This window comes from Amphiura filiformis, chromosome 9, assembly GCF_039555335.1.
Source record: "Amphiura filiformis chromosome 9, Afil_fr2py, whole genome shotgun sequence".
Taxonomy (NCBI): Eukaryota; Metazoa; Echinodermata; class Ophiuroidea; order Amphilepidida; family Amphiuridae; genus Amphiura; species Amphiura filiformis.
In genome coordinates, this window is record NC_092636.1 from 47,560,910 (window position 1) to 47,632,998 (window position 72,089).

General features: G+C 36.5%; 3 protein-coding genes across 3 annotated transcripts in view; 2 read left to right on the top strand and 1 right to left on the bottom strand.

The window, feature by feature from the left end:
- The first annotated feature begins 12,337 nt into the window (after positions 1–12,337).
- LOC140160109 (sodium-dependent proline transporter-like) lies at positions 12,338–28,403 on the top strand. The gene is made up of 13 exons (XM_072183385.1): positions 12,338–12,533; positions 12,895–13,026; positions 13,339–13,651; positions 14,859–14,991; positions 15,501–15,635; positions 15,841–15,944; positions 16,552–16,676; positions 18,342–18,454; positions 22,146–22,286; positions 23,329–23,428; positions 24,214–24,314; positions 27,065–27,232; positions 28,203–28,403. Exons 1-13 carry the CDS (start codon positions 12,338–12,340, stop codon positions 28,401–28,403), a joined length of 1,962 nt encoding a protein of 653 aa, XP_072039486.1.
- Positions 28,404–35,770: 7,367 nt separating this feature from the next.
- Positions 35,771–59,291, top strand: LOC140161071 (sodium- and chloride-dependent glycine transporter 1-like). The gene is made up of 13 exons (XM_072184459.1): positions 35,771–36,140; positions 37,275–37,406; positions 39,635–39,902; positions 41,597–41,729; positions 42,147–42,281; positions 45,033–45,136; positions 46,704–46,828; positions 47,804–47,919; positions 49,140–49,280; positions 49,679–49,778; positions 57,093–57,202; positions 57,652–57,819; positions 58,353–59,291. The coding sequence occupies exons 1-13, from the start codon at positions 35,939–35,941 to the stop codon at positions 58,593–58,595; spliced, it is 1,977 nt and encodes a 658-aa protein (XP_072040560.1). The 5' UTR covers positions 35,771–35,938; the 3' UTR covers positions 58,596–59,291.
- Positions 59,292–68,690: 9,399 nt separating this feature from the next.
- LOC140160110 (sodium- and chloride-dependent glycine transporter 1-like) overlaps positions 68,691–72,089 on the bottom strand; it is an 11,103-nt gene continuing 7,704 nt past the window's right edge. The window contains exons 11-13 of the mRNA XM_072183387.1: positions 71,854–71,954; positions 71,142–71,309; positions 68,691–69,506 (exon numbers count right to left, since the gene is read on the bottom strand). Of these exons, the coding sequence (XP_072039488.1) occupies positions 69,231–69,506; positions 71,142–71,309; positions 71,854–71,954 (545 nt within the window). The 3' untranslated portion in view covers positions 68,691–69,230. The remainder of the gene's footprint in view (positions 69,507–71,141; positions 71,310–71,853; positions 71,955–72,089) is intronic.

Below are 72,089 nucleotides of genomic sequence, written 5' to 3' on the forward strand. Positions count from 1 at the left end.
GAGGGACCTGTCAATCACTTTCAGAATTTCACAGGAGGTACAAAGTAGACATTCCATTCTTCACGGAAAGTATACTCCAATGTTCCGGTCTAAAGCAAATCTGGATCGATAGGAATTACAAAATACAATACAAAACATAATGATATAATGCAATATACCACATTTGAAACGAGCCAACACCTATTATCTCCTAAAGAATCCGGTTCTATTCGGTATTTTAGAAATCCTACAAAGTACTATGCAGCGAATAACTACTTTAAAATCCGGATGTTTAAATGCGTAAATAAAGAAATTTATACAAGAATTGAAAGATAAAATCACAGCTGCATATGATGTTAATCGGGCACAGGCGGAGCACATTAAACTCAATCCATACGGAATTATACACAGGTAGAAAAGACATACAATGTAGAACATGTTTTGGTCACTTCAACTTGTCTTCGATTTAATTTAAAACGCAGTTGCCCACCACCACTGGGATCTGAATTGCTCTGGGTAGTCGCCCGATTCCCATTAGATTGTCCGCTGGTTGAACCGTTGGCTGCCGCCGTCTGCGCAGGGGTTGGAGCCCATGTATGCACCGAAGAGTTTTCAGTTGCCGAAGCTAAAGCTTTGACTCTTGTTCGTACATGAAGCCATATCTTGAAATAACTAGTTGTGATTATAACAGTTGGGATTGGGTACAAAAAAGACGAAAGGAGCAGATCGTATGCTTTAGCTGTAGGATGGTTTGTGTCTTTTATGCATGTCTTGTATGTTTCACTATATCCGAGCTTACCAAAGTTAGTGTAAAGTGGAATCGAAGCAAGAAATAACGGTATCGCCCACAACATAATCAAAGCAATTACTATCTTATATTTTTGAAACATATTTCTGTATATGGCAATGTTAGTCGTGATAAGTACAACACGGTTTATGGCTATACACGATAGCGTAAAAACGCTCGTCCCAACACAAGTTATGAGGAAAAATCCACACACTTCACATAACCAGTTTGGGAGAGGCCAGCCATCTTCGCTGACGAAAGCTACCATAATCCACACTAAATTGCAACTGGTGAGCAAATCCGCTACACTCAGATTGACGATGAAGATGTTGATACTTGAGCGTAATTTTGCGAGAGTAAAACAGACAGAATGGTCACAGAATTACCAAAGATACCAGCAATGACGACGAATCCAAGTACCGAAGCCAGAAAGACTCTTTCAATAAATGAAGTCACAGGGCCGACCTCAACATCGGCTTCCGTAACGGTAGGTAATGCGTCTGTTATATTCATGTTTTACCTAATCGTAAGCTGCTGCGCTATGTGTAACAAGACTTGCTGTTAACTTGTAAAATTATGAATAATGTTCTATTGCCTGAAAACATCGGCTTTAGAATTATACCGATTTCCATTGCATCTGTCATATTAATAATTTCTTACGCATTTTATCGTAACGGCTGCCTTCAAAACCATTAGTAAGATGTGAAAAAATATGAATCATAAATGCTATTGCCGACTTCCTATATATAAGTCTCTGTAAGTGTAAGAACGGTATTAAAGTGACCGTTGCATAAACCGTAGTATTGGCTTGTCCGGTCTTATTGTATCCACAACATTAGGCAATTAACTAGGCACTTCCTCAACCTCTTAGTAGTCTCTTCTCTATTGATCTTGATGGATAGTCTTTTCACAGCTGCCTGGTATTATGATGAACAATCTCTATATTTTGAGGTCAACGCCATTAATAAATTAATCAGAAAAGATGATCATGAGAATATATCGATTTTTACACATGTTTGGTGTAACCAATGACTCCAATAAAGTCATTTGTCGTGTTTGTTGACAGTCACTGCCGAGTATTTGCGTTATTACTTACTACATGATCAATGCACATTGGCGAATACAATCAGTATATTCTAAGTATATTTTCTAACGTTGCCTTTTTTAAGTCTGTGTGATGTATCTGTTGTAATTATCGACACACTAAGAGGATGCATTAATAGTATAGTAATGGTATGATGATAGATTATAAAGTCTGCAGTACTTGTCATGACTTCATTGTAGCACTTTGAGACATCCATCTAGTATATCATGGAAGTACTAACGTTTAGTAGTGTTCCGAAGCCAGCGATTGTGGCAGTTTCATCTACGTAGAACTTGACAAATTATATGACTCAAGTGTCGTACTGCGTTGTGCGCAGTGTCTCTGAGAACAAGTCACAGCATTATGTAACTGATGTGATTTCGAAGATAAGTGCGTAAAACTGTTTTGCATTCAATTTATGACATAGCCTTTGCAATTATTATTAATATGAGAGCGAAGACAAGGGAAGATGAGTAATGCCCCATTCCTTTTATTACATAATGATATCAAACTTGATCACTGTGACTGCTCCATTAACTCCTGGTGATAACATCATCAATCGCCATAGTAACTTTAACTTGTTAAAACAAGTTAAACTTACATAGTGAACATGATTTAAGTAATGACAAACTCGGATGCATTGTAAAAGTAAAACTGATGTCTCAGATGCTTAGAGGTAAAATTTCCTTTCTAATCACAATCCATATCAATATTTGAATGCTCTAGGAACGATGCGACTGTGCATGAAACACGGGTAACAACATGTTTTTGAAAAACGTTTTCCCATATTAAGCCTGTGTGCAGGTTTGACTAAAACAAGATGTATTGTATCATCGACTCATCAATAGATAACCATAATAACGCTATCTATTCATCAGCACAACAAAATAAGGTTACCTCCATTAGATAAGGAAAAAGCAACATCCATTATGGCATTGTCCATCTCACTTACTGATATAATCAAAGTAAAATCTCGTTTAGAGAAGACGCGCGCTTTTTGCAGTCATGCAGTGAAAAGAAAAATTTGACAATCATGACATTATAGAGGTGAAAGCTTTAATTTCTCAATTCAGCTTGGCTGCTTTTTCCTATTATGATTTTACGCACGAAGGAATCGTATATGGTCAATTCCAGCGAAAGCGGGACAAAATTCTCTCTATGTTAACTTTCCACTTTAAAATGTCATTAATAAAGAAAATCACGTTATTGATGGAGCATATCATGTCACGTCCAATGTGCTCTCTTTGTGCATATAGGCCTTTACTAGCAAGTCATACCAGGGGATAAGTTATGATGGCTTAAATGAATTGGCGTTACCCACGAATTCAAAGATAAAGCACCATATATGTCATTGAATGTCCTTCAATCAAAATGAAATTATTACCGTTAGAAAGACGTTTGCATGATCTCTCATCATATGTAAAACGATTGAATTCCACCAAAGTTTGTGGACTCTAGAGGCCATTAACTCAATTTGGCTAATACTTTTGTTACCCGCGTATCAAAAATAAAATGATCGTTCTGAAAAATGTTAAGTGAATATGCCATAAATGACTATATCATGAAACGAAGTTTCGTTCTATAATTCTGAGGTCCAAGTGATTATTTTATGCAAATACGTTTTACCCATAAAATTCCATAAAAACAAATTTGACGTTACCCACGTATCAACTGTTACCCACGAGTCCAGCTAATATAATTGCCATAACTTAAATTAATATTTAATGACTTTGGACACTGAATTTAGTTTGACAAGCGCTTAAAATTGTAAATCGTAAAAATAAGTTCACCGCTTAAAAAAGAATCTACGACGGTTTAAACTTTTGTTACCCACGAATCCCGAATAGATGCTAACCTTGAAAAACAAGGAGATTGTTTATTTTAAGTTTAAATCAGCACATATTCAAGCCATGGGTATGCTATAATTTTTACAGTACTTACAGTTTATGCACCTAAGAAACGCAAACCCCAAACGGTACTACAGTACTTATAGCTTTACCCACGAATTCGGAGTTACCCACGAATCCAAGGATTTACTCGTAAATTATATGTTTCTTATGCATCTTAACATTTTGAAAACATGCGAAATAGGTTCCAAAACAGTCCTGTTTAATAGCGTCCTCTTGAAGGTATACTGAAGCTGTATCATGAAGTTTTGATTGATTATCCTAAATTACCATTTGTTGGGTAAATGCAATTGGTTAGAGAAACAGGAATCATTGAAACACAATGGAGGAATAACCGCATGATGGTTTCCAACCTTCTGTAATATTTTCTATTTTGCCGCTTACCAATACATACCTTCAAATATGTGTTACCCACGAACATTTTGGTTACCCACGAATCCCTACTTAAATTATAGTTAACAATGTATTGATAGTGTTTTAGTTCATAGGAACTGTCAAACATGAGTTAATAGAATATTGCTGCATGAAAATATGGAATGATTTGATTAAAATAATAATATAAAACTGGTTGCTCTGTCTATTTGAATTTGGCAACTTCATTATTCTCAAAATTTTTATACCCAAAATGCCATAATGATCCATTCTAAATATTCCATGTAGTTTGTATTTTGATTAAAATTCATTTTAGTGCCATTGCAGCCTGAATTATTGACATACGGAAAAGTATTTTTTTTTTTTTTTTTTTTAAATTAATAGGAATTGCTATTTTCCAGACGCTGTTACCCACGAATCCATCCGAGATCCTCATCCTGCGACGAGATACAAAATTTAACTTTATATTTATATGAAGCATTTATTCTAATCTTTCGAAATAATACAGTAATGTTAAATGACAGCCACTTTGGAAAGAGTTCGAAGAATTGACACAATCTTAACTGTACACCTGGTTCTTTCTTAAAATTTGTAATAACCAAAATATTTCTTTGTAGATATATGTAATAAAATTCTATTTTACGTTCAAAGTCTTCACCGATTTCTAGTGTATATGAGTCACACATAAAATATTGAAAGATATTAAAGAAAGTGAAATTTTATGGCGTACAACAGGTGAAAAAGGCTTGAATTCGTGGGTAACATGCATATGCGCATTTAACACTTTATTTGGTCTAGCAAGAAAAGTTATTTTTCAATCCGATGGCACTTCCACCTGATGATTCACTAGATATGATCGTCTCATTTGATAAGTCTAGAATTGAAAAGGAAAACATTTTCAAAATGGCCCCCAGAGAGAATTTTGTCCCGCTTTGGCTGGAATTGGCCATATATATTGCAATCTTCAGTCAGACACAAAATATCAGCAATGTGACAAATGACATGCGTATCATTCGGATACTTCTGTTCAAGTTTACAGCAGCAGCTTACATGCATCGCCTGTTCTCTCATTTGTGAAAGACTGAAGTTGATTGGAAAACGTATAAATAGTAACAAGTTGATAAAGCAAAGTCAAGTGCGCATGCTTTGGTTTTATTTTGTGCGTACTTCGAGGGTTAGAATGTGTTTAAATTCAGCGATGGTGGTTACATATAAAATATGACTCGACAAATCGGAGGTCGTATTAAATCTCCCACTGTTAAGGCGTGTGGTATGGGCGAGCTTGAAGCATATCTGGAGAGGGGAAGCAACGAGTTACTCCAAATCAGGTAGTCACTGGGCCGTCGAGTGCGAATATGTATTTAAATTGTTTTAAATGTTGGGGCGTTTTTCCAAAATTTGATATTTTTGGTGATATTTCAAAAAAGCGACATGCCAAAGACAACTCTTTGGGCACATAGTTTGTTATTGTTATTGCAGTTCTTTTCCACATACCTACGTTACCATTTGCTTTGGTGATTTACTAATATATTTTGTGACTGCAATTTAGCGTTTTCAACACGTTTTGAGCTTATCATGAAATTAACACGAATATCTAGTCACGCTAGAATTTTTACCTGATCGTCGGCTTTTGCAGGCAACAGAATGCAGATTGGCTCACGATAGATGTCGTATTCCTCTATGTGGGTCACTTGATGATAAAATTACTTTGAATTCCTTGTAACAACATACAAATTTGCGTCTGGAAACCAGGTCTGGAACTGATTTTGGAATAGCTATAGACTTCAGCGCCGTATCAAATCTCATAAAAAGGCCACGACTGGCGAGTATGTTTTTATGTTTCCCGTACGAAAGCTTGCGTCAACATTTATACTATACTTCTTTGGAAACGTTGACCTTTGTAAATGACCTTGATTCGTTGTAAATGCCCTGCTATGGCATTGATATGTAGACTTGATTGGGTACTGTAAAAGCATCCACTTTACTGAGTTGTTTAGCACCTGGTCAGTAGATAATCCTACAGGGATACAGTCAGTAGTTTAACATGGTGTGAGCATGGTGAAAGACCAATATTGATTAGTCGCGGATATTTAAAGCACAGGTCCTTTGCGTGCATTGCAGAAAATCATAATAGAATGTTTTGAATTTTCTAACTAAAATACTAACTGCATTCTGCATTAGGCTATTTATTTATTTAGGCCTGCCTATGCCTATTTATTTATTTACTGGTTTATTTATTTATTTGGTAGATTAGTAAGTAATTTGTAATATTCCATGATTCATCGATTTATTGTGTTGATAACTTGAAAACTTGATTGATAGTCATTGCACATTATATTCCTAGTTTATAGGCCCTATGGAACGTCTATTAATTTTGAATAGCATCGTACATTAGATAAATAGGCCTATCAGTATTGATTTATTTTATTCAGCAATATCAAGGATCAAGCTTCTCACAGCTAATAGGTAGTTGGCTAAGTGGTAACGCGATGAGTTTTATAAAAGGGAGGTACCGGGTTCGATTCAAGGCCGAGAAAAAAAGCAATTTCTGAACTGCAAACTTATTTGGCGCGCGATCTGAGCTGGTCCTTTTCTGGTGGCTGTGTCTGTTACAGGCACACTCCCTCTGGAATCTAAACCAGGTTCAAGCCCATTACACTTCCCTTAATAATCTGCAAATGTGATTGCATTATTGATGGGCTCAAGTTTGATTGACAGTTCTATTGTTAAAAACCCGCGTGTATCTCCATATCTGATATTGTAATATGTGAATTCCAAAATGTGATTGACAGGCCCCGCCCCATTGATGTACCTGAATTTGATTGACAGTCCGTAAATACGAATCAGATTACGGAAATAGTTTTGTTTAGTGATTAACTTACGAAATATTCCAACCGTGGCTAAAGAATTGGGAACATTGAACGACTCAAAAATAAGATCACAGATAGATGTATGTTGGAGCTCTTCACGGCCTTCTGTCTATTCTTTCCACGTGCAAAAACGGGCCAGAATTCTAAGAGAGTTTTAACCAGGTTAATGTTTTTTAAGGTCAAAGATCGGAATTTAAAGAGAAGAACGGAGAAGGTAACCAATGACCTTTTTAGCTTGGGCACAAGCTACAAAATGTTATTATTAAATAATGAATTCAGTAAGGTTTTTTTTTTTTACCAGATTTGATTTCCTCTTGTATTTGGCTGATGAAATTTCTTACTGCATAATAATAACATTTTGTAGCTTGTGCCCAAGCTAAATCAACTTTTCAGAATATTTAATCAACTTTTCAGAAATAGGAGAAAAAGAGGGCGCAATGAGGGGCCTCTTTTTTTTTGGACACCCTGTATATCAATTTTTAGTATGTTTTAAATCTTTTTAAAATTAAAATTGTTTTATAATATGTGAAATGTGTAAATACTAAATGATGAATAATTATTTTCTTGGTATATAAATTCTACTGTGTCTTAAATATTTTAACTTCGTCATTAGTTTATTTCACAAACGTTTATGTTGTATTTTGGCTAGTATCATGGAAATCTGAAATCTTTTCTTTTTTCTTGGGTTTTTGTTTGCAAATTCTGAATTCTGAATTTTATGTTTGATAAAAGTACTTTGTATTTAAATTTGATGCTCTGTTTTAGTTATTTATTTTATAATTGTAAATATGTGTTAGTTTGCCCATTTTAAGTTTCATGATTGTGTATGCTTATATATTTATGTATCCTATGTATTTAAATATTTTCTTAAATTATTTTGATGTATTTTGATGTATAATTTAATGTGACTCCTGGGCCTCATGGAAGAACAGAGGATACCTTAAAACATCCACTGAATGAGTAACACAGGCAAAAGAAGAAATTAAACAAAACAAACAAAACAAACCCAATATGACCATGAACCCGATAAGGATTTTGCGTATCAATGATAAAAGCTTCAGATATCTTAGTTTTAAAATAGTCAATAGTCCGATATCGCTACTTATCAAGTTGTACTGTATAACCATTCCCTCTATATGATAATGACATTTACAATACGATACGTGACTATAGTGGCGTGTTTTTCATCTGATTATTAAAGGGTTGTGTTTTGTTTCTCATATTATGATCCATGATCTTCGTTTAATCGGTACCAATTTGGGTTTTCTATTTGTATAGGTAAGTTAAGAATGTAAGTCAGTGTTTGGTTTTCACACCTTCTGTGGATAACATAAAATGTGGGACACATCTGTCAATGAGAGTGGAACAAAGTGGGTGGTAACTGTTCCAGAAGAAAATGAATGAAGAGTGAATGGTGAAGTTTTAGAAATTGTCATCTGTATAAGGATTTGTACACAAAGGTTATACCATATGGTTATACATGATATATGTTGACGTCGGTGGACAAATTTGAAACATAATATACATCAGAGAGTCGTTCGGAACTTTGATTGCAACAGAACTTTGTTGTTAACTTATACAAACAGTGTGTTTTGTTGTGCATTCTGAAGTGATCTTGGGTACAAGGTGATTTTGGCCTTGGGTCGTTGCGATTGCGACCTGTAACACACATTCTGAATTTCACAAAGGAGTTTAATGAAAACTTCGAAAACCGAATAGTGGAAAACCGATAAGAGGATCTTTTTATTTTGGTACTGCATAACAATTTTTTTTCTATATTGTTACTGTTTTCTGATTTCTGATAGGTCTACTTCCAATATTTGGATGGCAGCCCAATCATGTCAATTGAGCCAGAAAAGTGTAAAACCCTCTTTTGTGGATGAGTTTAGACATTCGTATTCGTTTATTGGATGCGAATTTTTTTATTTAGATTGAATAGTTGTGATGCAATACAAAAACGGAATAAATACTTAGTACATATAGATGTTTAGCAATAGGTGTGATTTGAGTCTATTCAGACACAATTCACCATCCAATTCATGAATTAAGATTGATACAGTGCACTAATGCTAATGAACACAATTCGTGCACCTAATTCAGTTTTGAAACTCCATCGTGTATGTTTCAAGTGCGATAATGGATATAATTGGTTGATGGCCATTCATTATATCTTCAACTAGCTATCAATTTCGTGGCTTAAAAGTCATTTAATCTAAACTACCTTACGCACCAAAATTGTAGCATTATTTGAGTATACATTTTAACGCTAGATTCATAACAACACAGGAGATAAATGTGGATGTACATGTATGTAAGAAATTAAGTAAAATTAAGAAAGAAAGAAAGAAAAAAAGAAAGATTGAAAGAAAGAAAGAAAGAAAGAAAGAAAGAAAGAAAGAAAGAAAGAAAGACAGAAAGAAAGACAGAAATGGAAAGAAAAAAAAAAGAAAAGAAAAGGAAGGAAAGAAAGAAAGAAAGAAAGAAAGAAAGAAAGAAAGAAAGAAAGAAAGAAAGAAAGAAAGAAAGAAATATAAAGAAATATAAAGAAAAGAAAAGAAAAGAAAAGAAAAGAAAAGAAAAGAAAAGAAAAGAAAAAAAAAGAAAAGAAAAGAAAAGAAAAGAAAAGAAAAAAAATGAAAGAAAAAAAAGAAAGAAAAGAAAAGAAAAGAAAAGAAAAGAAAAGGAAGGAAAGGAAAGGAAAGGAAAGGAAAGGAAAGGAAAGGAAAGGAAAGAAAAGAAAAGAAAAGAAAAGAAAAGAAAAGAAAAGAAAAGAAAAGAAAAGAAAAGAAAAGAAAAGAAAAGAAAAGAAAAGGAAAGAAAAAGAAAGAAAACAATGCCACGCAGGCAGGAAAGAAGGAAGGAAAGAAATAAAATAAAAGGTGCAATGTAACAATATAAAAATCTTAAATTTGATATCTTTCACAACATTTTGGCCTGACATAAACTAATAAGAACACATACTCGTGTGTACTGTTTTGCTTTGATAACAAAAAACACGTTTTGTGCCTGTTCGTGGACGTATATAATATGATTAGCTGATTAATATACCAAAAAGCATCATATAGACATCGATGAAACCTTCAGAGGTTATTATGGTAAAAATGATAATAAATTGCATATTGCTTAATATCATCTTCAATTGACGCGTATAATTGTCACGATTTTGAACTAATTATTGACTTTTTCAGTGCGTTTTACTTGACTATATATCTGAAAAATTTATATTGTTGACAATATTATGGGTTCCATAATGTAGCCTTAGTTAACGGTATAGGCAGATATTCATACAAAACTGCTTGTCCAACTGCTCCAAAATATATATCAAATGAGCATAATTTGGTACCTCATAATTGCAGTGAGGTTAATTATTGCTCTGCGTACTAGCCATATAGGCTTCAGCATAAAGATTTTGAGCTATCTTAAGAACCAGTGAACAAATACTAGGCTTGTTTGTACTCATTTTAATGCACTAATCATGCTGATTCCAAATGTGGTCATGAAAATTTACAATTCTGAAATTTTTGAATTTTGAAAAAAAATAGTTTGAAACTTATCGTCTGGAGTCGACACCTGCGTAGAAAGCGTTAGCTCAGTGTCTGATACAATAACTGACATTAAAAGTATGTCCTACAGATATACTTAATGTTATTATAGACTTTGGAATCATCATGTGATGTCTGACCATGACGACAAGTAAACAAACTTTAATTGTAGTCCTTATTAAATCTAAGGAAGTATATCTCATCATAGAAATAAATGATTGTGTATCTATACATTTGTTTCTTCTGCAGATGTCGTTTGTACTTCTGTTGGCAGGAATTTATCAGGTATGAGCTATTTAAAATAGTCCTATCGGAATCTCATTGTTTGGTCTGAATTGCTAGCGTGTTCATAGCGTGCACTCATCCCTCTTTGCGCGTAAATGACGACGTGCATACAAGCCCTATCGAGATCTCATTGTTTGGTCTATAGTGCTAGCGTGTTCATAGCGTGCACTCATCCTTCTTTGCGCGCCAATGACGACGTACGTGGATAATACTATAGCCCTATCGGGACTGCATTGTTTGGTCTGAAGTGCTATCGTGTTCATAACGTGTAGGAATCTCTGGTGTTGGCCTACTCATCCCCCTTTGCGCGCTAATGGCGACGTGCACGTTGGTCAGTGTTGGTAATAATCAACGTACTGCAAAGAGAAGTACTAGAGGGCAAGCTCTTCCTAATAATTTGGTCAAATTGTAATTAACTATTATAGGTATTATTGGTTTCTTTTGCAGATATCGTTTGTGCATCTGTTGGCAGGAAATCATCAGGTATGAAATATTTAAAATAGCCCTAGGGCCCTATCGGGATCTCATTGTTTGGTCTGAATTGCTAGCGTGTTCATAGCGTGCACTCATCCCTCTTTGCGCGTAAATGACGACGTGCATACAAGCCCTATCGAGATCTCATTGTTTGGTCTGAATTGCTAGCGTGTTCATAGCGTGCACTCATCCTTCTTTGCGCGTAAATGACGACGTGCATACAAGCCCTATCGAGATCTCATTGTTTGGTCTGAATTGCTAGCGTGTTCATAGCGTGCACTCATCCCTCTTTGCGCGTAAATGACGACGTACATACAAGCCCTATCGAGATCTCATTGTTTGGTCTGAATTGCTAGCGTGTTCATAGCGTGCACTCATCCCTCTTTGCGCGCAAATAACGACGTGCATACAAGCCCTATCGAGATCTCATTGTTTGGTCTGAAGTGCTAGCGTGTTCATAGCGTGCACTCATCCCCCTTTCCGTGCCAATGAAGAAGTGCATAATAGTCATATCGGGATCGCATTGTTTGCTCTTGAAGTGCTAGCGTGTTCATAGCGTGCATTCATCACCCTTTGCACGCTAATGGCGACGTGCAAAGAGCAGTAGAGGGCAAGCTTTTAACCTTCTTCCCAATAATTTGGTGAAATTGTAACTATTATAGATAAAGTTAAATCGAATCCTGGAAATAGAATTTGCAACTTACATGCGACAGTTGCGTCCGGTAACTTCGAACTTCATCAGGCATCTGGTTTGTCATGTGAACGACGGGGACGATTTTGCAAAGCTTGGTCCCAGGACGGTGTGGCAGTTGAAAGTGGAGTCCCCTTTTTTGGTTGAAGGCTGACTGCTCCACTCTCTCCCAAATGGCTTCCCTGACACCCTGCTCGAACCACCTTTCTTCTTTGTCGAGAATTTCCAGAATTCGATTTGGATGACTAATCTACGCCGTGATATGTAATTAACTATGCTAATGAAACTGAACAAAATAGCGTGGTTTTCTTCGTTTCCTTTTTTTTTTTAGATTCGGTAACAGAACATGTCGAAAAATGCTAAATTTAAGAAAGTTAAATCCGAAGAGGATGATGATGACACTTATTATGGCGAGATGGCTAAAGGATCTAGTAGGGACAGATGGGGAAATAAAGTAGACTTTCTCCTGTCTTGTATGGGGTACGCTGTAGGATTAAGTAATGTATGGAGATTTCCTTACTTGTGTTACGACAGTGGTGGAGGTTAGTGTTTTACTGCAGCTTTCTATAAATTTCATTCATTCACTTTCAAAATTTAGTTGAACCTTCTAGAGGAGTGTGGTTAATTTAATGGTTGCTGTGGTTAATTTGGGTAGAGTTGGGTGCCTTATATGGAACCAGGATGAAATTGGTGTCTTGGACCGGCTACCGTGATCAGCAGTCAACACAATCAGTGGCAACAGTTCGGGGTTTTCATACTTTTTTCATCCGTACTGAGATCTAAGAAAATTGGCACAATTTGTCATAAAATATTGTTTAAGATCATTTGGGAATTATTTTTCCAGTAGAAACTCCCAGTGAAGTTAACATTCTCAATAGCCAAATGATATTGTTTCTTGTATAGGTGCTTTCTTAATTCCTTACTTGGTAATGGTAGCTTTGGCGGGCGCGCCATTATTGTACTTAGAAGTTGCATTTGGACAGTTCGCGAGCCTCGGATGTATATCTGTTTGGAAAATCAGTCCCCTATTCAAAGGTTAGTATAAATATTTAAAACTGGTGGTGTATGTACTCTGTATCATATACATATATAAAACTCATAGTACTAACAAAACTGAGACATTTTTATAATAGGGTCGTGTACTGTAATGTCGTGATGAGCACACTTTTTATTGGTCTTATAAGTGAATCACTCTTTTGGGGAGTGAGTTTTTCACTTGTTTTACATTTAGAGAATAAGATAATGTTAAGATGTCATGATAGCTTAAGGTTTTCATTCAAGTATATTAGTACTATAAAATTTCTCCCTATATATATTAATGTTAAATGTTTTTGTACTTTAACATAGGTCTTGGATATGGAATGGCATTGATTTCCACGTTTTTCTGCCAATACTACATCGTAATTATTGGTTATACTATATTTTATTTAACACAAACTATGACTAAAGAATTGCCTTGGGTAGGCTGCGATCATTCTTGGAATACAGCAAATTGCTTTCAAAAAACGTCAGCACAAAATGGCTCCGTGGCTATGGAAACAGAGACGATAGTGGTTACAGTAGGACCAAATGTAACTGAGAATGTAGTGACGTTTTTTCAGAATGTAACAACCAATGGAAGTGAAGATAGGCTTGTACGAGCGACAGAGGAATATTGGACGTAAGCATTCAATTCTCTCCTTAACTATTCTTAACCAAATTTGTTTGATCTTGGGATCGACCGTCGATGCTGCTTCGATGCTTGTTATTAATGAACTAACAACTAATTAATGAGAATTAATGCTAAATTTATATTGGTCAATTTCAATACATACTAATATTCATAATAACGTTATCACAATTAACAAATAATCAATTAATTGATTTCATGATTAATAAGTATCAACCAAGTATCGGTGATCGAAAGATCGAACTAATTTGTTTATATTGCCTAATATAGTATACTGTTGGAACTCTCGTCTTCAAGTCATGTTGAAGTTGACATTTTGTAAAGCGTTTCGCCACGAAAAAATCTCATTTTGAAAGTAGAGCCATGATATTATGGATGTAGTGGTCCTTAAGCTTAATCTACCAAAATATTTGTTTTTTGGTAACCATAATATTTGGAAAGCACTGAAATGCAAGCATTTTAAGCAGCATGTTAACCTTGTATTTCAGTCAAAATCAAAAGCATGATGTATTGAGGTAACCCTAAGACCCGGACATAATTAACTTGCAAGTGCTTCGCCCTCTTGTGGCCAGATCAGATGTTAGTCTTTGCTCCAGCCGCCTTGTTCCCCTTCTTGACGAAGGATCACAATCCAGGATGGAACTGAGACTAGTAACATGTACGCACGTTTTGAACACCGTATTAACGCACGGTCCAAGCATCACGTATGGAACATCGCAAACAATTTTTTTCGCAGCTCCGAAAGACCCCCTATATTTGATCAAAATAGAGCTCCGAAAGACCCTTGATTTTGATAATTTCAGGTCTAAAAGACCCAAAAATTGCTCATTCCTCATATTGTTTTTTTCAGGCGATTTTCAACCAAAAAGACAAGAAAGACCCTTGATTTTGAATGTTCGCAGCTCCAAAAGTCCCCATTTTACTTGTTCACAGCCCGGTTCGCAGCTCCCAAAGACCCATCACCTCAAAATTCCGGGGAACATGCCCACCAAAATTATTGATGTCTCCCCCCACCCAGGAAGGACCGACGTTGCGATTTTCGGTTCTCTGCATGCCAGTCTGCCGCAATTTTAGGTCCTTAGTTCAGCTGCGATTGTCTTTCCGCTCAAATGATTACGGGGCTTTGTTCTTTTAGATATGATGCAACAACTAACACTATCATGGAAGTTGTTTCATCATATCCTTTTCTCATTTACAGTTACCATGTTCTAGGTTTAAGTCCAGGTATGCATGATATGGGCAAAATACGATGGCAACTGCTACTGTGTTTACTATGCGCTTGGGTATTAGTTTTCTTTTGTATTTTCAAAGGAGTAAGGTCATCTGGAAAAGTAAGTAGTTACATAATAACCGCATTTGTCAGTCGAGTCTTATCTGATACTAAACGCTGCTCAGGGTGCGACTCATAGGTCATTCAAAGTATAGCTAAATAAAAAATAAACACACCTTATTAGCTGTGTGCTGCTCTTCTAAATTGGACCCACATCACAAGCAAGTCTTTACTATGAATGTTTCCGCGCTTATGTATTAAATTGATGACGGGTTGTCTCTAACGAAAGTATGAAATGGATGATGGGCTATCTCTAACGGAATTAACATTTTAACTTTGCAAAACCTTGCGTAACCTGAAATATAACGACAATATAAAATTATTCATTCAACTACATGTATTTAGCCCGTCACCCGACTACATTGCACTGATTGCACTCAGCATTTTAAGACAGTTGCAGAGTGCATACTATTAGCACTTTAGAGGAGACTACTAGAAGATATTATAGGTTGGGTTCAAGGACCACTTTTGGAACTAATAATGTTATTACTTTTAAATATGTCATTATAGGTAGTTTATTTTACAGCTACGTTTCCATATATTGTACTGACGGTATTGCTCATTCGTGGTGTAACTCTTCCTGGGTCTGCCAACGGAATCCTCTATTATATCAAACCCGATTTCAACAAATTGCTTGAGGGAAAGGTAAATGTTTTAGCTATTGATTTCGAAAGGGACCAGTTATTTAAGTAACGTAAATTAAAGTATCATTCAGCGTATAAATCCATGGAACAATATAGCTCAGAACATTCGGTATGTCATCACTAAAAAGGAGTATCAATATTGGACCCAGAATAGAACCTTGGGGCACACCTGCATTTACTGTTTGCTTCCCCCCCCCCTGTTTTAGGTTTGGAGAGCAGCTGCTAACCAGGTGTTCTTCTCATATGGTGCTGCTTGGGGTGCTATGCACACACTAGCAAGCTATAATCCGTTCAACAACAACTGCTACAGGTAATTCATTCATTCGTTTATTCCTTCAAAACTTTATTTAAATACAGTATAGCAAGATATACAAAGTAATATTACACAGGGGAATGTAGGGAGATGTAAATAAATATGTACTCAAATATCCCTTTTCGGTTAATAATCATTAGAATAATGGGTTATTCCAGTTGAAATCCCCACACCCTATGGAAGACATAATAGAGTCACCCATTCAGGTAACCCCATTTGAAATTCACACTCCATGCGTAGAAGATACGTTCTCCATAGGGGTGTATGGATTTCAACTGGAATTCGTCATAGAAGTAGTGAACAGGATTAATTGCCATAGCAGTAGGTGAAAACAATTTTTGAATGTATAGCCCTTTCTATAATTAGGCTGCACTCATCACCTGTCATGTATATTTGTGTGCAATCATAATTATATTGAATACATTTTTTTCACCTATCGCTATGGTAATTAATCCTGTTACAATACATCACTAGTTCTAGTGCAAATAACAGGAAAATGTCAGTTGACAAGTACGTACGTACATACATAAAGTATTTCAAGATATTTTCAAAAACATTATTGAACCAGTGTGTAATGATTTAAGGATTTGTTACTTTTTGAAAGGGATGCTTTGGTGATTGTGGCATCTTGTGCTGGTACTAGTATCGTGGCGGGTTTTGTTGTGTTCAGCATTATCGGCTTCATGGCACATGATGCAAATATACCCATAGAAGAGGTTGCAACTTCTGGTAAGTACCGCTAAATTAAAGCCATATTATAACATTTGCTGAGGAGAACACCCTCAAAAAAAAATTTATTCTGGTTTTTACACGATTGTAATGTACTTTAGTCAATATAGATACTCTGCAAATATCAAGACTTTAGGTGCTGTAGTTTTGTCAAAATCCGAGATTTTGAATAAAACGATGGAACCGGCGTTTTATTATTACGATGGAAATATTAGTCGAACTACGTGGGGGTCCCGTGGGGGTGTGTGTATGTGTATCCCACACGCCGTGTACGTACTGTGCACCCGAGGATCGTACCGTATTACAACCGCGGGAGTAACATGCATGGGCGCTAGTAGTAAATTCCAATTTTCTATGATTTACCTCACTTGTTCGGCTCAAAATTAAAAGGGGACATATCTGACAGTAAAAGCGAACATTTTATGGAAAATAAATACTAATCTATTTTTACAGAAATGTTATAATATGGCTTTAATTCTTTGAAATTAAACTATCCAATTTCGTCTTAATAAACATGCTTGATAATTAAGGTGGAGACACAATTATTCATATCAATTTGTAAGCGCTCTTTAGCAGAGTTCTAGTTCATTGAATTTACAACCGTATGACAAAACAGGCGAAAATGGCAACTTTTTGCACAAGATTTGCAATTTAAAGAGAATTGGACATTGCTCATTCTAATAAGGCTAGCATATGGACAATAACAGTGTGCTTTTTCATTTAATGACATTAAATTTGAACAATATTGTAAGGAACGCATGAGGGTTTGACTTTTAAAACCTACATTTTGGTCAAAAATTGTGCTGGGATAGGTCGTTTTCAACAGATTTACCACATCCGCCTTGCTATAAACATTGAATTGCGTTATATTTTGACCTAATAAGAACAAGCGTTTTTAGGGGGAAATGTTTCTGATTGGATGAAGGGAACACTTGAGGTTTTGACAAAAACCAATCGCAGAAGCCCATTTTCCAGCTAGTGGCTCACACAGCTCTTACGATGCTATGCACTCAACCGTGTAGTATAATCAAAGATGTGTAGAGACAATTCACTGCTTGCTTGGAAGCTCTTGGACGAAAATGTGTGCTCATGTGTATCGAGGTGGAAACTATGCATAGATGGTTTATAAGTGATTCTATTACCTCCACGACCCATTATTCAAAAATCGCGCACTGTGATTTGTTGAAACGCGTCACGTGAGAGCCCATTATTCTGCAATAATGGGTCAAGCGCCGTAACACATTCTACGCACAGCATTACGCTTGGTTACGCGTGCAATATTTCCGCGATACGCGCTGTCACTTACGCGTACGCGCTCCACCTTGAAGTAAACAACTGAAAATATTTGTGCCAAAAAATGACATTTTCTCTCTGAATTGCACTATTTTCTGGTAATAGAATAGAAATAAAGGGTGCAGCATTATCCTTTACACGCAAATAATGTGTCCTCGGCAGTAAAACGTTTAAATAATGGGTTCGGCTGCGCCTCACCCATTATTTACGTTTTACTGCCTCGGACACATTATTTGGGTGTAAAGGATAATGCATTACCCTTTATTTCTTAAATCGTTTTCGTATAGAAACCTTTCCATATGCATCAAGTTAAAACATCCACCGTTTAGTTCATGATTTATCGCATTTACATTCTATTGTCCTCTTTTACAGGTATGGGTCTTGCGTTCGTTGTTTACCCAGAAGCCCTTGCGAGACTACCTCTTCCACAGTTGTGGTCATTTCTTTTCTTCTTTATGCTCCTAACACTTGGCATTGACAGTGAGGTAAACTATCGCATTTCTTAGACATACTTGCACTTTATGGTGATGTATTATAATGTTTTCTTGTGGCCAACAGCATACTGACGCACCCTAGCTGCAAACAGTTTGTTTAGTGGGCCTATTATGCTAACCAGTGGCGGCGCCCAAAGACGGAGAGCAAAAAAATCAGAAAGAGAAAGAAGAGGAAAGAAACGGAATTTGGTCAAATTCAGGGGTTAAATTGTTAAATTCTGAAGATTTTATGGGTTTTCTATACCAATTGTTCATTAAAAAGCAACAGTTTCAGGGGCCTTCGACAACTGATCCCCCCCAAGGGGCTCTGCCCCTTGACCCACCCCTGGAACCCCCGTTTATGTTTTTGCCCCCTCCCTAATATTCAACCCTGGCACCGCCCCTAATGCTTAACTGAAGAGACCAACCTAAACAGTTTTTGCAGTGCATGCAAAGCTGTTTATGCCATGTTCGCTACCTTCACTCAGCGAATTGCATAAGTACTTCACTTATTTTAGGAATTGCGTAAGTGCTTCATTTGTTTTAGTAATTGCGTAAGTGCGTCAATTGTTTTAGCAATTGCGTAAGTGCTTCACTTCTTTTAGCAATTGCGTAAGTGCTTCAATTGTTTTAGCAGTTGCGTAATTGCTTCAATTGTTTTAGCATTTGCGTCAGTACTTCAATTGTTTTAGGAATTGCGTAAATACTTCACTTGATTTACGAATTGCGTAAGTGCTTCACTTGTTTTACGAATTGCGTAAGTGCTTCAATTGTTTTACGAATTGCGTAAGTGCTTCGCTTGTTTTAGGAATTGCGTAAGTGCTTCAATTGTTTTAGCAATTGCGTAAGTGCTTCATATTGTTTTAGGAAGTGCGTAAATACTTCACTTGATTTACGAATTGCGTAATAATAATAATAATAATAATAATAGCTTTATTTATACACGGTAAAACATGTTCAATACAGTATTGTTCTTCCACATGTCCGTGTGGATATTAAAAATATTACTAACAAACACAAGTTAATTTAAAATATAATATATTAGTGTACATAGACTAAAAACTAAAATTAATACGATCTTTTACTAAAAGACAAATATTATAATAAATAAAATAGTAACCCTGCATTCTTCCTCATACAGTCACACTCTCACATGCACTCCTCTCTCACCCTCTCAACACACATCCTCCATACATCTTTCACAATAAAACGTTATAATATGATTTATGTACAAGTTATATTTAAATTATTAAAACACATCATCAAGACCACTATTGCACAAAAACATACAAAATGATAAATTATTCAAAAATATTTTTAGGAAATAAATTATTAAAACACATCGTGATAATTTGCAGGCCCACTATTGCACAAATACAGAAATTTCATATTAATATAAAATACTATAAAAGTAGCACCTACGTTCATCTTCATACAAGCACACATTCCCACCATGAAACAACATACACTCCACGCACCCCTCACTTACATACACGCACACCCAACTCACCCCACCCTTTCATCCCCTCAACACGCATCATCCATACCCAAGATCCATACATCATATACGATTTATATACAAATTAAATTTAACTTATTAAAACACATCAAGATCACTATTACATAAATAATACAGATATTAAACAATATAAAATATACAAAATGATAAATTATTCACAAATATTAAGAAATAAGTTGTTTAAAATGTTTCACATTGCACATGCTTCTAGCATTGTCATCAATCGAGTTCCACAGTTGAGCACCTCTATAACTAAAGCTACGCTTCTTATATTCAGTATTTGGCTTATCCATGATAAAAACATCTTTATTTCTGGTGTTATAACAAGTTTCTTTTTTAACAAATCTATTGCACAGATATTTTGGTGCTTGATTGTTTACAATTTTATGCATTGTAACTGCTTCGTTTATGTATAACTTTCCTTCAAGATTTTTCCAGTTTAAAACATTTAAAGCTTCTGTGCTTGACTCATATCTACTTACACCTGTAATAATTTTTGCTGCTCTGTTTTGTAAGACTTGAAGTTTATTACTAAGGGTTTTGTTACATCTTCCCCAAACAACATTGCAATAGTCAAAGTGAGTGGCAACAATGCTTTTATAAAGTAGACACTGATGGTGTTTGGGGATAAAATTAGCGGCTCTCCTTAGAAAATACAAACCAGTTAAAACTTTCTTTCTCACTTGGTCAATCTGATTGTTCCATAACAGTTTATCATCAACTTCAATGCCAAGGTGTTTACAATGATTAACCCTTTGAAGACGAGTTCCTTTTATGTTTACATTAAGATCATCATTACATAAATTTGCAAGTTTTTGTGGAGTACCAATTAACATAAAATGGGTTTTGTCAACATTAAGACTTAATTTGTTACTTGCAAGCCAGTTGTCAACATTATTTAAATCATTATTTAGTATTCTAACAATATCATTAACATCTTTTGAAGAATAATAAATTGCTGTATCGTCAGCATACATGCTCACCTTTACATTAACATATTTAGGCAGTTCATTAACATATAAAATAAACAATAACGGCCCAAGTATCGAGCCTTGTGGAATTCCACAAGAACTTCTTTGGTCTTTAGACTTTGACCCATTTACACCAGTTATATGAGATCTATCACTTAGGTAACTTCTGAACCAGTTGACAACATGATCATCTATACCAAAATTTGGCAATTTATCAATTAAAATATTGTGATTCACTGTGTCGAAAGCCTTTCTTAGATCTAACATTACAAGACCAATGTACTCACCATCATCAATTGATTTTAACCAATCCTCTGTAATGTTTAATAATGCAGAAGATGTTGAAAAACCTGGCCGAAAACCTGACTGGCTATCATGTAACATATCATTTGAGTTTAGAAAAGGGTAAATTTGGTCAAATACAGCACGCTCTGATGATTTTTGATAAAATGGGAAGAATTGATATTGGCCTGTAATTACCTGGATCTGTATTATCACCACCTTTATAAACTGGGCAAATTCGGGCTTTCTTCCATCTGCATGGAAAGGTACCTGATTTAAGGGATAAATTAACAAGAAATGTCACAATAGGAGTAATTTCGATTGCTGACACCTTGAGTAACTTTGATGGAATATCATCAACACCAGTAGCTTTCTTATCGGAGAGTGTACATAGTTGATTTAAAACATAATCTTCATTAACATTATTAAATATAAAAAGCATATCATTATACAAATTATTTGTTTCATCATGATGGTTTTCAGTATTAACAACAGCTTCACTTGTTTTACGAATTGCGTAAGTGCTCAATTGTTTTAGGAATTGCGTAAATACTTAACTTGATTTACGAATTGCGTAAGTGCTTCAATTGTTTTAGGAATTGCGTAAATACTTCACTTGATTTACGAATTGCGTAAGTGCTTCACTTGTTTTACGAATTGCGTAAGTGCTTCAATTGTTTTAGGAATTGCGTAAATACTTCACTTGATTTACGAATTGCGTAAGTGCTTCACTTGTTTTACGAATTGCGTAAGTGCTTCACTTGTTTTAGCATTTGCGTAAGTAAGTGCATCACTTTAGGAATTACGTAAGTTCTTCAATTGTTTTCTGGAAACAAACATGTATAGCCACATCTACTGGTTCAATCTAGTGACACATGAAGTATTCATCAGCGTTTACAAACAACATCTTTTTACATTTTGTACTTTTCAGTTTGTAACCTTGGAGACAGTAATAACAGCGGTAACAGATGAAGTAGAGTATTACATACCAGGTACAAGGAGTAAGAAGATGTGGATTACTCTATCAGTTTGTATCATTCTTTGTATATCAGGATTACCACTGGTTATGGAGGTACGTAAGAAGTAGGGTATGCTATATAGGGTGTGATACTTGGGGATATCATTTTCTTTTTACTCTACACGGTTGTTTGATGTGATCATTTATCAATGTTTCTAACAAAACATATAATTTTCAATTCTTGAGCTATCATCAGCTATCACACTGTTAGACACGTATATTTTTTTAGCTATTTTTAAACTAGATTTTCTTTTCTTTATCAAATTTGTCATCTTTTCTGCCTTTTTGTGGTACTTTTTATTCCATAAACTGTATATTTGTGTACAATAGAGGGCGCTATTTGCATATATTTGAAATTTAATTTAGCCCAATAATGTGAGTTATTCATTTCATGATATAAAGTAGTTTGAAAATCCCCTTGCTACATGTTACTCATTTTTGTCTACCCCTTGTAAAGATGCAAACAAGATTTAAGATAAATAGCGCCATCAGTGTTCACCTTTTCTTTAAAATGAACATAGTTCTTCATGGCATCAAACAACCGTGTGTATGGTTGAAAGGGAGGCAAACGATATCTGCATGTCTGGTACAAATGTTTGTATCGTTGTGTATTGGGCACCCTTTCAATATTCGCTGTTCAAATATGCAAAATACGATTATCATGTCAGTTCGAATTTGTGTTCCCCTTAATTTTGTGCATGGGGTACAGATGTTGTGGCTCGTGGAATTGGAGAGCAAGGTTTTATGGTAAGCCGAAAGGAGGGATATTTTTAGTATATCATTTTCGTAATTACCCCGGGGAAAACATAATTATTGCACAGCCCTTGATAAGTCTTAGATTTGGTCTCCGAAATTGTAAGTTTGAGATACAATTAAAACTAGTAGGACCAAACTTAATATAGAAAACACAAGTCATTTCAAAATAGAGATTTATGGTATTTTCAGCATTGAAAAGCGATATGGGTAATAATAATTACAGGTCATTTTTTACAGTTGCCAACATTGTTCCGAATTTACGCAATAGGACCCAATTCGCCCTTTAACTTATTTTGTTGCCAATTTAATATTTTGTTGATTTTTCTTGTTGTCTTTACAGGGTGGCATCTATATAATGACTCTATTCGACTGGTACTCGGCAGCTTTTACGCCAATGATTATAGGAATTACTGAGGTTTTAGTTATATCATATATTTATGGTAAGTCTAGATTTATCAATATTACAATCATAAAGAGCCGCCCCAGAGCCGCCCCAGAGCCGCATAGTCGTTAGATATGAAAAAGAGAGAAATTTTTATTTTCAGGTTCTTGACTATGTCTTAGTTTCTGAAAGCCTTAAAATGCCTGTGGTATTTTCTCACCAATCATATTTTTTTGGGCTTGGATCATTTATTTCTGATCCTCGCATATATACATGTATATTAATTTTTTATTACTGTGTTGCGCATTGTCTTACACCCTGCCAGGGTGAAGTAAAGGCTGCTTCCTTTCTTCATTATTTGATATCCAGCGTTATAACTCTCGACCAGTAATACAAACCCCGCTTATTCCTGAATTTTTCTGCTCTCTCAATTTATTTAGTGTGACCTGTTACCACGAAATGACAATAAAGTCGCAAGTTGGTAGTTTCGAGACGCCCTGGCTACTGCGTCGGTGTTCTTTGTTTCACACAGACCTCTTCGCCCCAGTAGTGTCTGTATGACCTTTGTGAATGGGGGGGGGGGGGCACTTTGGACTATTCGCGAAGGACATAATGTACTACTGGCATATGCAGTTGCGCGGCAAACAAAGAACATCAATTCATGTCTCGGAACCACCAACTTGCGACTTTACGCTCATTTCGTGGTAGCAGGCCACATGTAAGTTTGTCCGAGCTTCATAAGTCAAGGCTTACGTGTAGTTTCGGAACGATATTTTCTTTATCATGTTAATTGCTAACGATTATATCCACTGTGTAATCTTTTTGTTCTTTCTTTTCTTCTAGGTTACAAGAGATTTAGTATAGATATTGCATCAATGATTGGCAGTAAACCTGGTATATATTGGATAGCCTGCTGGGTAGCAGTAACACCACTTATAATTGTAGTAGGTAGAAAAATTATAGGATAGCCTATAGACGAATCCAACGAGCCAAGTCATGGTCAGGATTTGGTCGGCCATCTTTGGTTTCCCGCTAGCACCAACCTGGGGTATTGAGCGCCCGATAGTGCAAATAAAAGCCGCTTAACACCTGGAGAAGATGCAAAGACGAGGAGGGTTAATATAATAATATATACAATAGAGGTAATCCTGTCGCATCTATTCATACATAGTCCTTTTGTTCATCCATCTATGAATACATGCGACGGGATTACCTGCGGAATTATCTCTATTGTATTATTCTATTAACCCTCCTCGACCTTATTTGCACAACTTTTGGAACTGTATTGTGTTGTAAACTTAAATCAATCTTTTGTCTACCTGTGTTTTCGCGGAAGGTGTAAAACGGGTGATGGAATGCAGTTTAAAATTTCCACCAAGGCCGAATCATTTCACATTTTGGATGCATTGTAGCCGGCGGGGACCCAACTAAAGGCTGCTAGTCGGGTGTAGGGATGCGTGTATTTGGATTGGTCTATACTAATTCGATTTCGTGGGGTTTTTTTGGTGACGTCCGGGGGTGACGTTGGGTTTGGATGTTGTAAATAAACCGCCAAATAAGTCGTCACACTGGAAGTTTGGGTGTAATGGAAGTACATGTATGTTGATTTATTTGTCGATTCATTTACTACTTGAGAGAAAAGTCTTGGTCATAACCTATTTCCCACCCAAATGACACAATCATTACAATCGCAAATTTCCAATTTGCGAGTGTTCTGTTTTTGGTCAGTTCTTCTTTCTTTCTTTCTTTCTTTCTTTCTTTCTTCTGTCAAACTTTTAACGAGCCATCGTAGCCATATGCTTTAGGCCAATGTGACCATATTTGGTCACAAGGACCATTGGGTGGGGGCACAAATGTTACATGACCAACTCGGGGTCAAAGGTCATCCAAAGGTCATTATGGCCAAAATGAGATTTTCACTAAAAATGCTTCTTCTTCCACAAATTACATAACACAATGTCGTCACTTGCATACCTGTATTGCCTTTAGCCAGTGTCTAAAAGTTGTACAAAGAATTGGGGTCAAAGGTCATTAAGGGGGTAAAATCTTACAATTGCAATATCTCAACATCCGTAAGGGGTATGGGTCTCAAACTCATGACAACAAATCTCATGACCAGAGGAACATTTTACAGGGGTCAGGTCAAAGGTCATGCAGAGGTCAAATTTTAGAAATGCATTTTCTGTACATCTGTAAGGGGTGCGGGACTCAAACTCTGTGACAACAAACTTGATGAACAGGGGAATATTTTGGAACACTTTGCAGGGGTCAGGTCAAAGGTTATCTAAGGTCAAATCTTATAATTTCCTTTTCTGGACATCTGTAAGGGGTATGGGGCTCAAACTCAGTGACAACAAATCTCATGACCAGGGGACCATTTTGCAGGGGTCAGGTCAAAGGTCATGCAGAGGTCAAATTTTAGAAATGCATTTTTTGGACATCTGTAAGGGGTACGAGGCCCAAACTCGGTGACAACAAACTTAATGATCAGGGGGAATATGTTGGAACACTTTGCAGGGGTCAGGTCAAATGTTATCTGGGGTCAAATCTTATACCGTAATTTCACTTTCTGTAAGGGGTATGGGCTCAATTTCGGTGACAACAAACCTCGGGAAACATTAAGGTCAAAGGTCAGGTCAAAAGGTCATTAAAGGGTTTAATACATGCCTTGCGATTGTCTGCGCTCTGTGAGCGCAAATTATCTCTAGTTTTATTTTTATCCGAGAGAAAGACATTTCTTTAATTACAATACGCATTGGTGATTTGGCCTTGGTAGAACTATATATATCTAGGATACAGGGTGTACCATCAAAAAATTTATATGCTTCATACTATAATTCCTGTACCAAAACAAGATTTATTAAGGCAGCTTTCATATACATACTTTTTGAGAAAACTGACTACTTTGTTCTTAACTTTCACGATGATAATTCATTAATCCTTTTAACAGATGCAATAGAGCCCTCAACGATCTGTACCCGAAAAATCAACCACTCAGTATTAGGTATGATGGCTCAATGCAAAATGTTCGATGTTCGTGGAATGGATTAAAAACGAGATTTTCAAATTGTTACAATTCAAGGACGAAAGTGTTAATTTGTTTAATTCACAGGCTCCGGAAGATGTTAAATATGGGGAGGGGGGGGGCACTGGCCAAAATTATTTGGGGGGGGCAATGGTAATTTTCCATAGGCATCCCAATTATTAGGGGCCGAGCCCCCCCGGCCCCCCACCCCGGTTCCGGAGCGGAGCCACTGAAATTATATACACGGTAACTGCTTTGGTACTCAATAAACTATATTACGTTCTGTTTCTTTACTCCCCTAAAATACTTAAAATTAACTTTTCCAATAGTCAGTGACTCCCGAAGATTTGCAGCATTTGAGGGGCTGACAAAAATTCATTTTGTTGATTACCTGAGGGTGGGGGTCTCGTGGGAGTAAGAACATTTTTTTAAAAATATGTCAAAACGGTCATTTTTTTTTCTTTTCTCTATCTGGAATTTAATATTCGGCGGCTGAATGGTATTCGAGCCCCGTTGGAGGAGGGAGCTGAGCCCCCACTAGCACCCCCTCTCGAGCCCATTGTATCACACATAATTCAAAGCAAAGCAAAGTGAGAGAAATAAAAAAAAAGTGTCATATATCCTTCAATCAAACGTTCTCCTTTTCTCGGCAATTTTCTCTCCATACAGTTTATATTGATATTTAGTTTAGTAGACTACACTCCTGCTTACTATGGAGACTACATATTTCCTCCATGGGCCGAAGCCATTGGTTGGATATTAACTCTGTCAACCATCGTCCTTATAATTACGTATGCTGTGGTGTATCTGTGTCTGCAAGAAGGGACACTTGTGCAGGTAATTAGGTCTAAAACATTGTTTGATTGGCGTAACATAATTTTTTTAATAGGGTAGATAGGTATGTAGGTAGGTATGTAGGTAGGTAGGTAGGTAGGTAGGTAGGTAGGTAGGTAGGTAGGTAGGTAGGTAGGGATTTTTTTTACTTATAGCTGCAAATTGCGTTTGAATTCCACACTCTCCCTGTTGAAGATTTTGGAAATATCTTCCACAGGGGAGTATGAATTTTAAATGGAATAAACACATTAGAGAGTTCCATTTGAATTTCATGCACCCTCTGAGAAAGATTCAACCTGAATCTTCCACAGAGTGAGGGTGAGTTTCAAATTCACTGGCTTAGTGCACATTAGAATATGACCGTTGCTTGGTCAACTTGGCTCACGCTTTCATTGTTATGAACCACTGATCGAAATGATCACAACACAAAGCCTATGGCATATCATAATTCGGAATAGGTGTATGAACCTCGGCTTGAACTACGGTAACTAATGGTTACTAACGTGCACTACGGCAGCGAATAAAGTAGGTTAATGTGCCCATTCCATTTGGAATTCATACTTCCTCTGTGGACGATATTTCCAAAATCTTCAACAGGGGGAGTGTGGACTTTGCATGGATTAGCCCAATGCTATTTTGATTGAATGAAATTGGTGCGATTTGAAAAGTTGTAAATTCATACAGATTACGCTTTGTGAACTTGCATAGTCCAACATGTTCCACTCACCTGAGGTCAGTGGCGGTCAGTGTGTGTCATTGATCGGCAACTGACAGCGATCTTTTCAATCTTGAGAGCATTTTGAGTGGTTGATACCCTTTAAACTTATCTTTACACAGTAATCTGATACTATAGTCTCAAGCTGGAAATAGAATGGAAATGGATTAAATAGCAAATATTCGAAGAGTATAAACCGGGCTTTAGAGTCGTATTGCGGGTTGTTCAAATGTTTTTCTTTTATCCCTTTTCGTACAGAGAATACAACAGTCTGTCCGTCCGCGTCGCGATTGGGGACCTGCACTCAACATAAACCGACAAAAAGCAAACTACCGGCTACTTTCCGTCAACTTAGGTGGCCCTGTTCCATTTGACGATCTACCAACTAACGAAGTGAGAAAACAGAACAAGGGGTCACTTCGTGGTTCGCTAAAGAAGAAAATGGGATCACCCGTTTAAATCTGACCTTCGCTAAAGAAGAAAATGGGATCACCCGTTTAAATCTGATCTTCGCTAAAGAAGAAAAATGGGATCGACCTTTGCTAAAGAAGAAAATGGGATCACCCGTTTAAATCTGACCTTTGCTAAGGAAGAAAATGGGATCGCCCGTTTAAACCTGACCTTCTACAACTGCGATTATCTCTTGTTTCACTTGACCTACTTTTGTGCTCAAAAGTCCACTGTTTATCTCCTGTTTATAAAACGCAGCGGTCAACTTTGCTTGATAATGTATGTATTCATCGGCGCCCCGGGATCGGCGCAGCCTGTAGGCCTATCTGACGAAAATAGCATGCACTTTGGAACGTCACTATACGAAATGTAATATGAGAAAATGGGATAAGCAACTGACATAATCGAACCTTTAGGTGACGAAATGGACAATGTAGGGTGCTGTGCAATAATTACATGTATCCAATACGACGGGGTGGTGAATTCACCAAATGGTCTACCACAAATCGCTTCCCCTCCCTCATGTCCGTGCGAAACTGCCTCTCGGGCCCTTTTGATATGACAAAAACTCTGTGCCATAACCCAGATTTTTGGGAATCTAAAGTAAGAATCTTCAATTGTCTAATCATGTGATACGAGCAGGAAATTTTTTTTGCATATTTTTGAACGTTTTTCTAAAATGTTTCCATACCTTTTTAGAGTGTAAACCAGCTGTGCCAAAATCGCTTGCTTTCGTGCCCCTAACCCTTTCGACCTGTTAAAATTGCATGACCCCTCCTTTTGGCGTGCCAAAATATCTTTTCCCCCATCCCTATAATTCACCACCCCGGGTACACACAATTATTTCACCACCCCGAAACAATTTGATGGCGGTGACGATAACGATAACGACGACGATGATGATGATGACCATGATTCTGGTGATGATGATGATGACCATGATGCTGGTGATGATGATGATATCATGGTGTTGATATGATGATGATGATGATGGTGGTGGTGGTGGTGGTGGTGGTGGTGGTGATAATGATGATGATGATGATGATGATGATGATGATGATGATGATGATGATGAATGTGATGGTGATGATGATGATGATGAATGTGATGGTGATGATGATGATGGTGATGATGATTATGATGATGATGATGGTAGTGATGATGATGATGGTGATGATGATGATGATGATGGTGGTGGTGGTAGTGGTGGGGGTGATACGATAATTATTGCACCACCCCGAAACAATTTGGTGGTGGTGACGATAACGACGACGATGATGATGATGATGACCATGATGCTGGTGATGATGATGATGGTGGTGGTGATGATGATGATGATGATTTTAAAAAAACCAGTATGTCTCAAGCCCTGGGGTAGACTGGCCCACAGTCTCGGTTCGGTTCCATCTCTGGATAATGTAACAATAAATAATTACATAATGCCCTATGAAAAAATGCCAAAGTCCTGTAACCCCCCCCCCCCTTAGTTTTTCTCAATTATTTGTCTACAGTACTAGTCGTTATCCATGAACCCGAGGGAGGGTCTAGCCCTGGGGACACTTAATACTAAGATGTGCATCGTGTGCAGGCCCAAAGAGTGTAGACACCCTGTATTTTGCCCGTTTTCCCTCAAAGACCCCATATTTTTCATGTTTTCCCCAAATACCCTCCGCACACTACCCGATCCCCCCCACACCGTGGCCAATTTTGGGCTCCCAAGACCATTTTTGTGGAATTTTATTTGACACCAATCCTCTTACGTCACATGCAGTACCATTTTACACTTCTCCATGCATATTCTTTGTTTACTAATGTTTCAATTGTTTTCAAGAGTAAATGTTATCCAAACGGTTACATTTCAAACTGTTTCAGCACATCAAATCAAAGCTCCCATTGGGCGCCCCATTCCTTTTTAAAGGCTTTTTTTTTATTGTGGAAAACTCCCTACTTCACCTCCCAAAGTCACGGCACGGTTCAGTTATATGAGAATATACTTAAGATGAAAGTTTGGTGTTTTTTGTGGAGAAAATGTACGAACTGACCCACTTTTCTTAGTTTTGACAAAGTATAATTTATTTCATCGTTTGAACAGTTATTAATCAACAAGAACTGCAAAATTAAATCATTCTTTATGTCACGTCTTAACAATGCAAATATACTATGGATATGAACATTTTGTACTTTTTGCTCACTCATTCTTGACCTTGTTTAAGCAAACTTGCTAGACAAAAGAACATTCGATAGGCCTACTTCCTTCGTACTGATAACCTGTAGGTCGCATGTTTGGAAAGAACATAACACGTATTGAAATTGCAGGGTTTGCAAGTTTTTGTTGTAGGTGTAAAAAGCCATGGTTTTAACCGCGGTTTTTTCCACTTGGCATAAGTTTTGGGCTGTTTTACGGGCAAAAACTAAAAAGGTGATAAATATTTCACTTTTCACAAATTTGCAAGTGACAAATATAATTTCCTGAGTGTAATAAGACCAGATTTGATCATTATAAGTAACACATAAGAAATTCAAGGTATGGGATTTCATTGCTCACTAGTGCACTTAACTGAAATAATTATGTCATATCAAATTTAAAACGTTCTCATTTTTAATGACTTAATGCGACAAAAATATGTTGCATAATTCATTAAAAGTTGTGTGTTACTGTTTATGAGCTTTCTGTGTTACTTATATTTCCCGGTTTTAACCAAGAGCCACCAGGCAAAAAACTGACAAACACAGGTATTTTCTGTAGTCCCCGTGACCGATTTGCCCAGAGAGAGAGGGGGGGGGGCACATCAAAAAATTTTGGGGGTATGTTCCGGCCCCGGAATTTTGAGGTGGTGGGTCTTTGAGAGCTGACGGCGTACCGGTAAAAGAGTGTCTTTTGGAGCTGCGAACCGGACTGCGAACAAGTTAAGTAAAATGGGGACTTTTGGAGCTGCGAACAGTCAAAATCAAGGGTCTTTCTTGGCTTTTTGGTTGAAAATTGCCTAAAAACCCAGAAATATGAGGAATGAGCAATTTTGGGGTCTTTTAGATCAAAATCAAGGGTCTTTCGGAGCTCTATTTTGGTCATATATATCGGGTCTTTCGGAGCTGCGAAATCCAAAAAGGGGGGTCTTTCCGGGGGAGCATACCCGTATGGTTATTTGTGCCCCCCGGTCGCGGTTTTCGGATGGGAGCGGTTCACGTTCTGAACTTGTAATCATTGTGAGATGAGTTGATGTTGAAGAAATTCCAAAAGGGGCTACGAAGTAGACTAGAAGGGTGACTGTTGTGACATGCTTTACGGAAGTGTCGTCCAAATGTTTTGTAAATCTGAACAGGCATGACCATTGACAGGAAACGCAAAAGGGTTACATAAGTTTACCAAGCATTCAGTGGAATTAGGCCTACACTGGAATTACAAAAAACAAAACGATACCTAAATCGCACATTTGAACCGGTCCAATGTAGGCTACATAGGCCCTAATACGTTTTGTGAAATTTGTATTTCCTAGTATATCCTTGGTGGTATTTACCAAGAAATTATCTACATGTAGGCCTACACAAAATAATTTACCATCATATCAGGCACTTATCAATGCCAAATTATGGAAAATGATCTTCATCCGTGGCATTGTCTTTTTTAAAGACAGTTCTTGTTTTCTTGTTGCTTTGTTTTCAAAATACTCATCTCCAAACATCTGAACAAGTACATTAAATTTTATCTTATCTTCAGTGCAAACAGAATTAATGGTATTGACTTATCATCTTGACGCCTCTTGAGTCATATTATAAATTATGGCCGTGAACATGGTGAACGGAATAAATGATAAGGGAATAAATAATACTACATTATTAAATATATTCTTCCTAAGTATGTTATGGTACAACACTGCAAGTTATAAATTTTGCTCAACGTTGGTTCAAATCAGTGGCGTAGCGTGGGTCATCCGATGGGGGTTAACATGCCCAACATCGGGTTAAGTTAAACGACTATACACCCATTTTATTTCAACATCCAAAACGTATGGGTCATAGTGTGTTCGACATTTTGATAGAACGTGTATTCACTATTAAAATAGCTATTTATAAATCACCTTAGGGTACATGGGCGCAGCCATCATGTACACAACATCGTGCAGCAAAGGGTATCTAGATAAGCATTCACTCTATACAAATGAATAGGAAAACAAGATGTCGGTATTCATGAATTTGTACAAAAATGACATGTGCCAAAAATCTGAAGATCTGGGGGATCCTGTAACTTACCTATGTTATGAGAAACTGATTTTAGAGAAAAGTTACCGAAAGCGTTTAAAAATAATTTACCGAGCGCCATTCATTTTATAATTCTGAGCGACAAGTTGCTGAAGTCAACTGCCTTACCATTGAAAAGTACAGGAACACCACCCACTGTGCTAGAGGTCAACTCTCCAGATATACTGGCGCCCAGCCATAATGGCAACCTCCATTGCTCACTATCAAGAATTTATATATTGCTATTTATAAATAGTAAATACAGGACTGTTAGTTGTGATTTAAAAAAACTCGATCCGCTGTACTGAAGTCGACGTAAAACTGTTTGCGCAGTGGTATCCCTTCATCCTTCCAACGTTTAGTATGATAGCTTTTTGTGTAGAATGACCTAACATCACGTCTTGGCAGTAATAAAACTTTTTATATTACCGGTAAATGAGATATTTATTAGACTTGGTTATTAACTAGGCCATATCATCATGATCTGTCGCTCAATTGGAAAATTCCATCAGGGTCTAGGCTAATTGTTATCAAACATGACTTTCCGGGCATGACTTTTGCCCTTTTTGAATAGGCCTACAGTATGTCCCAATAAAAATGTCCGTCTGACGGTAGGAGCCATATTTAAAAATCTGAAGCCATTTTCAACTTTTTTTGCGTACACTCATAGAAATTGTTCGTTGGCATTACACAGTAAGTTGATGTAAGTCATTGCGTCAACTTTCCGAGTAATGCCAACGCGTACAATTTTGAGTAACGCTGACTCGATATCATTATATTGGTCGCACTCATTTGCACTTACTTAATTGAGTTGTTACAACTCAGAAAATGAAACTAGGTTAGCATAATTTTCTAGAGGTGTGCTATAGTATACAAAATTTTGCACTGATTACAAAAATAAATATTTGAATACTGCTAATTGTGCAGAAAATGATCCAATTACGTGAATTAATTAAGTAACAAAGTACCAAATTGGAATAACTCAAAACGATAAGTACCAGTAACTTAATATGAACGAGTTACATCAACTTACATGTTGAGTTATAATAACTCAACTAATTGGTTCTTTGAACCTTGTTTATTTTCAGAAGTTGGCATTACTTAAAAAGTTGACGCAACGACTTACGTCAACTTTTAAGTAATGCCAACAAAGTTGATTAGTTGACGGAACTTTTGAGCTTTTTCAGCATTTTTAAGTTCGGATAACTAAAATGAATTTTGTTTTGGCAACTTTTACACTATTTTTGAGTTGTCCAAACTTACTCCTTTTGAATTGCGCCAACATGGCGAACAAGTCATTTCTATGAGTGTATAGGCCACTTACATCTGCCTATTGTCTGATTGTGCTAGCTTTTAATTGACACCCTACTTTAAAAATCCCAACAAGTTTTGAAACTATGATCTAATCAGCATATATTTGTTTTATTATATTCTTTATATTTGGCGAGTTATATTTACCTATAATATTATCTCAAGTAGATATAATTATCATTTTTTGCGTCCAAACTCTTCCCATTTACAATGTAAATTTCGGTAAATTTTGGTTCACTGGTTTTGAAAATAAAGACTATCATGTATCATTCAACCTACTTAAGTTTCTTCACAACACCATAATTCGCCGAAGAGAAACAGTTTCTTTCTCGATAAGAAAATGTGAAAATTGGTGTTTAATATGATTTAGATTTTACATCAGTTCAATAATGTTTTCTAAAATCAGTGACATTTTGGTATGATTCGCTTCACTGTTTTAAGACAAAGGCTCTTGCACAACATTAATTATACCACACATTCATACCAATCTGACCGAGTTACTTTCAACAAAATGTTTGATCGTGAAAAAATGCCTGTTTACCATGGTTACTTTGAAACAACTGATTCGATTCTCATGCAAATTTCAATAAAGTTACATATTTGAATATTAAAAAAAAAAAAAGGGAGCATATCAATTGATAAAAGACTTCTTTATATACTTGCTATATAATTCCATAAATGTTCACAAATTTACAACTTTGATTACCTACCTACATGCCTACCTACCTACTTTCTTACCAGTCAGCTTCATGCAATTCTGCACCTGCTGCCTGGCTCAAGAGATGCTTCCAAGTCCTACGGTCCAATGCTGCATCCTCAGCCTCCTTTACAGTCCATCATATATGTCAAGCCTTGACGTATTTTCTTAAGAACTACAATTATTTTGATTGCAGTATTAAATACATATATAATTAGCATATTTGTTAGACAATTCTCTGAAAGTTTCAATAGAATCAGTTTATTAATGTTGCGACTGAGAAAATTGGAACGGGACAACTAACAGCCTCAAAAAGTGTAAAGGGTATATATTAGGGTATAAAACATTTTAAAAACAATCAAAAACATTTTTGAAAACTTGCTGCAAGATATTCTAAACATTAGGCCTACACTACACATATTAATGTTATTTATGTGTTGACAAAATATTTTACAATAACATTTTAACAACATTTTAACACTTCATTTGACCAGTACCAAAGCATTTTTTTCATATGAGAAATTCACACAAAGTAGAAAATAAATAGGTATACATTATACTATTTCTGTATAAAAGCTAATGACGTATTTTTTCTATAAAAATTGTGGTACAACCGCTGCCAGACTGACCTTTATTTATTGGGACAGCCTGTACAATGAATACCCGAAGATCCTAACATACTAAAAGTACTTTACTATAAACAAAAGATATGGTTATCTCCATATCAAGGCACCCACGTGCTTCTGATAAAAACCAAAGCACTTTAACTTGAATTTTGACCTTTATACACTTGGAATAGAAGCAAAAATTTTCCTTTCAAACACGTGAATATCCGGGGTGAATATACATGTACGTGCCGGACTTAAATTTCTTTGTACCACCTTGATCACTGCACCACTGTTTCTTCGATGTCGCCTTTAAAATTAAATTCGAAATATTAAAGTAAAGGATGGATAAAATGGGTTAAGTCACAACTGGTAAACAAAACGAGCAACTGGAAAAACAAGGCAGATTCTTTTGTGCTTTACGCGACCCAACAACCAAAGCCGATTCTTTACTCTGTGACCCAGAAAAGCAAGTGACAAACGAAGCGGCGAGTCGAGTATTCATGTTGCTCTGGCGGCAACAGATTCATTTATCGAGTTGCATTAAGTTTTTAGAAGCTTTCATACAACTGCATTGAAATATTGCTTGCCTTTATAGCTCTTCATGTTCTTTAAATTATCAACATTTTGAAACCAGCTTTGATCTGGAGTGGATAATCTTCCGTCGACTGTAGCAAGCCGATAAAACCCCGAAAATGTCAGATGGGGTATCCAAGACGTACGGTACAAATGATGTGGAGAAATTACCCGAAGTGAAAATGGTAGTAAAGAAGGAAAAAGTAGAAGCGCGGGAAACATGGGGTAATAAAATAGATTTTATCCTGTCGTCTATGGGATATGTTATAGGACTCGGGAATGTGTGGAGATTTCCTTATTTAGCTTACGATAACGGTGGCGGTAAGTAAAAAATCAATTTATTATTTTTTTTTTATTAATTTTCGATTTTAATTAATTTAATTGATCAAGAAAGAAATCGCAGACTCATGCAAACTACCTCAAGAATTAAGCTTTATTTCAACCACACACAACCAAGCATTGGAACGTTAGGCCGAGTAAAAAAAATACATGTTTCTCGTCAGCGCCCTCCTCCTTTTTTAAAGATTTTTCAAATTTCTTTTTATTTTGTAAACTTTCAGTTATAACTGGTTGAAAAAGATGTTTCAGAAGTTGAAACTTATTTTACAGCTTTGTAAATGCCTAATACATCATTTAAGAAGAGTTTTGTGATCACTAGAGGGGCCTACCTCTCAAAACAATAAAATAAAAAGGGTCCTCCTCCTTTTTCTCAGATATCTGTATGTCGAATATACCCAAAATATGGTGCCAAATACAGGTATTTAGCGTCGTTTTCCAATAAAAATAGAATCCAAATTTTTAAAAACCCGGACGAGAAACATATATATTTTTATTTTTATTTGGCCTTATCATGATGATAAGAAATTCTTGGCATAAATTCACAACGGGAACTTCACTCTGACACATACACGATACATTTATCATGTTTATGTATTCAAATGTTGTTTTGCTTAGCATTACTGGCTTGAGATAATGTGCATTCCAGTGGGCATGGGGTCAATGGGAGATTTTAGATATTATTTAGTATTGTCTGATTTGTATCTTTAAAATCAAGTATACATTTTCAAAGGAAATGATACAAGGAATCCAAATAGGACCGCAGATATATGACAGTTTTTGTGAAAATTGTCAAATTTGATTTTCCATGCCAGGTTTTTATAATGTCCACTATCATCATTACCATGATTACATTTGAAGATACAATACAAAATACAATGTCAAAAAATTTCCCACTTAGAGTGCCCCTTTCCACTTAGAGTGCAACTTGCAACTTACGAGTGCAACTCGCGGAACCTCCCCCAAAATAATCCGTACTCTTTAAGGTCCAAAACGATTTGTTCACCCATTTATTATATAGACATTTTCTCCTTTTTATTACACATTCACTTTTTAATGATTTAAAAAAATACGAATTAATGTAACTGTAAATTAAAGTTAGTTTTGTTTATTTTTCAGGGGCATTTCTACTTCCATATCTCATAATGTTATTTGTAACGGCGTTGCCAATAATGTTTTTAGAGTTGTGTCTTGGGCAATTTGCAAGTCTTGGCTGTATATCTGTTTGGAGAATAGCTCCTTTATTTAGAGGTAAGGAATACTAAAATTAAAGGGACATTCATCATCATCATCATCATCATCATCCTTCGGCTGCGGAGCAGGCGACTATACAAGTTTCCTCCAGCTACATCGGTCTTGAGCCATTGCTGATCATGTGCTATTCCAGTTAAAATCCATACACCCCCTATAGAAGACATGACCTTAATCTTCCACACAGGGAGTGTGGCTTTCAAATGGGGTTACCTGAATGGGTGACTCCATTTCAAGTCTACACCCCCTGTGTGGGAGATTAAGGCCATGTCATCCATAGGGGGTGTATGGATTTCAACTGGAATAACCCATTCAAAGATCCGTCAATCCCACATTCCCATTATATCATTTGCATTTTAAAAATATTCATGTAGTATAACCCTATAATGAATAAGCTAGACATGGTGTTTTCATGCATGTCAAAAGAGACCAAACTTAAATCTTTATGCTCAGGCATATAGGGAACGCGATCCCAAAGACGGACACAACATTTCAGTTTCATCATTTTGTATTTTGTAAATTATTATTTCTGAAAATAAAATAATTTAATGTTATTTTCTCGATAAATCAACTATTTTCAGTGACTTTACATATTTTTATGGTCCTGGACGGATTCGCCTGTCCAACTATTATAATCCTATTTGGTTTATCGATATATTCGAAGGGTATAAATAATCACGATAAATACAAACCAGAGTAAATACAAACATGGCATTAATCTATTTGACTTTAACCTTTGTCATCATGACAAAGGTTATAAGAGTCAAATAGATTAGTCAAGAGTTCGTCATTGTGAGTTTAATCTCTGTGATTGTTCCGATAGCTGCTATTTACTTAATAGTAGCCTAACCCCATTGGTCAAAAGTGACCATCGGAAGTTACTTCGATGATTCCGGAGACGAGGATTATTAAATCTGGATGTGACACACTAACATTCTTATTAACATAATGTCATGTGTCCAAAAACAAATGTTTTAAATTCCATTTTCCATAATTCCATGTTCAACCACAGTCTATATGGTTCAACAATGGTCTGCCAATCAAATTAGGGCTCATCAATAGTGCCAGCCTATCAAAAACATTTGGTAGACGTCTCATTCAGGAAAGACCATCACGATATGCTAATTAGGGTCAGGGTTTACGGGGTTAGGTCACAGAAGGGCACATATATACAGGTCTTTGTTATTAAAACGTATAGGCCTACTCAGCCTGAATTTGATATTAAAACGGTACTAACATGCCGCTTGAAATTAATTGTTTTTCAGTGCTTTCCAAATCATGATTGCAAAATAATAATAATAATAATATTTCTGTAGATTAAGACATTATATCATGATTTTATTTTCAAAATGATACTCTAGCTTTGCGACAAACAGTCACGCTACACGAACCGCGTGACCAATGTACAAAACTGTTAATTTCCGTGCGTTTGTATCAAAGATCCCAATCGCAATCTCTTTTTATATACTCCCAGAACCGCGCATATTATGGCCAGAACCGCGCGCGAATGAAGTCTACTTTCCACACCTCATTGTTGCTTTATTATAATGATTTCTTTCATACAAAATGGATCATATTATAGGAAGTAGTCTCCTGCAAATCACGACATTATACGCCTTATATGTTAGAAAAATAATTATCAAGCACGAATCACATGGTTTTATTTAAAACAAACTCATATTGACCATGATAAAACGAATAAAACAGTCGTCTCTCAACACGCGATATTCAAAATTCCCGCGCCGAAAATATCTAGTGCAATGACGTCATGGTTATTTGTACTCAACTGTCGCCAGCATTCATTGTAGTACTGGGACGTCATTGCACATATAGACAATTTCGGCACCGGGAATTTTGAATATCGCGTGTTGAGACACGGCTGTTTTTATATGTTTTTATGGTAAATATAAGTTTATTCGTGCTTGATAATAATTTTCCTAACATATAAGGCATAATGTTGTGATTGCCGGAGACTTCCGTTAATAATATCCTTAAATGCCTTTTTGTGCGTTTTCTACGCTGCCCACACGTTCATGCCGTACGTGAAGAATCGTCAATGACCTCTCTCCGTCTCAGGAGAGTGATTTTTAATAGATAAACGGGCGTACAATCATGGCGTTTGGAAATCGCAACTTCAACCTCTCTATTATATTCACCACAGTTTTTGATCTGAAGTCTGCACCGATGTTCACATTTGATATGTTAATAATTTAATATTCAATTTATAGGTCTTGGATACGGTATGGCTCTAGTCTCAGTATTCTTCTGTTTATACTACAACATAGTTATAGCATACGCTGTATATTACATGTTTGCATCATGCCAAAATCCCTTACCATGGGTAGGATGCAATCACACATGGAATACGGATGATTGTTGGGAACCACCATCGAAGACTAAGGACCCGGGCGGTATAACACTGGAACCATCTCCAAGTCCGACTCCTACTTTGGATCCGAATGTGACTAGAATATACTCAAGTGAAGAGTACTGGAAGTAAGCAACGTAAATAAACAAGCAAGCAATGATTGATTATCAGAGAATAAATAAACCTGGGGCACCAGTCCTTCACCGACTCTAGGGCTGTTATCGACAAAGCTGTTGTTGACAATATTGTCGACAAAGCAATTTTTCCGATTGTCGAGAAGGATGGACTAATTGTCGACAAAGACTATTCATTTAAAATATTAGAGATAAGCTTAAGGGTAGACGAGGTGTTGTTGGTCGAAGCAACCAAAAAAATCGATTTTCATTCTCTAGATCAATAAGTTATTGACAAATAACACCTTGATGTTTTGCAAAAGTTCATTCTACAAATTATATAATTTGAAAACTTACTTAATTTATTGTTGTTAATGAATTATGTACATTTTACAAAAGTGTTGTTGTTTCAGCCCTCTTTACAACATAACTCAAGAACCACAGGACCTACAAAATCATTTCTGTGATATTTGAATTCTTCTACACGCTCGCAAGGAAATGAGCAATGCAATTTTTGCCAAAGCTCATTACCATTCGCAAGATGTTGTGAACTACCAAATCGCAACACCTTAAAATAGTGTATTACCTTAAGATCAGAATTATTTACCATGAAATAACTTCTAAGTATAACAAAGTAATAATTGACAATGATTTGGATTAAAAGACTTCATTTTGTAATGACAAGTTACTCTCTGAATGTAAAAGAGTGAATTTCCACTCTTTCAAGGAGTTGAACAAAGGGAAACTCGTTTTTGAGTGGAAACCGCTCTAAATGAAAGAAAGTACATTTTCTTTAGCCAATATTCACTCTTTTGAGAGTATACAGACTACTTTTTTCAATCCTTTTAGAGTGCAATTTTTCCACTCAAAAAAGGGTTGTCATCCATTTCACTCTATCACTCTTTTTCCACTCTTTCCGCTCGATGTACATACTAATATGATTACTTGTAATTGACAGTTATATTTTGATGTACATAAACGACTCATAACCTGGTCTGTAAACTTAATATTTGAACTTGCTTTATTGACAACTTGTCGACGTTGAATCGAGATTTGATGATCGTTGGCTATGAAAATTCTACTCGACATTAGCCCTGACCAACTCCCACTCTAGGCTCCAATATAAATTGGCTTGGTGAATAATACAGTGCTACTGAAAGGACTGTAATGTCAAAAACTTTTGTCAGAACATTTTAATTTGGGTGTTTTAATGCTCAAATCAAACACAAATAAACAATATGCTATACATAAATAGAATCATAGACATTCAAAATAAAAATATTTTTGAAAGCATCATTATTACTTACACAACGTTGTCAAATTCCCAGGGCGAGAAAACCGGCGTTCTTGCCTACTGCCGGTGTTATGTTTTCGGACCCCGTTTTTTGCGGGACAAAATGGACCCGCGACGTGTTTTTAAAAGAGGTCAAAAATGTAATTTCCTATTCTTCGTTAATTTGTTTGTTATAGAGTAGTGTTTATAGTTTTGTAAATTGAGTCTAAAGCGGTACATTTTCTATCCAAAACCTTGCTATAGGCATGTTAGGAGGCCAAATTTGTTGTAAAATTTATGTTCTTCTTAAGGCCAGGGGTATTTTTGTGGGAAGGGGAAAATTCATTTCGTGGTGTTTAATTATTATTGTAAGGCTTTAATAATCATATTTAAAAATACAATTAATATTTTATTCTTATTTATTCTTACTTTATAGGTATGTAGTTTTGGATGTAACAGACGGTTTGCATGATCTTGGTATCATTAAATGGGATTTGTGTTTGTGTTTTCTCTTGGTGTGGATTGTTGTATATTTTTGTATCATTAAAGGTGTCAAGTCTTCGGGGAAAGTAAGTAACATAATTTTCTTGTTATTTCAGTTAATTTATGCATGTGGCGTAGATTTATTTTTGACATTGGGCAGGGGTGTTGTTCTGGTGTAAAATCCGTAAGTCAGAGTCTTTTCAATCGACAATGCTTTTAAAATATTTTTACCAACAGTTTTGTAAAAAAGTAAATGTACATTTTTACCAAGATTTTTGTAAAAAAAATGGGGTTAGGGGTTGGTCACCTCTCGGGGTCAATTTCTCGTAAACAAATGAGTATCGTAGAAATGAACATACTCGGCAGCTTTGAGACATTTGTTTCTGCCTTACAACAAAACACAATTAAAACATCAATTATTTTTTTAAGTTGGTCAATAACTTAAGAGAATCTAATAATGTTTATTATGAATTATTCTGTTTACTCCCTTATACGCTGTGTAGGTAGTTTATTTCACCGCTACTTTCCCGTATGCAGTCTTAATAACGTTACTTATACTCGGAGTTCTGCAACCTGGAAGTGTGGATGGAATTTTATACTTTTTGACACCACAATTTGAAATGCTTAAAGAAGCAAAGGTAAGAGGCTTCATGCGATACTTTAAATGAAAATTTCTTGGTGTAGATTATTCATCCAGTAGTTCAAAACATTATTTGAGTAAATTAAATCTAATACTGGAACTAAAATTTGCAACTCACTTTGCGTCCGAAAACATCGGACTTCATCATGCACCATCTGACGTCACATCATCATCAATCAGATGCATAATGAAGTCCAATATTTTCGGACGTAACGTAGCAAACCGAGTTGCAAATTTTAGTTATACTATATAGATTTAATTTGCAAAATAATGCTATTAAAGCCATATTATAACATTTTCATACAAAATAGATTAGCATTTCTTTGCCATAAAATGTTAGTTTTTACTGTCAGATAATTTATATCCCCTTTTAATTTTAAGCCGAACAACTACGGCAAAGCAAAGAAAATTGGAATTTACTACCAGCGCATATGTCGCCAATACATACCACTCCTTCGGTCATGTTGTGGTACGACCCTTTGTTGTGTAGAGCACCGTCCCGTACGCCGTGTACGTACTGTGTGTTATGAACCGTTATGAACATCGTGTATGCGTTCGACTAGTAATTCCATCGCTTTTATTCAAAATCTCCGATTTTGACAAAACTACAGCACCGAGAGTCTGGATTTTTGCAGGGTATATTGGTTCAATAAAGTTCAATATAATCGTGTAAAAATTAATTTTAAAAAATCAGTGAGGGCGTCCTCAACAGCAAATGTTATAATATGGCTTTAAGTAACAAGAAAAGTCAGTATTACGAAGAAAAATTATCTGTGCACTGGAAGATAGCATTTAAAAGACACGTAATTTATCCGTTTATTTATGCTTAATTTTTACAAATTTTGCCTTGCTTGTCGTGAGATACCGTATTGTCGAACAGGGGCATACCGGGATAGAAGTATTGTTTGCCGACTAAAATTGATAATTGTGACCCCTGGTATTTCCGACAGGGAGCTCGAGAATCGAGAAAAAAATAATTCTGAAACTATATTTTTATATTTTGACGATGCGTGAGATTTTACTACCTGGGCGTGAGAAAGTGCCCAAATGCGTGAGAGATGACAGCCCTACTTGCACCTGTCATTGTTTGCTTTGACGGTTTTTAAAATAAATTATGACCAATATTTAACAAATATGTCAATATTCATATCATTCTATATTTGTAAGCATTATTATCATGATTATATATAATTATCAAAGGCGTTCATCAGTTACGAGTAGATTGATTAAAAAGTATCGTTTAATTTCGCGGGTTAAAGTCAAACTTTGATCTTTGGTCCAGGTGTTTCTTTTATCGTATTTTCCTTTTGGCGCGCTCGCGGGTTTTGTCATCGCCCTTTGTTCGTTGTTTTAGCCCCATTTCCCTAATATGAAATTTTAATAAAAAAGGAATTTTAGTTCGGCAGAGGTGGGCCTTCTTCATTTTCACTAAATTCAAAAAATATTTTGGCGTATATAAAATTCTCTGCCTCCTAAACGACATCAACTGTACCACAATTGGGTATCACGAATCGTTATATAGGCCTATGTTGTGCAGTTAATATTCATATATTCTTTTATACATTAGGATGCTTCAGTTTTTACACAGAAAATATTTCATCGAAAATCCCCCAATCGGCTATTTAAAAAAGGTAGTCAGACTTCCTTAGATTATGCAATAAATTAGCATTAAAATCAAGTTGTTTTTTACGCAATTTAAAAACACTTGGCCAATGACGAATGCTGCTGTGAGGTGGATCAAAGGGGGACATGACCTAGCGGTGTTTGCACTTTTATTTTTTTTAAACATTGACACAAATAAAGCTGACACATAACAGCACAAAGTTAGAGGAATAACTAGGAATAGTATATATGGGTTTTATAAAGTGAATTCCAGTGCTTGATATATGGGGTGTAATTCCCATCCCATGTGCATCGGGAGGGGGACGCCAAAAACTTTCGTTTTTATATATTATTGGCCTTAACTCAAGAACTATATAAGACCATATCAATGCGATTATTGGCTTCCTTAACTCATTTCCTATAAGATAAATGTATTAATATCAAGACGCACACTGCAGTTTGTTTAGTTAAAGAGCTAAAGCTGGGAAAAAATATAGCTCCTGCATGTCATCCACCTCGCTTTAAGGAATCCATAATTGGACTAAAGCATACCATTTTTCTGGGGACAATTTTCTCCTTCCGAGGTCTAGGCACCGGGCATCACTTTTCTTCCGAGGAACTCTGAGGATATGTTCGGTATTTTAAATACCGATTTTGTGAGGCCTTGGCATGAAAAACAGATGACGTCATTTGCGAAGCTCTCGGAAATGTACAACCTCGCTACAACCCCACTGTACAGCCTCGCTCCACTCAAGGTCGCAAGTCCATCTCCCGGGTCCATCTGGGCTCCGGCCGCTGATTTCTGTAGTAAAGGCTCGCAACTAACGGAATTCCAAAATGGAAGAGCCTCGCAGGGCATGAAATCCATCATTCTTTCCCCAGAGGGTGGAGCGAGGCTATAGCGGGGATGCATGTAATGGGACTGTAGCGATGCTGTAGCGGGCATGGCCGAAGTTTCCCTCACATTTACCAACATTAAGGGTAGTGTGTGGTGGTGTGGGCGTGTCTGATTGCTGAATATGTAGCCATTTATTAGCAAGTAGATCAGAATGGTGAAATATTTTGCCCATGATTGAGATGCATTGACGGTTTCCAATGATGGAGAAATGCGAGTTCTTGGATATTAATTCACATTTGAATAATTCAGGTATGGAAAGCTGCAGCGAACCAGGTATTCTTTTCTTTTGGAGCTGGATGGGGCGGAACCCTGACTCTGGCGAGTTATCATGAATTCCACAATAACAGCTTCAGGTTAGCGTTCAAGACACCCTTTTATCCCATTTATACACACACTGGCCAAAAGTATTGCAAAATTCGGTAAAAAGAAGAATTCGGCAAACTAAATTAGAAATTTATCCAGTAGCGATAGGTTTCTATTTTTCAGCAATGTTGCAATACTTTTAGCCAGTGTGTGACAGGTAAGCCTACGGAATAAACACAGCGGTTACAATCATATAATTGAAGACCGAATTAAAATGACAGGTTTGCATATGTCGTCCTGTCAACCAGACCAAAATGTTGTACTGCGCAGGTCAGCAACCAATCACGCCGCGCTTTTGCCCTGACATCAGACGCAAACTAGTATTTTTAATTTGGTCCTCAATTATAGTATACAGCATTAATCCGTAATTGCATGACGTCACGATGGTATAAAACGGAATTGCCGAATTTTCTACTCCAGTAATTTTAATTACTATTTACATTTATCCCGGGGCATTACCTTGGTCCTCACCCTGACCCTGGGCAAAATGGCGCATTTTTGTGTATGCATTATGATTTCTTGTACGGCGTACTTTCAGTTATAAACTATATCCTTTCCTTCTGTGATATATATAATGTATTTAGGTTTGGAGAGCCGCCGCTAATCAAGTGTTTGCGTCCTTCGGAGCAGGCTGGGGCGGTACGCTTACTTTAGCCAGTTACCATGAATTCCATAACAATACGTTCAGGTAGATCGAATGTGTGACAAAAGTATACCAAAAGTCGGTTGTGGCTTCATACGATAGTGTCAAATATGCAAATGAGATTTCCCTAACCATAAGCCTAACATTAAACCTAACCCTAACGCTTCAATTGTATATTTGAGATTATCATATAAGCCTCTTAGTGTGCAATATACCGATGCAATCATCTCGTTTTGCAATCACTTGTCATGTCAATTCGCTATCCAGAGCTCGTGTGAATGCTTTTGTGTTTTTATTAGCTGGCTTAATATGCTTAATAGTGTCTATTTACTGTAATGCTCTTTACGCAATATGAAAGTGCCATAATCTCACATTTAACCGAGTAACGCCTCTCTGTTGCTAATTATTATTATATTTTGAAAACATAACAGCAAACTATCACTGTTTTTTTTATATACACAAATATTTTGAACTCAATAGTATCATTAAAGTGAATTAAATATAGATACCCCACAATACCATTACATACTGAAAAATTAGTTTGCCACTTTCAGTAAATTACGAATTGCGGTAACGTTTGTTACAAACTAACATAATAATAGGTACCCACTTATTAAAACTAACACGGATATTGCACTAAAGATGCAATTACATGGGTACATCCTGTCAGTCCGATCAACACCGTCAATCCGAACCCTCGTCAGTCCGAAAATGTAATTGAAAAAGACGTCAACCATAACTCTAACCCTAACCATAACCATAACCATAACTCTAACCCTAACCTTATAACTTCAATTAGATTTTCGGACTGACAGTGGTTCGGATTGATGGTGTTTCGGAGTGACGGGGAAACTCGTAATTACATTATATTGCAAGAAATTAACTTAATATTCTACAACTATTTCTTTACACAGAGATGTATTTATAATCGTCATATCTGGAGCATTGACGAGTATATTCGCTGGCATAGTGATCTTCAGTATTATCGGGTTTATGTCATACGATATGGGAGTACCTATTGATGAAACTATCGATGCTGGTGAGTTTGATTGATTGATTGATTGATTGATTAATTCGGCAGCAGGGTGAAGAACGGCTGCGTGCCACGTTCACAAATATTCAATATCAAAGGGAAATACAGTCGTTCGTTTCAAATAATAAGTTTTGGTATTGGTTTTGGATTTGATCACGTGGTTTCCTATTATCCTGCCTAAGCTCTTGACTGACGTCATTACCAATACCTTTTTCTGTACCCATTGTTGGAAGCTTAAAACTTGTAGAAAGCCGTTTCGATTTTCATTTCAGTTTGTTACATAATCGTGTGACCGCAAGGAATCAGGTTTGAAGTTACCTTGATCAAAGTATATACAAAAGAAGTTTATTATTTTCGCAGTGCAATATTCACGAGCAATATATACACTATTATACTCTACTCTATTCTTTTGCATATCACATGCAGGAGGATCGATAGAAAGCTATATGATTTCCAATATACGCTAGTTTACTTTTATTCAAGTTATTTATTACTATTACTCGAAAGAAATGAGGAGAGAGGGGGAAAGAGTGTTGGGGTGTGTGGGGAGGGTAAGGGGAGGGAGAAAACGAAACAGAGGGGGGAGAGCATTGGAAGTAGGAAGGGAAGAAGAGAGAGAGGAGAGCTCGAGAGTGGAGTTGAATAGTGTGTAGGGGCATGGTAGGGGAGAGGAGATATCGAGTGTGGGGATGCGGGAGGGAGAAAGAGAAAAATCGCTCTACCTCATCATGCTCATTGGGTAAAAACAAATCGCTGTCGCTCAGCTATGTATAAATTTAGCTTTAAAATATTTAATCCGCTATTTTTTTTTTGTTTCTGAATAAAAGAGAAACGAAAAACTTATTACTTGAAACGAGGGATTGACAAATGTTGCAATTGAAAATTCACGGTCAATATCATTCCAAGTAATCCACTCCAGGATGCGATTCAGATAAATAGTACGAAATTAAAGCAAATCTTTTATTTATCCTGTCTCCTTAGGCATGGGTCTAGCATTTGTGGCCTATCCTGAAGCTATTTCAAGAATACCCGTGGTACCACAACTTTGGGCATTTCTCTTCTTCTTCATGCTCATCACGCTCGGACTGGATAGTGAGGTAGGTAATCATGGCAGATATATACAGATAACATTCATTTTCATTCGCGAGGTTTAGTTAACAAGCTGGTATAGATGTTTAATGTTACTGCCCTGCTATCGCTTCTCCCTGCTAATCAATTGAATATATGAATACAAAAACCACCTAAGTCCATACTTTGGCCAAATTGAGTTAAGCATGGGAAATTGTTGTTATACATAGGCCTGTCATATGCATGAAAGAACAACTCAAATTCATTCTCTGTGTCTATTGGGCATGTGAAAAATAGCATGTATGAAAGAATCACCCAATTCCATGATTTGAGTCTTGTAACACATTGATTGAAATCCAGTATGTATAAAAGTCCACTTGTAACACATTCATTGCTAGAGAATGACTTTTGAACAAAAAATGGGTTTAATAAAGGAAAGTGTGTGGTTTATATTACATGGCAGAATGCTTATCAACATTATACATACCTGTGTGCTTTATTTTGTATTATCTTACTAGTGGTAATCTCATTCTAACATTGTTGTCTTTGTATATGATTCAAACAACCACCTAAGTCCAAAATTTAAAATGAACCCCACGAAGTCCCTGAAATGCTAATCGTCATACCTAATACAGGTTAATCCACTCATTTGCACGTAAAACTTACCATATTGACCAGGTAAATCTAACTGAAGGAATTAAAATGATACACGGGTTTTTCTCTCAAAATAACTTCGCATGGACTTAGGTGGCTTTTGTATTCATGTATTCAATTGCCTTTGGTGTCTAGCATGCAGAAAGTCGATATCGCGGGTTCGATGCCCGTGCCAGCTCATTCTCCATTTTTTTACTTTGGGTTTGCACTAGACTGGATCCTTCAGTCTTTCTACAACTACGCACGGTCATCGGGTTATGCTGTTGGCAATAAGGCACCGTTAAGGATTGTGGGTAAAAAAGGCAGAGCAATACGAGGCTTTGAAGGATTCTACCTGTCAATTTCAATTGTATCACCGTTGGTGGGTCAAAGTATTATTTTCTGCTATCCTATCTTCATCTCTTTCCTTATAGCCCAAAGTAATAATTTCGACATAAATTGAAAAGAGCACTGGAGTAAGTAAGCATCCTTGCCGCACACCTCTTTCAATTATACTTATTATTCAACATACTCATGCAGGATTTCTATCAGGCATCCATGATTTTGCCTTCAAAAGTTAATACTTTTTAATCGTCTTTGTATGTTATTCTCTTAGTTTGTCACTCTAGAAACTGTAATTACAGCGGTGGTTGACGAGGTGGTAGAAAAATATCCTGTCGTACGAAGGAGGAAGCCTATCACAATTCTGGTTGTGTGTATCGTCCTGTTTCTTTGCGGCTTGCCATTGACAACGCAGGTACGTGACAGTACAGATTGACCGTCGCAGCCCTTTGGAGTATGCATGGCCAAGAAGGACGGCCAAGATGAAACCGCGAAAGTTCAAGATGCAATCTTGGACGAACGAGATTGTTCAAGATTCAATCATTAAGTATTATATGATGTTGCTAGTACAAGATTGTTCAAGATGCAATCATTAAGTATTATATGATGTTGCTAGTACCTTCTGAACACACAAACATTATTTCTTCCAAGAGTGGAAAAGTACCATCAGATTATTCAGCAAATCGTTTACCAATAAAAGTACAAAATGGCGGAAAAAATCCTTCATCTTTAACATTGATGATTTATAAACCATTTGAGTTAGTTTTTCTTATAAAGCTATTGGTTCTTTATATTTATATTATTATCATGCAGGGCGGTATATATGTGATGACACTGTTCGATTGGTATTCAGCTGGATTTAGCCCAATGATGTTAGGTTTCCTGGAGGTCTTAGTGATCTCTTACGTATACGGTAAGTTGCCGCATTTGATCTCATTTACCCTATCCTTCAACTTTCTCATGAGACTCTTTCGATGTGTTTGGCATGTGTATGAGCCCAGGGGGTCAAAAATTCCAACAGGTGTACCAAAATTCCTTGATTCTACTATTGACCTGCTAAAAACAGCTTGCCCTCCTCTCAGCCTGCCCAAAAATATTAGCTCCTCCCTTTTTTTGGTTCCCAATTTGAAAACTTTAAATGGTCACAGCGAGCACAAAAGTTCGCATATTTGAACGCTTCTGTATTGTTTTAGAGCATAGTATGTAACGTGTTATTTAAAAGGTGCGCCGTAAATGTGTGCCAACAATCCCTTGCCTCCTCCCCTTTCAAATTGCTTGCCTCCCTATTTTAACTTGCCACAAAATTCTTTTCTTGCCCCAACCCCCATTTTACCCTCCCCTAGGGTTCATAATTATTATTATTCTTGCACAGCCCCTCACCAAATCTACATGATCTATTCAGATTGAATTAAATTGCCACATACCAAAGGGTCTCTGGCATATCGTAAGGTGTTTGTTTGTTTGTCTGTTTAAACACACAAACATGCGTTTCACTTGCGTTCAACTTTCGAGTTTTGATGATCTGACAAAATGTAGAGAAAATGTGTTCGCCTGATTCCAGAAAATTGCGGAACTGTTTTTCAGAATAAAAAGTTTTGAAAAAGTTTTGAAAAACCATACACCCAGTATGGAAGACATGACCTTAGTCTCTCACACACAGGGAGTGCAGAATTCAAAGTTTCTAACCCCATTTGAAATTTATTTTCCTGTGTGGAAGATTAAGGTCATGTCGTCCATGGGGGGTATGGATTTCAACTGGAATAGTTTATTATGCGTTAATTGCTTGGGCTTGAGTTTGTTTCTGTTTTCTTTTGTGCTTATATAAATATATGCAAATTTTGTACTTTTCCGACAGAAACATCCGCGTCTTCCAATCTTTGCAACAATATAATTAGAATCACATTTCTGCATTGTCTTTAATCAGTCAAGCACACTCATTAAACAAAGCCCATTAACATACTACACTAAATGCATGGATTGACCAAGACAAAATTGCAACAGAAAGATTGTGTTGTATGTATCTGTAAAAACCTCTCCTGAACAACATATATAGGAGAAAAAAGGAAGAATGTACTTTGCCATATCTCAATGTATTTTTTTTAACTGGGTAGCATCACAAAATATGTCAAGGTTAACAGAATTCAATGGGCTTAGACCTTTTTGCCCTGTTACCCAAGTATTAATGTTTAAACATACAGGTTCGACCATGTTTGAAATTTGAGCCCTACATAAAGTATGATAAGCGACGTACCATTGTTGTTTTATCATGCAAATGAGCCATTTTCTCCCAACTTTCTTGTTTCTCCTCTGTTGGTCAGGGGGATCTAGAGGGGTTCAAAAATGTTTCTGTTTGCAATTTTGTCCAGCTATACCCATGGTTTTCTCTAGATTGACTAGATTATTACATTATGGACACATACGTCAGAAGACCAACCCCATCGTAGCTGTATACGGGTAAATCCTATATGGAAGGGTTACGATGGGGTTGGGACTTCGACAACGGGTTTGGAGCTTACGACGCGTCGTAACTCTTATTTTTGTGAAATAGATCCCAAAATATAAACTGGGCTGAAAAAGAAACAAGGTTTCACAAGGTCATATCTTAAAATTACACATAGAATTGCCTCAATACTCTACTCTAAACACATGTCAGTAACCAAGCAGTTGACCAACACAACAGCAAAAATGCACTAATATGGAACAGCTTCACAGACCACATGTTGATGTGCGTGTAAAGCAATTGTAACGGCAATCCTGTCTCAGGATTGCCTCACAAAAATAATACTCTTACCCAACGAACATAAGCACCCCCGAATACCTTCATTTATTTGGATTTCATCAGGTGCCTTAAACTCTATATTGCCGAAATTTCCAGGCTGTGACATGTGATATAGCAAGCGGTTCCATGCCAGTGCATTTTTCAGTTGTGTCCGTAAGGTGACCTCTGTTTGGATATTGACATGTCATCAGAGTAGAGTATTGAAGTAATCCTGTGTGTAATTTTGGTTCATTTTGATGGACAGAGATTCAATATATGACCATGTGAAAACTTATAAGTTTCGTTTTGAGCCCCATTTAAATAGAGTAACCTAATATATAGTGCAACTCAAGCTACGTACTGTCTCTAATTTGCTAGGATTGGAACGACGTCATACACGTGCAGGGATGTTTAAGTAGCTCAGCAGACAATATTTAGTGCATGTCATAGTATCAATCCTATCGATGCATAATGTGCATTGGGGAATGGGCAACTTGAAAAGCCTTAAATACTAGTCTCTTTAGATTTGCTCGAGCCAGTCCCGGTTGGGAACGATCTGCTATTGCAAAAAGAACAGTTCGTAGCCTAATCATACGAGATTTAACAAAGTCACTCCTCCCAACCGCACGTTGATTTTCTGTATGGTTACACTCACACCGAATATAATTGAAGACCGAATTAAAAACACTAGTTTGCGTATGACGTCCTGTCAACAACACCAAAATACCGTACTGCGCATGTCAGCAACCAATCATTTTGCGACTTTGACCTGACGTCAGACGCCAGCTTGTCTTTTAATTCGGTCTCCAATTTATTATACCTATAGGAATTCGGTTTGAGTGTAACTTTAACTAAACAGAAAATCAACGTGCGGCTTGTACGGGTGCCGACGACGAAGATATCATCGTCATAGTGCTACAGTACAGGGGCGACTTTGCAAAATACAGTATCTTGTGTTATTTCTGCTATAATGGGTGCTCATTTTAAATTAATATAGTTGAATAAGCAGAACTTTTGCAAAATTGTAATATTCAAAGGCAAATGATGAATTAAATTTATGTAGGTTATATACTTTCCAAGGTATGCTTAGAATTCGCCTAACATCCTTAGCCCGTTTTCACTAGTAACAGAAAAGGATGTACTTTAAGCCTGCAAGTATCTTTGTAAAATTAATTCATCATTTCGAGCTATTTATGTATACTTTTAACCATACTGTTGTCGATATTGCCGGATGTGGTAACTTTTTCATACTTGCTCAATGTCCATACCCCGACAAAAACTTGATCCCCTACAAATCTCCGATTGGCCATCCTGGCTATAATAATACCATTTAGAACAGGACATGATCGTGAGGGGAACGCGGAAGATCGTGAACTATTGCCCCGAAATTTAAGACTGTGTCGATCTATTGGCGGGGGGAGTGAACAACCATGATAGGTCGCGTCAAAAGAAAGTGTCATTGGAGCTGTATTAATGCTTAGCATGCAGCGTATCAACAACAGTGTGGTGTTGTCAAACACAGTGCCAGATTCCTTTAGAGTTGACTTCGAAGCACAATCTAGATTTGACCAGATCTTACACTTACAATGTAGGCCCTACCTCTTTTTGGATGAGTCGACCTTTTGGGAATACTAAATAATTTTGGGAATACTAAAATGGAGTACTCTATATAGGAATCCTGCTCTGTGATGTGTGTATATTATAACCTGCGTAATGTACTGTTACTCATCTCTTCAATCATCAGCGCCACATATACCATGCATACCGTACTACTCTCGTATCCTGGGGCTAGGTATACAGGTATGGTTTACTGCAAAATAAATATGATTCATATGTGTGTATTTTGAATGAACAGGCCACTTTGTTTCAAAGCTTATTCAATTGAATATCCATCACGAATTACCTATGATATGTTGCTGAGACTCGTGTATGTTGTTGAAGACATAATCATATCCGTGAGCTTTTCGAAGACACAGCAGACACAGTAGGATGGTGCTGCATAAAGTGGGGATAGTGTTATGAATTTGCGTGTTTATTATCCATGTGAAATACTGCCCTCCTGTTGTGTACACCATACATCGAAAAGCTACGGTTGCATTGCATGTAGTGACTTCTCTCGCATTGCACTAAAACGATTGCCTAGTACTTTTTAAGGTTCTGTTACCTGGCATTGGGTGCAAGGGTAGATATCATACACATGTGTAATGTATTGCTAGTTACTAGCACTGTAAGCGCCTTACTTGTCGCCTTTTGGCGTACAATTTGTGATGGATATTTATTATTGAAAAGCGTTGGAAAATGTATGATAAAATTGTGATACTATTACTTTGCTAAGCACTTACACCACCAGAATCCTATTGCTACTGCCCCAGGGGTAAGGGTAAACTGCTGCCCAGCTACTTCATTGTTACACTACAGAGTACCTGTGTGGGTACTGCAGAGTACACACGTCGGAATCATATATGTACAGTGCACACACTGGTACTCGACTGGTGCTACACTCGTATTCTAGAGTAGCCACAAAGTAGCTGGGCAACAGTGTACCTCTGGGGTCGACTCTGTACCTACAAGAAGGGAATAACTTTCGCTCTCAGTGTATAATAGGTTAATTTGATACTACGGGAAGTGGTACTATTCTGGAAATTTCTCAGACATCGGACCCTTTCAGGTTCTTGGTTTTGGGTTTCTCTATTGTTCAGAAACGAACATTACGATAGTGGTAGCAATGTTATCACTAGTAAGAAACCTTCAATAACCCTATCGTGATGGAAATGCTTCATTTATGGCTAGACGTCAGATTGGGCTATTGCAATTGAAATCCACACACTTCCTTTGGAAGATATGACCTTAATCTCTAACACAGGGAATATGAATTTCAAATGGAGTTAGTTGAATGAATGGCTCCATTTGAAATTCACACCCCTTGTGTGGGAGATTAAGAACACGTCTTCCATAAGAGGTGTATGGATTTCAACTGCAAGAGCCCATTCCAATCTAGGCGAATGTGAGTAGATAAAGAGTGGTCAATTCAGCATCAATGGTATGCGACGTTTATATCAATAAATATAAACCGCTACTAGCTGGTGAAAATTCGACCACAAAAGATAACAGTTCTTTTGGGTGCAGATTGATCAGCGTCATTACATCCATCAGGATTTGGCGTCAGACAAATACATAAGAAATCAAAACGAAAACCGAAAACAAAGTATTCAAGTTTTCTGATTGTAACAAAGATATGGGGCAGAGCTTTGCCACAGCAATGAAAAACCAACAACAAAACTAAAAGCTCAAACCAAGAACTTGGAAGAAGGTTCCGTGTGCTATTCCAGTTGTACTCCATACACCCCATTTATTATGGCCTCAAATCTTCCACACAGGATAGAAGTGTGAGTTTCAAATGGGGTTACCTGAATGGGTGATACCATTTCAATCCCGGGGGCACTCATGCACTAAAAATGGGTGGCGGGGATGTGCGGCCACATTGACTCCCATTTTTCAACTTGCTCTCACCCAGTGACCTCCGTTTTTGTTTTACTGAACTCCCTCCTTCCCAATGATCCTTTTTTGGTTTAGTGTCACCAAAAGGCCCCCTTTTTTCAAAATTTTGGGAAAATGTCTGATAATCTCTCACCGAATGACCCCAGATTTTCAAATTTTGAGGAGTTTTTGAAAATTTTGTATCAACTTTTCCCCAGTCTGACGGAAAGACCCCCGGTTTTGATAAGATTTTCTCCAGTCTCACAGAAAGACCCCTCTTGGGGGCCTTCTCACTGAAAGACCCCCCTTTTACGTTGTCTAGGCTCTCACCGAAAAAAACCCCTAGTTTAGAACTGCTGTCCGCACATCCCCGTCACTTCCAAAGTCGAGTGCCCCCAAGGTCATGTCTTCCACAAGGGTTGTATAGATAGAAACTGGAATAGTCCAATCATTATACTCTGTCAAACTATTGACATTGACATTAATGTCTTTGTTTGTGTGGGGTGATGGGTGCAGTGTTCATTCTCTCCTGAAATGGAGTGCGCCAAATGACCTGAATTTGTTCAGAACAAACAGGGAAGTTCACTACCCTGCACTGATGTGAAGGGTGGGATTTATAGGGTGGGGTGTATATGGGGTGTATATTATAATATACAACAATGGAAAGTTCTCCCTTCTTGTAGTTGTAGTCTTTTCTTGATTCTTGCGTTATTATGATATAAACTTTAAAGTGGATATGTTATATTTTCAACAAGGTTTTCATCATGTCAACTCGCCGTAGAAGTGATGTAATTAATCGGATTAACTACCATAGCAATAGATGAATACAATTTTGAATATATCGCCCTGCACTACAACATTCACTCACTCAAAGAACAGGATAAAGACCTGTATCGTAATTCTATAGAATATGCATATTATGCTGATCACTCGCACCTGTTAGATTGCAATCTGTTTGTAGTGCAGGGCGATCTAAAAAAGGATAAAATTGTATTCATATATTGCTATGGTAGTTAATCCGATTATAACGTCACTTCTATAACAAACTTCGCTTTGTACGAAACGCAACACAAAAAGAAAGTCCTCGCTTATGTAACCCGTCATATATCTAAACCTACTTGTTGTTACGATTTGATTGACACAATCGTGTGTAGCGTCTTCTTAGCTCTAACATGTCTAATATGATACCACAGGAGCTGTTCGCGGGCAAGCGAGCTTGGCCATGCAGAAAATTCCAACTGCGTGATCATTTTAATTTGCAACTTTTGAAAATGCACCAAATTTCATATACTGGAATCAATCTTTGTCAATTTAGAGCTTTTGGTAGCAAATACGGTATCAAATAGAGGGCACGGTGGCTCAGTGGTTACGGCCTTGGACTCATAATCTGAGAGCTTGCTTGACGTGCGTGGGTTCGTTTCCCCGTCCCGCCACCGTGTTGCGCCCTTGGGCAAAGCGCTTTGTCACGCTTGTCTCACCCCACCAGGTGCAATGGGAAGCTGTTAGGGGTAGTCACAGTCGTTGTACTGATGAACCCCTGTGCCATTTGTAGGCAGCAAACGTGGTTCCGACATATTCTAATAACGGCGGAATAAATGTAAAGCTCTTTGAGGCTGTTTACGGCATAAAGCGCTATATAAATATCTACATTTATTTATCAAATTGGAGCTAACAAGATGCTGCACACAACCGTGTCAATCAAATTGTCATAACATGAGCAGGTTTAGATTTATGACGGGATATGTAAGTGCGGAGTTTCTTTTTGTGTTGTGTTTAATTAGGCGTTTAATAGGTCGGCACTACGAAGTTATTACCATGATTACAGATTACAGCATGCGATTGATTTGAGCAGAATTTGAACCCAGGACCTCTAGGTTTCGAGGCGTTGTGCTTATAGGTTGATCTGACATGCGCATTGTTGTGACTAATACAATTTTGCCTCCCTTTTATGCAGGCTTATTAACTATCATTTCCAACATTTTATGCACACAGGGCTAAACCGGTTTATGAATGAAATCAAAATCATGGTGGGATCCCAACCCCGTGTTGCCGTGATAATATGGTCGGCGATGTGGTACTTTATTACACCGGCACTTATTTTGGTAAGACAATAGAGAGATTTCAGAATTCAAACTTTCGAAATAACTCGATGCTACCATTTTCTTTTTAACTATTTGCTCTTTTGAGACGGGAATATACACCAGTGTACACATGTGATAACATAATGTTGAAATCTGTGCGGTTTTTGGTCCACTGAAATCGCACATTTGCTGCCATCTTCCGACCACTTTCATCAGTGTCAAAGTTCATCATGACGCAGATCCCTCCTTTGCAATAGCAGCACCACAAAATAGAGATCCTTCTTTGCAGTAGGAGCACCGGGTTTCTGTGCGGTTTTGGGTCGAACAGAAATCGCACATCTGCTGCCACTTTCATCACTGTCAAAATTCATCATGACGTAGATCTATCCTTTTCAACTGTAGCCCGTGTAAAATAACTATTTGTCTAAACTTTGGAGACATAAATCTGAAACCCTTTTGTTTGTTTCCAGTTTATTTTCATCTATGGATTCATCGACTACTCTCCAGCTTACTTTGGTGATTATATCTTCCCACCCTGGGCAGAAGCAATTGGTTGGATTCTAGGCTTCGTCTCCGTTGTTGTAGTATTTGTATATATGATTTACCCTCTAACCATGAATGAGGGTACTTTCAAAGAGGTAAGTGCATCAAAACAATGATTTTTCTAAAACTTTCAAATTGAATAAGATGTGATTTAATACCCGACTTAATTTACTCTGTACATGCATGCTCATTTAATCGCTAACCCTACCTTCCTCACTTACATACTTGTAAACTTACACCCTTACTAACGAATTTATTTACAAACTTACCTGTTTATTTGCGAACTTACTTATTTACTTAAGAACTTACTTATATACTTAAGACCTCCGTACGAACATATTTACGAACTTGCTTACGAACTTAATAAAGAACTTACATATTTATTCACTTGCTTACTAACGTACTTACATTTATGATCTTACTTACCGGGCTTACTTACTTACCGGGCTTAGCAACTTACCTGGGCCTCTTACTTACTTACCGGACTTACTTACTTATTGGGCTTACTTATTTAGAAACTTACTTATGAACTTACTTACGAATTTACTTACGTACTTACGAACTGCCGCATTTAACTTGTGTACGTATACTTACCATTTCAATTACTACTTTTCATTTTCCTACACAGAGACTGAAACTCTCGTTGAAACCAACCAAAGAATGGGGTCCGGCCTTGAACATCAATAGGAAAGAAGCAGGCTATGAACCCTTACCGAATCAAGATGACGACGACGAACCTGAGGAATTCGGCAAACGAACTCCACCACCAGAATACTCAAATATTGCTTTTGAAACTGATGTTCATGAAAATGTACAAAACAATAAAGAACCAGTGATGCGCTCAATAGGCGTCGATACTTCGATACTTTAGAACTTGGTATACATCGCAGTATATGCCAGTTGACGGAAAAGATTATAATGCTACGCCACCATTTAAATTTGACATTATTGCAACTATAAACGGGCAGTTATAATAATAATAATAATAGATAATACAATAGACCAATATCATCTGACAGATCTTCCCCATACACTGTTTCCTCCCTCAAACCCATACAGAGCTTCCATCATAATGCATTTCAACTAATATATTAAAGATGGTAGGTGATAACAGACATCCTTGTCTGACTCCAACTTGAGCAGTTGAGTGCCAGTGCGGAACCAATCACTTGTTTTCGTCTCCATGTAAGATAGCACTCTTAGACGCACACGGCCTGGTCACGTGGTAGTGCCTGATGAAATCTGGGGGTTCGGACATAACCATGATAACGTAGCAAGTTTGCAAAAGTAAATTCCAGTATTTGATATATTTCTAAACTTTTCTGCTTGGAACTACTGGATGACTTTGTATATATGTGAATAAATACCTCTATCTATATGTATATTGAGTAATGTGTCAACTCCAAACACCCTTACATAAATTAATCGATTTTTATAAAATCGAGTACAAGTCACGGGAGCAGCCATTAAAATACCGCCCATACAGTCACTAAATGACCGAATCTTTAAACATTCGAATTATTCTTAGTTCAATTTTCCTGTCTTGCATGTCCCTACACTATGCCATAGTCGAATTTTGATAAATAAAAATATGTTATTATTAATCATAATGAACGCATCCTGTTGGAACTCAAAATTATACTGATGTGTATTATATATAATTAATAGTAAAATGGTCATAAAGAGTTTATATAATATGTGACAGTAAACGTAAAGTTATGTTATTGAATGCAACATATCTTGCATAATGGCTCACTTAAATACTGAACAATTCTGATTTTGGAATCGACCAGTTTATTGATCGCGAAAGCGTAAAAATCCACTTGGAAGCTAACAAACAGAGAGGGTATAACGGTGACTGAAAATAGATGAAAATCTATCAATTGCACACAAATTAATACAAATCAGAGTTTTATGCTTAAGTTAAAGTAATAGCCAGAGTATGCAAAATGGGCAAGTGGACTACAGAGAAGTCTAACATGTCCTTGAAAGAAGTATATATGTCAATGCCCGAATGAAACATCAAACATGACCGAGTACAAGTAGGCTAGTTGATTATATGCATTTGCGCAGTCAAACGGCTTTCTGCCAGACAAGCAGACACACAAAGAAAAAAAAGAGAGAAAAAACAATTATGACACCTTTTTAAATTGACTTAAAATATTCACAGCAGTGTTTTTTAAACACCCGAGATTCTCGAAATCTAGTTATATTTGCAATGCGTCAGGATGGTTTGAAAGATTTTTATGATAAGATGCAGTTTTTTTCCGTAAGTTGTGACGGTATGTGTATGCGGACGTAATCATGCAGTTTTTTCCGTAATTACTCCCCATTCCAGAAAAATAAAGAACTAATGTTTTTGGATTAAAAAAATATTATCCTGTTTTGCCAAATGAAACATAGCTAAATCCTAATCCTTTAGTTAGTCCAAACTGGCAATAAAAGTCAAATTTTAATATTTTTACAATTTGAGGGAAAATGGTCCAAAAACATGCAATTTTGCATGATTTCTTAACATTGTAGTCACAACAAAATTGTAAGACTTGGTACAAGTCTAAGCATTCAAATCTTGAGTATAGGGTAAGAGTTAGCTCATAATTTTAATATTTTATGTTATTTTTGCTAATTGGTTATGAAAAAGATTGGAAAATGTGTTTTCCAAAAATTAAAATGCATAACTTTAAATTAGCCTTTGTTCAAGTCTTTGGGCTTGATTGTCACAGAATACGAAAAAGGTCGAAAAACACCCTAAAAATGCATGTTTTTGATCCTTATTTCCAGAAATTGACCAAACATTGAAATAAATTGCCATTTTGGACTAACTAAAGGATTAGAATTTAGCTATGTTTCAGTTGGCAAAACAGGATAATGTATTTTTTATTCAAAAAAAAAATAGTTATGTATTTTTCTGGAATAGGAGTAGTGTACTGTACGTGTATAACTATTATAAACAAGAGCTTGAGTTTCGAGTGTTCAACGTTTTGCGAGAGTAATCAACTTTTGTCAATTGAACAAATATTTATTATTCTCAAATTTTGATCATCAACTTTTGAACTTATTGAAAAATATTATTATTCTCACAAATGGCCATGTCCCAGAAATAAACAAATTTGACATAAAATAATTATGGCAAAATATATATACATGTATTATATGATTCGTAGGACTTGTTACTGCACGAGGACGCTGTCACAATTTGCACTCTTTTGGCACTTAAATACCACCCTCTATTTTCGAAAACAGCCAATTTCGCGTGCATTAGATTTATAATGCATGTATTGCCTGGGCACGGAAAAAGCACACTGCGAACGACATTGCTTTTGTTTACACGTTGAGCTTCGTTCAGTCAACCCACTCACACATCAACACCCGCGTTTGCACATTATGTTTTGATGAGTCCAAGTGTGTGAAAATATTGGATCCAACACATAATAATGATAAAATTGGATGCCTTACGCCCCATATTTATTTGTCTCGCTATGAGTTTCGTCCAATATTTTAAAACTCATAGCTCGACCAATAAATATGGGCTCAATCGATCCAATTTTATATCAAACCTGGGCACAAACCTACCAAGGAAAGCTATACTACAAATTATAACAATGAAATGGAGGTCTTTGATAAATTTCGTGCCACGAATAGTGTTTTTTAGGGATTGCCACAGTCAAAAGGCCCTATCTACGTAGCAAGGAAAGCTATATTACATTTAATGAGATGGGGATCTTTGATAAATTTCGTGCCACGTAGGCCCCTTATAGTGTTTTTTAGAGATTGCCATGTCAAAAGGCCCTATCTAGTAGTAGGGCTAAGGCGGAAATAAAATGATTTACATCTGCAATTCGCGGGATTTTGTTTAGTTTAATTGGAAAGTTTTTTTGTAAATTTCCTAAAGACTATAGGCCTACTGTGTTATATAAGGGGTTCTACTCAATTGGTTCCATAATTGTATTCCATAAGCCCCTCGATAATAGTTCAAACGAAAAAATGACAGACAATTATAACCCTATGGATGGCGGAAAGCTTCAAAATACGCCTAAGAATACGCCTAAGAATACGCCTAACCTTAGACGTCTAAGATGCATCATCATCATCATCATCATCATCATCATCATCATCATATCATCATCGTCGTCGTCGTCGTCGCCGTCATCATGCTCATCAACATTAATACCTGACTACTACTAGCCACACCAAAACAGCACACCAAACCAACGAAAATAAAATCAAACCAATTAATCAATTTTGCTGCAAGTCCTCAGAGAAAATCACATTGGTGATACCGTCCATCACTAAAATATCAATCTTAGACGTGTAAGAATTCTTAGGCGTGTAAAATCTTAGGCGTCTAAGATTTCATTGGTCAATAATTGAATACGCCTAAGATGATTGGTTGTTTGGGATTTCTGGTCCTGTGATTCGTTGATTTAAGTCTACCGCGAATTTCTTAGACGCCTAAGATTGCATCTTAGACGCCTAAGAATGCATCTTAGACGTCTAAGATTGCATCTTAGACGTCTAAGGTTAGGCGTATTCTTAGGCGTATTCTTAGGCGTATTTTGAAGGTTTCCGCCATCCATAGGTTTCCGCCATCCATATTACCCTGCTCCGTTCGTTCAACAACAACCATAGAATATGTGTCGTTAAAAGCCAATTAGGCCAACACAAAGGTATTCATTAAAGGCATCATGCGCTGCATATTATGCATGTTGTACAACAATTTACATACTTAATGAGGCTATAAGAAGGTAGATTACACAATCAAATACTAATTGGTAGATCTTGTTTTTAATATAAAAATACATCAACGGAATTAATTGAACAAACACATATAATTGCTTGAATATTTGAATGTAAACAATAAACTTGATTAATTTCATATATTATGCTTAGAGATAATTAATAATAACTATATAATATGATAATATGTATAACTTGTGCAAATTTTATAATATATCAACATCAAAATGCTTTATATAAAGCAACATTCTATTCATTGCATGACATGTGGGATATTGATGTAATTATTATGATCAAGCCTCGCAATTTTATATAAACAATGGGAAACACTATTATCGACAATACATCAAGATCTTGCAAAATAAATGACATTCCTATTTAGCTACTCTTGCATTTTACTATAAGAAAATTCCTTTATTATAATACATTCTTGGGACTTTTACAGTATAATACTTTTCACAACGCTATTGGGTATTTATATTATGGAAAACAGCTATAACGTCATCTATATAAGTCTTCTGATATCCCTGAATAATGTTAGTTCTGGACATCCGTATTATTATCCTCGACGCTAGCGAATGTCCTAACTATGTAAGCATGGAAATGTATAGTAGATCTACTATTTCCATGGTTTAAGTTCGGTATCGAATCACTCTCGATGAGAAACAGAAAAACTTGACAGTTTTCTGAGGTAAAACTCAACTTTGTCTTGATGGGAGTCTTCTAAGAGCTTAAATACAGCCTATACTTTGTGTCAAATTATGGTGAGAAAAATGCTTTCTTTCGTCTCGTCTTAAGACGATCAGCCATTGGTTTTTGGGATTAGAAATATCATAAAACATTTGTCCAATTATGCATGCTAAACGAAACATACGTCATTTTGCATTTTGATGGAAAATTTGCCAAAATGTGTTATTTTGCATGTTTTCTTACCATGACAGTCACGCAATTCAAACATATCAAATCTGGTAGAGGCTAAGAGTTTACTCATTATTTTAATGTTAATTTTGATAATAATTGGTTATTAAAGAGAACATAAATGTAGTGAGTAACAAAAGGTTTAAGACAATGCATATAACTATCTAATTCAATTATGACAACATCTTTTGAAAATCTACCCAATGCGCATTTATCGCGGGTCACACCTATAAGCTGAATATAGCTGAATATAAACATGATAAATGTTGGTGCGGATGATACATAGTACTGAATACAAGGAATGAAACATAACTAGCAATTATAATGTAGTGGGAGGAATGAATAGAGTGTTTCATTGGTTATAATTGACTAATCAGCCTAATTATATAGGTCTCTCCTTTTTATAGAAAAAAATAGAACGTTATCCGACTACATAGGCCTATACCTGTAGTTAATTAATACTTAATTGTTTCAGCCTTAAGACAATTAATACAAATTATACAATGAGCATAGTTCAATATGATGACTTACGATGGTGTCATGTTAATTTGCATAGTGTTCAGGTACAAATTGTTTAATTGTGAATTATTTATGGTGTAACCTTCAATGGCTGCTATAGTATAGTCACGTATCATCGTCATCATCATCCTTCCAGCTGCGGAGCAGGCGACTACAAGATTTCTCCATGCACATCGATCTTTGAGAAGTGCGGCTATCTGTTCTGCTTGAATGCCTTGTATTATACATGTAGTATAATAAAATCATGTCATAAATTGCTCACATTCTAAGCAAAAAGGTGCCAATTCGATATTCGATTATTAAACAAGTGTCCTACAGGAAAACTCTCACAAAGGGTAAATGATATTTTATGGTTCTGTGAACCATCAAAAGGTTCTCAAAGACTGACCCTTTTATGTATACTTCTAAGAACCATCGAGGGTTCTCCAAATAGGACAAAATAATTAAGAACCTTTTGGCATAATGTTGCTAAGTGTGCATATTGGGCTATTCGAGTTGAATTCCATACACCATAATAGACATGACATTAATCTCCCATACAGGGGGTGTAGATTTCAAATGGAGTCCCCCATTCAGGTAACCCCATTTGAAATCCACACTCCCTGTGTGGAAGATTTATGGATGTCTTTCAAAGGGAGTATAGATTGTAGCTGGAATAAGCCATTAAGACAAACCACTATCAGGTCAGGTGCAGCTGTTCAACGTTCCACGCACATAAGCAACAATTTTATCACTTATGATTTGTAAGTTTTTACAACTAGTCCGTCCGAGACGAGGGGCAATACGGTACAACTTGAGTCACGTCTTTGACGATCTGATAATTGAAGAAAAATCAACTAGCAACGGACTAGCAACTCCGTTGCCAAGCAGCAGAAATCATCAGCTGTATACCGATCGTCATTGCAACAATAGCATTGATTGAGAAAACTGTCAGTTTTCAAAACGTAAGTGGAAGTGGAATTTTATTGGACTAGCTGTAAGAAATTACAAGTAACAATTTATCGTGAACAGTCCTGATGAATATCTTCAAGAATAATTTTGTCATGTTCATCTTGTTATCACATCAAATTTGCTATTATAAACAACATAATTTTGTGCCGATTCATACCGTAAAATGTTGGTTATTTAATTCCTTTGCCATTGCGATACATTAGAATCATTTTGCTAAAAGATCCACAATGGCTCAATCCACAATCCGTTAGGCCTCTTCCACTCACACAGAGAGTATATAATGTGGACTTCACGGACCAAGTGCGCAAAGTTGGGGCTTTGAATGACACGAACTCTTTGGGTTTGCCTCTCTTCTATATAAGTTTAAACCTTACCCCCTTAATGACTTTTTGTTGGATGGTGGTAGGAGGGGGACTGGTGTGTTTGTATGGGGGAGATGTGGTTACCGCCGGTTGCAATTTACTTGCTAGTATTGTCACTTCTCTTCTGAGGCCTCTGAAACACAGCTACCTTCGACATGTATGCCACTGCAAGTCTAGAAGCATCTTCGGAGAAGCTCATAGCTCCTCCTGATCCTCCTTCCAAAACTCTCCCTTTGTACTCGCCACCAGGAACGCTGAACATGAAAACAAAGGCGCTAAAGAGGAATTGGTTATATACATACAGTGTCTTTGATTCGTTATCAAAGCATATATCCTTCGGGGATAGATAGTCGCCATCTTTGTCCAATCTGCACGTAGCTCTGTTCAAATTAAATAGTAGATTTCCCATGTAGTCAATGACTTGAATCTCATGAATGGCCTGACTAACGGCAATGAGGTCCTTCCTACTAACGGCAATGAAGTTCGGTTCAATAGTCACTGTTAGTTGTTGCACGTATGTACCATCTTCCTTGTGGATGGTAACCACTCGACGAATACCGTCACCAACTACGATTTGGTTCTTGCGATCAACATCAAGGCAATCCAGTCTTACTCTCGTGTCTTTAGGATCACTTTCACAAAGCGTCATGAATTCGTCGCATAACGTGCCATTGATGTTAAATATAGTAACCTTCGTAGCTCGATTGCTGATAGTAACGATGTTGCCATTCGCAAGGAATTTAACACCAGATTTACTACGACATAAACCTTTACATGTGTCAAATTTCCGAATCAGGACACCATCCATCGCTATATTGTATAGCTTGATGGTATTAACATCTAGTACTGCTAGAGTGTTGCCGTCATGACTCAACGCTAATCCGTGGACACCTCCACTGATGACAGCGATCTCCTCCCATTCTGATACCAGATCTTCAGGTTGATGGTCATGTTGAGTGACCACTTGAAGACTCTCGATAGTCTCCGTCAGATGTCCTAAGAACACTTCAGGATTGCCTTTCTGAAACTCATGAGTTGCAATGCCTACCATTGGCTCAACCAGATGAGCTGAGTGAAGATCTTTCAGTGTATTGTTAAGATCGGATTGCATCAAAGATATACTTTCATCATCATATCTAGAAACCACATCATCTATAGTCTTATTCGACTGCTCTATAGACACCTTCATTTCTGTCAGACGTGTTCTTGCTGATTCGACAGACTTTTCTGACGCATCGGCAGTCTCTTCAACTTCTTGTATAAGCCGTTCTTGCTCGTTGATAATACTATCCACCATGTCTTTAGCTTGCATGTTAATCTCGGACACCCTATTTTTGCGGTGAGCTTTCAACTGACACTGTATAATGTCTAACTCCTTGTTGACGTTATCAATATCAGTAAGTTTCAGTTCAGATAACCACGCGAGTGTCTGCATGGACATTCGTTTCTGTTCAGCTCTGTAGTGAAGTTTTAGATGTCTGTGTCCTGTAGCACAATGTCCAGCACCGATACATCGTCCACATATCACGACGTTACATGTCTCGCAATATATATCCCTTGGTACACCGTGATGTATAGCGCATGTTTTATGCTCGGCAAGCGTTGTCACGGCATGTTTCTTCGGAGATCGAGCATCTTCAGGACTTGCTAACGATTCTATTAGATTACGCAGCAGTATATTAGACTTTAAAGCTGCGATACCGCCTACTGGAATAGGCGTTGTATTACGACACATTGGACATAACATCGCCCCTTGAACTTCATAGATTTAGCGTATTGTACCAGACATTCTCTGCAGAAAGTGTGTGAGCAGTCCAGATCGCGAGGCTCTCGTAGTCTATCGTGACATATAGCACACTCGAGTTGCTCGTTAATGCTAGATTTAAGCGAATCTTCTTCAATTGCTGCAGATGAAGCCGCCATAGTGCACGGATGACTATATTGCTATCTACCGTAGATGTACAAAATGGCGTACACACACGAAACGGTGCTCAGCTTTGCAAAAGCTCCTTTCTTAAGCATCAATTTACAATAGGCGAAGGATAACTATATTTGCAAAACAGAAAAAAATCAATTGCAATCTCCTCTCTACATAAGCATTTTAATTAGATGTAAAAAATTTAAAATAATGTTTCATTTATAATTGTATTATTTCAAATAATTTTACAAAGGCTGATAATATATATTTTTTCATCAAATTCATTAAAATAACATGTTTTATTATTAATAGCAGTCTGTTATTTTTAATATCATATTGAGAGGCTTGTATAAGAGGTTCATTTAATATGCATCTGACCCTGTGAGTCAGTGCGCTGTGCTCCGACGAGATTGAATAATGTATGCACGTTAAGGTTATCTATCGTTCAATATATAATTTCAATTCCCACATACGTGTTAGTGTACCGCGCAGTGCATGCAGCATTTTAAAATTGCCATTACAAAATCTAATTTCATGCATAGAGTATTGGAAAAATATCTCAGAGCAGTAACACTATGATCTTTATGTGGGAATTCAGCGTTTTTACAATAGTTAATTCTAAATTTTAAAATGTTAACCTAATAATTATATCTTAAATGATTCAATTGTATTCAATGTGTTAATTTATTTTCTAATTAAATCCTCGAAGTCAAAATGTAATCAGCGTGTAATTAATAAATCGTGAATTTATTAAAGCTGTATATAAAGCTATATATATATAGCTTACACTACGTGTAGCGCATGCGTCTTAATCATTAATGGTATGGTCATATCCGCCATTTTGTCGTCTGCTGTTCTTAAAATAGCCCGCCAAAGCTGAAACGGAGTGAAATAAAAGCTTACAAATTGAAAACGTAACACAATCATGACAAGAAAACACTGACAGACAAACACATGTTTATACATCATCATTCGACATTGGAAAACTTTCAAAAGAATTTCAGTGAAAATCAATCGTTAATGCTATCTACTGAAGATAGCATATGTCATGCAGTATAAAATAAGATATTTAAAACAAAAATAGTGACCTTTGACAACACACGGAAACAACAGCTTTAAATGTTAAAATGTATGCTAATTTTGAATGTGTTGATGTTGATATCGTTTGTGTTGATAGTAAAATAATATTGTTTGTGTTGATAGATTAAACTTTAAAGGATCACATAAATAAATAAATATAAGGAGAGTCAATTGGGTAGCGTCATAGGGGTACGGGGGCACATGCCCACCAATCGATCTGAAATTTTAGAAAATCCCATAGGAAAATTGCCGAACGACGACTTATGCCCCCCCAATCAGTCCCGGTACCCCCCCCCCTCCATCATGGTCGGTGCCCCTCCCCCAATATGATGACACACGCTACGTCAGTGAGGAAAAAAGTAAAAAATTCACCAGTGTCTATAAATATAATGTACAATAAATGTATCTGAAAGACAAAAGTAGTACTTGTAAACCATCAAACACGTTGTTTTATTATTATTATTTTTCTATGCATTAATGGGTAAAAATGAAATAAAGAAATATACATGAATAAAGAAGTTGCAAAAGGTTCGTCTAATAACCATGGAATTACATGGAAACTTTTGGGCCTCATAACTACTAAACTGTTTGTCTAAGGTATATAAAAGTATAGATATTTAGAATGGCAGAGATTTGTCAAATTCATCTGTGCGTGAGGTCAAATTTGGGCAAAAATGCTCAGTTTTGGTGAAAATACCAAAAAACAGATCATGCAGATTGTGACCCAGATTTTTTCTTTCGTGTCACATAACAAACAAATTCGTCATTAATTTTCTAAAAATTTGTATTCAAAAACTAGATATAAAATATCTAGGCCATGTTTCTTATTTTATTTATTTTTATTTTGATCAAATTCACCAAATGGAATTCAACATGTCTTTGCCATTCTAACTATACTTTAGACCAACAAATTTAGCAGTTATTCAACATGACTTTGCCATTCTAACTATTTACTTTAGACCAACAATTAAGCAGTATATCAAATCAAAGACAGCAATGCATGCCACAGTCTAATTCTCACTCATTCAGTTGCTACATCATGTTCATCTTTAGAACTAGTGCTGCCCTCCTTCTGCGCTAGTTCTATATCATCAAATCCTTCGTTAGCATGTCCATCTACCGTGTCATCCTTTTGCGCAAGTTCTACATCATAAAATCCTTCGTTAGCATATCCATCTATAATGTCATCTCGTGACTTCTTTCCCCAGCCAGGGATAGGTGTATACCCAGCCTCTATACGGTTCTCATTTCTAGCTGGCCCCCATTCTGGTAATGGCGTTATGGCAGTCTTCAATCGCTGTATGGAATAAAAAGAAAGAATGCTAGAAACTTAGGGGTCGGCAGGTTCAAAGCATGGCCAAGGATGACTTTTTTTCTTCCTTGACCGAATCGATGGAAAGAATAAATTTCGACCAAGAAAAGGAATGGTGTAACATTGCCCAAATTTGAAACCATTTTCTAGGTGTAGTTTGGCATCCACCAAAGTTCTATTCTTCAGTGTCTTATATACCTTAAAAGGTTGGTTTACATACACACATAAAGAGCTTATTAAAGCGCTATTACAAAAAGATCAAAGCTAATATAAATATACACTGGAATTTGTGCCTCATTACTGCAAAATTGTTGGTCTAAAGTATATGAAAGTATAAATATTTAAAATGGAAAAACTTTGCAAATCATACTATGACGTCAGGTTTTTGAAAATAAAATTAGTTTTGGAGAGAATCATAAAAAAGTATGATTTTGACCCAAATTGTTTTGGACAACATAAAAAAAATATTGAGTAAAAATGTTTTCCCCTATTAATTTTCAAAAAAAATAGATATGTAAAGGATATCTGGTGAAGCATTTTTGTAATAAATTTTAACCAACATTTAGAAATATTCACCAAAAATGGTTGCAAAAATGCTCAATTTCTTGGTAGAAAATCATAAAAAATACAATTTTGACCAAATTTTCTATTATTTTTGTTAAGTTGGTCAAAATTCAAAAATATAAAAAATGCCTACTAAGATCTTATGATGAGGACGGGTACCTGAGTGAGTGAGTGAGTTTTCTAAAAGTAATAATGAAAAAAAAACATAGGCCAACTGAAGATTTTCTTTTTATGTTGCCGAAACAATTTTGATCAAAATGTGTTTTATGATTTTCTCTAAAGCTGTACATTTTTACATAAATTTAACGTTACAGTTGGATCCGCTTAAGTTTTTACATTCTAAAATTATGTACATGTTTATATACTTTAGACTAACAATTTAGCAGTAATGAGGAACAAAAGTTTCTATAATTCCAGGTTCATAGCAACCTTAAATAGATGTACTTTATTCTTACTTAATTATCTGTTTTTTTAGATAAATTGAATCTGGGGAAAAGTTTCAACTTGAACATTTTACAAGCAAATCAGTGACATAAATCAACTGCCCAGTTCAAGAAGTGGGTAAGTGCAATAGTTGCCATGCGTTACACATGCAATAGCGGTAATGTGCAGATGAGTGCAACATACTGTGTGTAAATTGCCAAATGTTCACAGGGCATATATTGCACTTACCCACTTCTGGCACTGAGCAGCAGAGTTGTAACGAGTCATGTCATTTCATGGTCGAGTCGAGTCATTTATAGCAATAGCTCGAGTCGAGTCGAGTCAAATGACTCGAGTCACTGTACAATCTCTATGGGGAAAATTTCAAGATCCGAGTCGAGTCATTCCATTTTTGAAAAGTCGAGTCTCGAGTCATGACTCGTTACAAGTCTGCTGAGCAGTCGAAATGTAAAACCACCTGAAGTAAATGCTCATTTACCAAGCGCACCTTTACTTTACATTCGTGCAAAAAAATGCTATGAATTATTTTCATGCATGCAGAACGTATGAAATGTTCAAGTCTGAGTTAGAGTTTACTAAAATTTGACACCGTGTCATTTACTTGGTACTTACCACAGTAAAAGGTCCATCCAATGAACATAGATAATATATGAAATATATGAAGAATGGAACAACGGACATCAGAACTAATGCCCAGCCGACCCCCTCAGCCCAGGGTGGAAAGACATAATCCATAACGTATGCCCCAGTGTAATCCACAAGGCTGTAGATAAATATGAACTGAAAAAATAAAAGATAGATAAAATTGAACAAAGACGACGGATTGTATCAACTTATAGTTACTTCAGTCAATTATAATTATATTAGTCGACGAAAAAAACCAGTTAGGAATTGTATACTCTGTGGTAAATATTTTTTAAACAAGAAAAAAAACCTTTTTGGTAACTACTTTAAAAAGTGAAGAGAAATAATACTTTAAGTATATTTTTTAATTGAAGCTGGCGTTTTAATCAATCTCTTGGACCTGTGAAAGTTTGATATCCATAAATACATTTTACATTTCATTTACAAGATTGCTTGTGTGTTTTTCAATCGTGAAATCAATCCAAGAATAAGAAATAGAGGATAAACAAATTTTGTTATTGGTCTGATGATGTGAAGGGAAGTATGATTGAAATATAGTTAAGACTAACACGTAAGAGGGCAAAACATTTTTTTTTATGCCTTATTGTCCTAAAATAAAGAAAGTCATTTTTCTTTTAGATTTGCGGTTTTCAAATGTTGACCAAAATAAGATAAACTTTTGTTTTTAATCATTTCTTACCAAGATAACCCCTGGTGTAACAAGACCCCACATGAGTTTCCATATGATACCTGGCGTGTGTCCAACCATGATCTTGATCTCCTTTGTAAACCGATTCAATCCTGGATCACGAACAACAACAAAATCAATTAAAGGAGGATTTCGTGATCCTAGCATCCTCTATTTATGTCATTTTCATTAGATATCCACGAAAAAACCTATTCCCAAAATTTCAGTTGATTCCGATTTTGCGTTCG

Bases quoted from the DNA above. Each gene is read 5' to 3' on its own strand.
- LOC140161071 (XM_072184459.1), top strand. From the start codon at position 35,939: ATGTCAGATGGGGTATCCAAGACGTACGGTACAAATGATGTGGAGAAA. The intron at 45,137-46,703 runs GTTAGCGTTCAA...TTCTTTACACAG, and splicing joins TTCCACAATAACAGCTTCAG to AGATGTATTTATAATCGTCA. The intron at 49,779-57,092 runs GTAAGTTGCCGC...TTATGCACACAG, and splicing joins AGTGATCTCTTACGTATACG to GGCTAAACCGGTTTATGAAT.
- LOC140160109 (XM_072183385.1), top strand. From the start codon at position 12,338: ATGTCGAAAAATGCTAAATTTAAGAAAGTTAAATCCGAAGAGGATGAT. The intron at 12,534-12,894 runs GTTAGTGTTTTA...TTTCTTGTATAG, and splicing joins GTGTTACGACAGTGGTGGAG to GTGCTTTCTTAATTCCTTAC. The intron at 18,455-22,145 runs GTAAACTATCGC...TGTACTTTTCAG, and splicing joins CACTTGGCATTGACAGTGAG to TTTGTAACCTTGGAGACAGT.